Source organism: Bombyx mori, chromosome 13 (genome assembly GCF_030269925.1).
Source record: "Bombyx mori chromosome 13, ASM3026992v2".
NCBI lineage: Eukaryota > Metazoa > Arthropoda > Insecta > Lepidoptera > Bombycidae > Bombyx > Bombyx mori.
In genome coordinates, this window is record NC_085119.1 from 9247510 (window position 1) to 9308264 (window position 60755).

At 36.2% G+C, this 60755-nt stretch overlaps 4 protein-coding genes and 1 long non-coding RNA gene across 13 annotated transcripts; 2 read left to right on the top strand and 3 right to left on the bottom strand.

The window, feature by feature from the left end:
• Positions 1-449: 449 nt before the first annotated feature.
• LOC101739408 (uncharacterized) lies at positions 450-1376 on the bottom strand. Its single transcript, XR_209838.5, has 2 exons — positions 1225-1376; positions 450-575 (listed from the first exon to the last, which is right to left on the bottom strand). It is a non-coding gene; the product is annotated as an uncharacterized LOC101739408 (long non-coding RNA).
• Positions 1377-1516: 140 nt separating this feature from the next.
• On the top strand, positions 1517-31399 carry LOC101738744 (myb-like protein I). Of its 8 annotated transcripts, none has more exons than XM_062671811.1 (28): positions 1518-2209; positions 3620-3722; positions 4483-4662; positions 4985-5079; positions 5209-5409; positions 5834-5983; positions 6079-6678; positions 7083-7238; positions 7389-7481; positions 7862-8074; positions 9163-9285; positions 10141-10246; positions 10908-10997; positions 11072-11171; positions 11707-12005; positions 12555-12665; positions 18622-18767; positions 20490-20572; positions 21236-21311; positions 22285-22370; positions 23131-23206; positions 23797-23890; positions 24376-24440; positions 24922-25039; positions 25911-26020; positions 26787-26884; positions 27340-28933; positions 31029-31399. In XM_062671811.1, exons 1-28 carry the CDS (start codon positions 2075-2077, stop codon positions 31098-31100), a joined length of 5373 nt encoding a protein of 1790 aa, XP_062527795.1. In that variant the 5' UTR covers positions 1518-2074; the 3' UTR covers positions 31101-31399. The 8 variants fall into 8 exon arrangements, with proteins under 8 accessions (XP_062527799.1, XP_062527801.1, XP_062527795.1 ...); XM_062671813.1 differs by lacking the exon at positions 1518-2209 and adding an exon at positions 3258-3492; XM_062671815.1 differs by lacking the exon at positions 6079-6678 and having other exon boundaries at positions 1517-2209.
• A 28-nt stretch (positions 31400-31427) lies between these two features.
• LOC101739083 (uncharacterized) lies at positions 31428-36891 on the bottom strand. 2 transcript variants are annotated; one of them, XM_004927789.5, is made up of 2 exons: positions 35822-36891; positions 31428-31850 (listed from the first exon to the last, which is right to left on the bottom strand). In XM_004927789.5, the coding sequence occupies exons 1-2, from the start codon at positions 36117-36119 to the stop codon at positions 31750-31752; spliced, it is 399 nt and encodes a 132-aa protein (XP_004927846.1). In that variant the 5' UTR covers positions 36120-36891; the 3' UTR covers positions 31428-31749. The 2 variants fall into 2 exon arrangements, with proteins under 2 accessions (XP_004927846.1, XP_004927845.1); XM_004927788.5 differs by having other exon boundaries at positions 31428-31683; positions 35822-36279.
• A 3542-nt stretch (positions 36892-40433) lies between these two features.
• Positions 40434-50613, top strand: LOC101738346 (proton-coupled zinc antiporter SLC30A9, mitochondrial). The gene is made up of 12 exons (XM_004927782.4): positions 40434-41495; positions 42459-42658; positions 44877-44949; positions 45108-45237; positions 46896-47034; positions 48246-48401; positions 48470-48581; positions 48754-48964; positions 49486-49603; positions 49690-49764; positions 49861-49974; positions 50049-50613. The coding sequence occupies exons 1-12, from the start codon at positions 41138-41140 to the stop codon at positions 50091-50093; spliced, it is 1731 nt and encodes a 576-aa protein (XP_004927839.1). The 5' UTR covers positions 40434-41137; the 3' UTR covers positions 50094-50613.
• A 1771-nt stretch (positions 50614-52384) lies between these two features.
• LOC101738483 (probable Ufm1-specific protease 2) lies at positions 52385-58322 on the bottom strand. Its single transcript, XM_038014820.2, has 10 exons — positions 57305-58322; positions 56828-57055; positions 56450-56677; positions 56026-56199; positions 55812-55911; positions 55355-55501; positions 54823-54945; positions 53740-54004; positions 53227-53480; positions 52385-53156 (listed from the first exon to the last, which is right to left on the bottom strand). Exons 1-10 carry the CDS (start codon positions 57341-57343, stop codon positions 52945-52947), a joined length of 1770 nt encoding a protein of 589 aa, XP_037870748.1. The 5' UTR covers positions 57344-58322; the 3' UTR covers positions 52385-52944.
• Between the last annotated feature and the right edge of the window lie 2433 nt (positions 58323-60755).

Consider the following 60755-nt stretch of genomic DNA (forward strand, 5'->3'; position numbering starts at 1 on the left):
TTAAATTAAATAAAGATGATTAATTTGAGACATTAATCAACTGGGATGAAATTAAAAGAAATGAGATGAGATGAGATGAGATGAGATGATATAGGATGAAATAATATTATAATCTCAGTAAAATGGTGGTCATTTACTGAGACTTTTTCAGTTGACTTTTTGGAAGATCCCGAGAAGTTACGTTCAGCGGCTTTGTTTCATTTTCCCACATTTGTGCACTTTCACAGATACTAAACAGTTAATAAACCACCGTTATTACACATTTAAACCTGAAGAAACACTAAATAGACAAAATAAAACAAATCACACAGCTTCACTCATCGCGTTCCCGCCAAAAAGTCCATGAAAAAATATCAGACAGTGCTGCCAGGTTGGATTGAAAAAAATACAGTGTTCCGCATGTAAAAAGAGAATAGATCGATTGGAAAATGCAGTAATAAATCATAAACCTCATTACAGTGTTTTTAATGTGAAAAAAAAACAATTTTATTGGAAATTTCTGCTTACAAGTTCTCTTTTTTTCGGCGTGGAGGGTCCTTGGTCGTCGCTTTCACGAGCCGACATTTTTAATGACACTGTTAAAAGTAATACTAATTATAATACAATTAAGCGGAACAATGTAGCTACTATTTCAAAATACCGAATAAGGACCTTTTTTTTTGCTTAGATGGTTAGACACAGCCCACCTGGTATTAAGTTGTTACTGGAGCCCATAGATATCTACAACGTAAATGCACCACCCACCTTGAGATATAAGTTCTAAGGTCTCGAGTATAGTTACAACGGCTGCTCCACCCTTCAAACCGAAACGCATTACTACTTCACGGAGAAATAGGCAGGGTGGTAGTACCTACCCATGCGGACTCACAAGAGGTCCTACCCCCAATAATTACACAAATTATAATTTGATTTTTATTACACGATGTTATTCTTTTAACGTGGAAGTCAATCGTGAACATTTGTTGAGTACGTATTTAATTAGAAAAATTGGTAGCCGCCTGGGATTCGATCACCGGTGCATCGCTCAATACGAATGCACCGGACGTCTTGTCCTTTATGACACGACGACTTCATTATCCGACGACCTACTATTATCCGTAACATTACAAGGGTAGCTTAAAGTAAGCAAAGAACAATAATATGCTAAATATAAACATCTCAATTTTGTCAAATAATTGTTATCTGTAATCTATTCCCCGAGCAACAAAAAGTGTACAACAATACCTTGTTTTATATGATCCTTATTTGTGTTGTACAAAGGTGCTGTCTTTTACATACCCTACTAATGGCATAGGACGGATATATTTTTTTAACATTGGAGCTCCTTGTCATTTAACTTATCGACGACATTGAATAAGCAAAGGAAATATAGCGCATGAAGAAAATAATGTGTAACAAAAGACCGAAGCCATGTCCGTTCTTCGAAAACCTGAATGGTACTAAATTTTAAAAAAAGGTATGAAATGGACGGAAATTCAAATACGGAAGGTGAAATGGAATAACATCAAAACTATTGGATAAAATGTAAAAACCTCTCAATAAAATTGTGAGAATTAATTGTGAGCTCAATGGACTTTTTAGAAAAACTTGAAAAGCTAGCTTCCGATATTTTGCTTCAGTTACCTACATGTTACCTACACTTCCGCACTTTCACACATTTATATAATAAAAGAACACCAAGTTGACAAAATAATTTTTATTTACGTAGCATCACACCTCTTGTTTCCCCAAAACGTCGGCACCATAAATTCTTTTGAAGTTGCGTGCTGTCACTAGTACAACTAATGTCAAAAGCAAGATACCAAATCTGCTTACATATTTTCACATTGAATACAAGAGAATACAAACTGGTTAAATATTGAAAATAATAAAGTTAGCAAACATCTCTTTATTGAAAATAGTTATGTTGGGTAACAAACGACGATAGAAAAGATTAAAGAAGTGTCATTGAACGAACGTACCAAAAAAATACTTTTGTAAGAAAAATTAAAAAAGGGGAAAGCCAAGAATTTTTTTACATTTTATGTTTTACAATGTAAAATTATATGTATCGTACGATTAATAAGTGAGTGTTATGGCTCCTGGTAACAACGACCGACATCCAGGTCACACGGGAACTATACCCAAGACGAAAGCGAGGAACAACTGTAATGTGCCACAAGAAGCCGTCACTCCAACTAGAAGAGATATGACAACCAATCTAGTTACGGTGAGATAATTAAATAACACAATCTTATACTAGGACACGCTGGCTATCGCAGCTGTCCAAAAATCTAATATTAGAAATTATAGAGAAATTTAGTAAAATAAGAGTATATAGCTAACTTTAAAATAGTCTTCGTTTTATTCACCAAACATATGATTTCGAGGGAACCCACAGCAATCATTAGCAACCATTGCTATGTCTCCATTATATATATTGAAATTTATTAGAAAAAAAAAACAGATTCTTATTCATATTGAATTTTGATATTCATTATTGAATAAAACAGCTTTCTATTGAAAAAAAATATACTAATATAATGCTATTTCAGTCATCTTCATTTTAAGTTTGAAAATTTTCTACTACTGCATTCCAGTAGAAGGTGATACTTGCCCTCATTCATAAAAAAAAGAAGGTGATAACACAAAACAAACAAATTTAAAAAACTTGTTGAGATGTTTAAATGTTCAAAGTTTGATATGGCTAACTAACTACATGTGATAGGGTGTATTATAATATAAAACCACATAGGGACATACCATAATATGCTGACTATTTATGCCAGAAAGCAATGGTTAGTTGTCATTTGTATGTTAGGATAACATTTTTCAATACAATTGAAACTGACCTAATTTTACAAGGTCAGTGACTGCATTTATGTTGTGATGTCTGTGGGCTACAGTAACCACCAGGAGACCCATAAGATCATTCACTTGCCTACCTAAAAAATTGGAAAGTAATAAATTAGTGTATAAAGTTAAGCATTACTTTTTTACACACAAAAAAACTGTATTCCCCTTTTTTCTACATTAAAATTAAAAGACATAGCCCTTCAAAAATATAATTTGAAGTCTATGAAATTAAATATAAATATCAAATAATACATTTATAGACAAAATTACCCAGTCACTGTTTACCTTAAATTTTTGATCCAAATAACACAATTTAAAAGAAATACTCGTCAAAACTATTTGTTATGTTCGTTATACAGCTTCTCATTTTATAATCTTGACAATGCTCTCTGGTGTGAAGTTAGCCTCGCACATGTGTGAGCTACATATTTATTTTTGGAAACCAAACAGATCTTAGAAATTTGAACTCCTGCCAACAATACAAAATCTATAAAATATTCAGCATCATTTAAGGTTTAAGCAAGGTTCTAAAATTTATTCATTAAAAATGTTTATTCACTAAATTTTGTTTGATGGTTAGTAAGTAATTTAAAAGTGAAATGTGGAAAATTATCATGCTCTATGGGAGGTTGTTTTTCTAAATTTAGTCTGAAGAAGGTATGCAGTTTAAATATACAATTTATAAATGTATCAAGTATCAATGTAGTTATTTATTCTCAACAATTGAGCTGATGTTATTGTAAGACATTAAAATCTATAAATAAATAAAGTCCATATTTTACAGACTTCTCTAGATTGGGTGCCAGTTTCTGAATACAACACTAGGTCTAACTATAATCAATCAAGAAAATCAACAAATAATTCGGATCAAGAATTAACTGAATTAGGTATTTATTTTTTTAATATTGTAATTATTTTATATTCATAGTGTTTCACAGTAAGAACTCAGTTTTAAGAAAATTACGTCCCAAATTATTCATAATTTGTACATAGGTGACCACTAACCGCTTATCATATTCGAATTCATGGCTTAAAGACAACACACATACTGTATTTGTATCAAGTGATGTGATTATGCCAATGTTCAAATCATGCAGGTGGCATAATTTTGTCCAAAGGAAATTTGTACTTAACACTTGTTCATAAATCAATTCCTATGACAAAAAAAATTACATTGTAGTAAGGAAGCCCACTCAGGCAGGTGTTGTCATCGCACCTATTTCTGCAGAGAAGTCATGCATTCCAATTTATAGGATGTACAACCTAGAGTAGCCTCGAAAGATTCCGAACTTCAACCTCGTGTCCAAAAGTGAGTTCTGTAGGTGGCATTCACATTGTGATTTCAATAAGTTCCAACAACCACATAACATCAGTAGGCTGTGAACTAATTTACTCTATAGACAATAACACTATCTAAAATGCCTTTGATCAGAAAAAAATATTTTTGGAATGTGGAATCCCTTGTAGTAGTTCTATACTACCCCATCCAAATTGGTATCCAAATCTTGCTATATCTAAACATAATTTTTATGTGATTGATAGGATATCAAGATAAAAAGAAGAATGAATTTTAGTGATGATACTTCTCATCAGACTGTTTTAATTGTTTATGTCATGTATTGAATAGTATTTTAATTAAATTTTCAGATCACTCAGTATCTTTTGAAAGTGGATTCGGACGTTTTGTTCCTGTAAGACCTCAACCCCGTGCTCTACCATTAAATGTGCATAGTCGTGAAAACATAACTAACGATCAAAATGATGAGGCATCTGCAAATTCTATCTCTGGACATTCTTTACACCCCTATGGACATCAGATGCAAAATGGTCAGTATAAAAAAATACTTTCTTTGTAGTAAATCTCGATTTCCAGCCTAGCCTTACTGTGCGAATCAATCCAATTCTTGTAACTTCCAACTCTTATACTCTTATTAAATTACATAAATTTACTAAATGTTCAATAGTACCTTTTCAGTTCTGCTGGAAGCTCAATATGTTTATAAAGTTAGATGTGGATATGAGAGCTTACATTTGGGAGCAAATGTTGATCATACTTCTGTCAATATACATATACCACTTAAAGAAAGAAGAAAATCTACAATATACTGTACTTATCTCAAAATCTCAAAGAAAAAAAACATTGTTCCAGGCATAATTCCACACTCCAATCACCCAGCTGCTGCGGTAATGATAGTAAACCCTACAACTCCGATTACTACTGGAACAATTTCGCAGCCATTCAATGTAAGTAATACCATGTTTGAATTGAGTCACCTCCTGAGTAAGAACCCAAAAAAATATATCTATTTCTAAAATTACATTTATATTAAAATGCAAAATGCTGCCATGTTCGAATAATTTTTGACCTTTTAGGCACCAAATCAGAACAGGAACAATTTAACAAGAAATTTAAATTCATCACGTAATAACTTCGAGGCAAACCACCCGGGTAACGTCAACAACACAGGAGTTGCCACTTCAACTTCTAGGACAGGAGCGAAAACGGTTAATTTAATAAACAACATGTATGAACAAGGGCAAAGCAATTTCAATAACCTCAATGAAAATAATCAGGTAAGAAAATCAGAATAATAATAAAAAAATATTAAAACTATTTTTACGGCTCAATCTCATGTTGGGAGTCATCTGTGACCACAAAACCTGTAAAATATTCGAAACCTCGGTAATAATAGTGACAATAAAAAAAGTATTTTTACTGGTGGTAGGACCTCTTGTGAGTCCACATGAGTATGTACCAACACCCTACCTATTTCGGTTTGAAGACTGGGGCAGCTGTTGTAACTATACTGAGACCTTGGAACTCATATCTCAAGGCGGGTGGCGCATTTACGTTGTGGATGTCTATGGGCTCCAGTAACCACTTAACACCAGGTGGGCTGTGAGCTCGTCCACGCATCTAAGCAATAAAAATAAAAATAAATTAAATCTTTTCAGTAGATATACGGAAAAATGATTATCTCAAAATTCCCCTAAACAGGTACACAGGGAATCAGCACGTGCTCTGGGCGAGGCTATAGTGGCCGCGTGTCCTGATGCGGCTGCTGTTGAACGTCGCTTGGGTCAGATACGAGAATACATCAGAGTGACGTCGTCGCTTGTCGACACAATGCGCACTTCTGAAGACGAGGTATGTTTAGATTTTAAATGCTAAGAAGTTAAAAATATATTGTGATAGTTAAATTTATCTAATCACTAGAAGTCACATTTCGATTTTTAATCTAGGCCTTTATTGAACACACTAAAGAAGAATATGATGAGTTAGTAGAAATGGTAATGAAATTGAAGGAAAGCGAAGAAAAGTTAGAAACGATTTTAATTGAAAAGAGACCTGATAATGTTGAAGTTCCTAGTGAAGAATTAGTGGAACCAGTTTCAGTCATTCAGGCAAGTAATACAGCTCTCGAAGCTGTCAGTGAGCCAGCTATGGGTAATCTGAGCACTGAAAAAAATAGCAACGTTAAACTTAGCACAGACAATGGTGCTATGAACTTGAAGAAAGTCACTAATATTGAGAATGAACAACTCAATAAGTCAATGCAAAGTGTTAAAAACGGCGACGACGCTGTTTCTCAGGAGATCAAGATGACCGATTCAATAACCATGGATAAAGTACAAGACTCTTCTCCGAACATAGTTGAAATCGTAGATGTGTCAGAAGATAATACAAATTTAGAAGACCCCAATACTAAAACATCTGAAATTAAAGAAGACGATGTACAGTTGAATGATGTATTGCGCAAGAATATTCTGTCGTGTGTTCAAAAAGTGGCCCTTATTGAAGAAATGAAAATTAAAAAAGAAAGTTGCAAACACGATGATCAGGTTTCTGTATGTCTCTGTGTGCGTGTGACGTGTGACCTTGTGTTGTGGACAAGTAAACAAGCATGACACCTACTTCGGAATAAGATTCAAAATTAACCATCAATATCAGTCCAGCGTTGTAATCACGATCATTTGAACTGAGATTCACATTAATACTTATTGCTTGCCCGCTTGAACTATTAATTCATCGTTTCATTCAAAGCAGCATCGGTGTATTGCTATGTCATTGTATATTCCACATTTGGAATTCGGCAAACGAAACGATATATCGACGCCTCGTGCAAAGTGCTAAAAAAGTTTGATGAATAGATTAGATTTTAAACGATATTAATAAGTCTGCTTTATATCCTAATGGAACTTTTTACTTTTACTTTATTTTTAACTAGTCAACCTTATAATTCCAGCAGGATGCTATGACTCGCCCAGTATCCGCACAAAGCAATGGCTCAACATACAGTGACAACGAATTATGGCAAAACGAGATTAAAAATAAAATGGAAATGTCGCAAATGCGTTTAACGGCATTGAAACAACAACAAAAGAGACTTATGAAGTATCAGGTTAGTTATTAAATCGATACAAAATTATAATTTAAACGATTCGAACACACTAATTTCAAAAAGCAATAAATTTATTTGTAATATTATTATATCAATTCGAATTAGAATCAATCGAAAGACGCTTTAAGTGAATTTTAACATATGTTACAGGAAGAAGCAAAACAACAAATGGATGAAATTAACAGAGAAAGACAATCACAGGAAATACAACCTTCAACATCACATGATAATTTCGTGGCCCAGGTAACACTGTTAAATTTTGTTGTAATCTTCTTCTTCTATATATATAAAATTGAATTGATGTTCGTTAGTCTCGACTAACATCTAATACTCGAGAACGGCTTGACCGATTTGACTAATTTTGGTCTTGAATTACTTGTGGGAGTCCAGAGAAGGTTTAAAAGGTAAATAATTATGAAAATGCTCGGAATTAAATAAAATAAAAATTTTGTTTTTCCTTTCCCCCGTCAGACGGATTCCTTTTATTTGTTTTAAGTTTATTTTATACAAAAGTTTAGGTCTTTTATTTATCGATTGAGGTACTACGAAGTCTGCCGGGTGAGCTAGTAATTGAATAAAAATAAATATTATGTATGAATTACAATTAAAAATTTACTTTGTAGAATCAACCGTTCAGCGGAAATTACCATCACTCCAATCGCATGTACGCCGCTAATCAAATCGGTGTCGCGACCACTTTGCCCCACTCCACGGAGGCTTTGCACGGACAACAGAACATGGTGAACGGGGACAATGAACTCGGTCATTCTGCACACTCTACTCACAGTCAAGACGAAAGATTTTCCCATCGAGGAACTAATGTGGCTAGTTCTGAGGTAATTGTTCACATTTAGTTCAGGGTATGGGATAAACTAAAAGTTTTTAACCAGTGCGTCCTACCGGTAAGGGGCCATACAAGTATTACGTTAATCACCATAGGGGGGCGGGCGGGGGAGTCTTTGCTTTGCTGATTTTTTATGACATGGGGGTGAGGGGTTCTAGATAGTGATTACGTCAACAGTACTTATTTACTTTTTTAGACATATTGGCAATCTATGCGTTACCTATGCTTGAAAACGAAACGCATTTTCGGGGATTCCCATAAATAATGAATACGTTTAGGTACTCGCTTGAAACCGAGTAGGGGAATTATCACGCGCATATAAATTAATATGATATACGTTAAAATCCTCATCCTAAGCCTATTTTCTTATTTCTAGAACTATAACTGCTGCTCATGAATCATTAAAAAAATTAGAAAACATTAGTAGAAAAATTCATATACCATTGTTTACGTTAGGATTGGGGTCAGAGCTTTGCTTACTTTTGCTGACAAGGGGAAAGGGAGGGGGGTGAATAATTGTAACAAATCTGCTTACGTAATACTTGAACGGCCCCTAATGACTTACGGAGCCGAGACGTGGACACTCACACAACGGCTGGTCCGTCAGCTCAAGGTCGCTCATCGAGCCATGGAAAGAGCTTTGGTCTGAGTTTCTTTGAAGGATAAAATCAAGAATGAGGTTATGCGACAGACAACTAAAGTCATCACATAGCTCAAAGAGTCAGCAAGCTGAAGTGGCAGTGAGCTGGCCGTATATGCCGTAGAATTGAGAATAGCTGGAGCAGACAATGTAACGTGGGACGTCCTCTGGCTAGATGGTGCGATGACCTCCAAACGGTGGCCGGCAAAAAGTGAATGAGGAGAGCCGAAGACCGGGCTCGGTGGTGGATTGGGAGAGGCCTTTGTCCAGCAGTGGACAACTGTGAGCTGATATGATGGTATCTCTTACAAGGGATTTTCTTTCTAACACAAAATATAACGGTGCTCCCTCATTGAAATAAGCCTAATGAGTGAACAAAGAATAAAAGTAACGCTATACCTATGCATTGAGTAAATTATTTTTTGTTTACTATTTATCAGGAAGCTGCGGGTGGAATACAAAGCGAAGGCGATGACGACGAAATTGTATTGAGCGAACGAGGTCGCATGTTGCAGATGAAATTAAGAGAGTTACAGTTGAAGAAACAGCACATGGAAAGCTTGGTAATTCTTGTTTATTATTTTGAATTCGTACAGAAACGAAATTGTAAAGTAACCTACAATATTTTAAGTTCATTTATATAGTATCTACTTTAAATAGTTAATTTATATATACTAGTAGTCGCCCAGTGACCAAAATTCGACCATCATTAATTTAAATTATAAGTTTTAACATTAGTATGGTTCTATTGTCATAAACTTTACTTATATAATCACAGATTTCGCCAAAGCGACAACTATTGGCAAATAATATTAAAGACAAACAATATTAATCTATTCTCAATTTGAACACAGTCTTTAACAATAAACAAAAGAGTATAAATGCGTGTATGTCTGCCAAATACATGGTTGTGTGTAATGTTTATTTTATTGATTTAATGTATTTTTTATGCATAACTTTAAATAAAATATTAGCATTCTGCAATCCTTCTCTATATTCTTTATAAGTCTGGGAAATTTCATACTCCTCCGTGCGCGCAATTTTCGTAAAAAGGGATACAAAGATTTTTCTTCACATATTAAAAATGTAGATTTTCGGTTACGTCATACATTTTTTTTTATTGCTTAGATTGGTGGACGAGCTCACAGCCCACCTGCTTTGAAGTGGTTACTGGAACCCATACACATCCACAACGTAAACGCGCCACCCACCTTGAGATATAAGTTCTAAGACCTCAGTATAGTTACAACGGCTGCCCTACCCTTCAGACCGAAACGCATTACTGCTTCACGGCAGAAATAGGCAGGGCGGTGGTACCTACCCGCGCGGACTCACAAGAGGTCCTACCATCAGTAACAACATATGATTTGACGTTAATTTGACTATGCGGATGAACTGCAGCAATATCATTATTTCAGGTAACAGAGTTTCAAAAGTTACAAATGTCTGCTCATTTGCCTCCTACTCACAATACGTACTCTAGCTCTGGGGAAGACAGCGGCGAAGACGAACCAGTACACAAATGTAAGTATGCGATGATATTTTACTAAAGTCTGGGACATCATTCTTCATGGAGTTTTTGTTGCAATAAGTACGCGTAACTTCGTTGTCGGTCGCTTCGTCTATCCCATCTCCATTCATCACAATATTTATCTCGTTTCCTCGAGTTTGTACTTACGACATACGGCTGACTGCAGCCAAAAAAAACTTGATGCTAATCTTATCTTATACCTTTAAAGTTTAAACGAACATTTCTTGTATATATATATTATCCGAATTTCGGAAACGGCTCCAACGATTTTCATAAAATTTAGTATATAGGGGATTTCGGGGGCGATAAATCGATCTAGTTACGATTTATTTTCAGAAAATGTTGTTTTAGTCGTGTTTTCAATAATCAACTGTATGACTCTTCCCGACATCTATTGGCGAATAATAATACTATTTTTCTTAATTGAGAGCAACTAACTGCTTTAAAGACACAATAAGATTAATGCTACTTCAGCAGATCGCGTTGTTATGCAACCCGAAGCCAATGAGTGTTTGGTTTAAGGTTAGACCAAGAAAATGAATTGTTTTCATTATTTGTGTCTTTGTAACTCACGTGTTCACTTAAAAATGCCTAAGCGATCTTGGAATATTTCATCATTTAACATAATATAGATAATTTTGTCTACCATTGTAGGTGTCAAATCTGGTAATAACATTAAAAACGAAGATCCTTTCAAACTCATGGAAATTAAAGCCATCAAAACCGCGCTTCAGAAAACTAAAGGTATAATAAATAGTAAAATAAAAAAATTGCAATTATATCATCCGTTTTATTGTTATTAACGTGTCTAATTTTAGATCTGATGAGATCGGTCGAGAACTACGAAACGGATCACGTTTCCGGCTCCCAGGAGACTAACTATAGGGAAGTGGGAAGCCATTCAAATGTAAATGACAAGTAAGTAATTAATGTTTTTGTTTCAATACTAATCACTTTATTTATCACGTATGCAAGAAAAGACTTTTAACTGACTTTCTTTTATTCTAGAAAATTCTATTTATTCTAGTAAAACAATGAATGATTGTCTATTCAAGATTTGTGCCCTTACATGTGCTTTATGGGTGACTTGATAAGACTATTGACACTTTTCGTTTTTCGGGTAAAGGGGTCGTCAACGTACTAACCTTGTCCTAATTGTTTACCTGAGACCTAGACAGCACAACGTGAATCACAACGTGAATACCGGCTGCCCCCCCTTGAACGACCCAAGGCAAGGCACATCGTAGAAGTAGGCAAAATGTTAGTTGCGAGCTACCCGTGGGGGCTTACACTATACTACTACCTACCCTACCTTACTACTTACCCTACCTTACAACTTTTCCTATCATCTGAAAAAAAAAGCGATAGTGTTATGAACGGTATATGCGAGATGCAGCAAATGTAGTGTAGTGGAGCATGGCATTATTGACAAAATATAAAATTTCTTTTTCAGCAAATCTGAGGGTAGCATAGGAGGTTGGTCTAACGAGGGCAGCATGTGTCGGCTGCGGAACACGTTACCGCAACGACACAAGTTCACCAACGAGCAACAACATCACGGGCCACAACAACAACATCATGTGGCGCAGCAACAACACCATGCGCCACAACAACAACATCATGCGCCACAACAACATCATGCGCCACAACAACAACATCATGCGCCACAACAACATCATGCGCCACAACAACAACATCATGCGCCACAACAACAACATCACGCGCCACAACAACACTTGCTTCAACAACAAAGTAAGTGAATTCACATGTGATATAAAAACCGATATCTTAATTAATTATATTACATATTATTAAAGTATAACTGAATATCTTCAATACCACTTAAGTTTTTACTCAAAAATAAATAATAGTTTAAAAAAACTAACAAAATACGCTTTTATAAAAAATTCAACAAAAAAATTGAAAACAAATTTTAATAAACTTGAATTAAAAATAGTGTAAGAAAAAAATGATTTTATTGTAAAAAAGCGTGGGGTGCTTTTCAGGATATTATCAAAATAACCTTTCTATTCATATCTGTTCATAAAATATTTATAACTACTGATACCATGCATTATACTATTTTTTAGTTGGATTTTCTATAAAAGCGTATTTTGTTAGTTTTTTTAAACTATTATTAATTTTTCATTTTTAAGATGAATTTCAATTTTTTCAATTTTTTTTAATATTGATTTGTCAGTGATCCTTAATAAGTATACCAAATTTCGAGTTAATCCGACGTTTTGAAGGTGGTCAAAATCATGCTCAAAGATTCAAGCTGCAATAATTACTTATACTTAGGTCACGAAGCGAATTTGGCTTCATTACAAGAGTTGGCTCAAGAATTGCGGATGGAAACAGAAAAAATCATGGGGGAACGAGCACGGATAAAGGACATGATCTCAAATAAAAGTGAGTCAAATTTCTGAAATACTTATATTAATGGATATTCGTCTGTTAGTTCGTATTCTTTCGCTCTTAGTTTATGTGAAGGACGGTTGTTGCCACTTGTAAGGTGTTTGCGACAGTACGACAAATGGTCGACAGGTGGCGTGCCGGTAGCTTCATCAATTATGTGTATTGAATTTAAGTTCTAGCTCTAACCATTTAGTCATTTAGACGAAAAGGTCTAGAAGTTGTGTTTTTGAATATTGCTATAGATATTTATAGATTGCTCGTGAGGCGCATAACATCTGCCCACAGCAATGAGACTGAATGGCGACCACGACCGCTCTGACAAGAGTGATACGACAAAGAAATAAACATTATCGATGGCGATCAAAGATCGATTATTAAAACAAAAGAGTTTGATTATTGAGTCGAAATTAACCAATTCATAGGTATTCTATACATATTTCAATTAAGTAGGTAGTGGATACGCAAAAATATTGGTTGAGATGTGGTATAATTAATTATTTAAAAAAAAGCGCTTTTTCTTTTCTTTTTTTTATTGCTTAGATGGGTGGACGAGCTCACATCCCACCTGGTATTAAGTGGTTACTGAAGTCCATAGACATTTCCAACGTAAATGCGCCACCCACCTTGAGATATAAGTTCTAAGGTCTCAGTATAGTTACAACGGCTGCTCCGCCCTTCAAGCCGAAACGCATTACTGCTTCACGGCAGGAATAGGTAAGGTGGTAGTATCTACCCGTGCGGACTCACAAGAGGTCCTACCACCAATAATTACACAAATTATAATTTTGCGGGTTTTATTTTTATTATGTGTTCCGTTTGACGTCCGAAGTCCATTATGAGAGTACATCGTATGATTTCCACTGCAGGTCGCTAAATTTGACTACTTCCGTTTCCTAAGTCCCGCCTACAGCGCCCTCTATAACGTCTGGAACCGAACCAACAAGCAAAGACAAGCCGCCATATTTGTCATTGTTGCGTCGTTTTTTCCCACGTGCAGTCGTTAATATTTTAAGAAGTTAATAATTTAAAATGTTATAAGCAACTTTCGAGATTTGAAGTAGAAAGTTTGTTTCAAACAAGTGTTATGATTATCTTCCGTTTCGTGAAACTTCCAAGGCTCTACAATGAGTGACGAGGTTATCGTGCCTTTTCAAAGTAAAATTTAAGTGAGGATAGTTCTTCGATTTCTTCGGATATTTTTTCGGGTTCGTCGGAAAATAAAATGAGGGACCAGCAAGAAAACTTCGAAAGCGTGACTGGTTGCGAGATCTGAATAAAAGGTTTGACTTACTGTCGCAATAATGGGTGAGTCATGTGAATAATATTTTAACTTCGAATCATGCTATTGCTGGTCGTGCACCAGTGGTCCCGCCTTTACACTTACAAATACCAACATCTTATAATAATAATGTCTGATCTGGTTTCAACTTCTAATCGAAATTAGACAACGACGATTTACGTCCACCACCAGACCGTCCGTTACCAGAAGCGGGTAGGTTTTGAAATTTGAGCGTTTCTATAAAAGAACTAGATATGCAAAGATTTGACTAGCCGACTTGGAACGCGGTGCGCTAATCAGAGGTTCAAAAAAAAAAAAAAAAATATTTTTTTCCTGCGTTATCTAATGCTCTTTTAGCACAGAACGAATGCGTTATACTGCCATACAAAACCTTGCCGACTGGTCAAATTCAGCGAATGTTCAGCTTAATCATTTACGAAAAGCTTAAACCGCTATTCGGTAACGATTTCGCCTATAAAAGTTTCTAACGATATCCTTCAAATAATTTTCGGTAAGCGAGCCGAGGTTATACGATAGCGTCGTAGATACCTCTTAAAGAAATTGAAGGATAGATATATCAGGGAAGATGTAGAGAAAATATCTTCTTGTGATTATATGTTTAACCCCAACTTATTATTGGCATATATACAGAAAATTGGTGGTATTGATAAATTACAAAAGCGGCACCATCTGCTACTCGCATCCGGCCCGCATCGCCGGAACCCTCGGCTTGTACTGCCAATGCAAAGCCATGTCGAGCTAGGCCACATTCCAATACATCTAAAGAGGCCGAAAACAGATATTCTGAGCGATGTTATCCAAATAATTCCTCAGCAAGAAAAACGGGGGGAGGGGGGAACAAGTACAAAGTGGAACGAAAATCAGGAAATAAAAATAAATTACTTAACAGCATTTTCAGGCGGATGTCTAAACTATATCGAAACACCTGGACTCGATCCACCAAACGTAATATTGAAATTAATAATAACTTGATGTCAATCAAAATCCTAAATTTAATTCAATAGAGTTTTAGAACCGGCACCCCCGACACCGTCTTTCATATTTCCTCTTTTCATACTTCCCAAGACCAATAAAAAATCGAACAATTTTCAACCTCAAGGCATTGAACAAGTACATAAAACAGTCGTTTTCACCTTTTCCACCATAAAAGAGTTCCCAATGTTTATAACAGATTGGAATGTCAAACTGGATTTGAGCCAGGCCTATTATCATCTATCAATGAGGTTTCTCGGGATCAGTTATCAGGGTCGTCTACTTTAGATGATATGTCTGTCGGGATCAGTTATCAGGGTCGTCTACTTTAGATGATATGGCTTAGCTGCACCACCGCGGATTTTTGCTTCAATCACAAACTGAATAGCCGAAATACTTCGCCAGAAGGGTCTGCGATTAGTGGTTATCTGCTTATACACCAGGGCAGAACACCTCCCGCCATCGGAGCAGAGCTCATCCATATTATCTGGAACCGCTGCGTTCATTGACAGTGCGTTTCCAGAGGTCTTTTTTGCCACGTACCATCTGGCTATGGAACGAGCTCCCTCCACGGTGTTTCCCGAGCACTGTGACATGTCCTTCTCCAAACGAGGCTTGTGGAGAGAATTAAGCAGTAGACAGCGGCTTGGCCCTGCCCCTGGCGTTGCTGAAGTCCATGGGCGACTGTATCTACTCACCTTCAGGTGAGCCGTATGCTCGTCTGCCTACAAGGGCAAAAGACTTGTTGAAATCTCAAGTAACTATACTGAGACCTTAGAACTCATATCTCAAGGTTGGTGGCGGCATTTACGCTGTAGATGTATATGGCCTCCAGTAACCACTTAGCACCAGGTAAGCTGTGAACTCGTCGACCCATCTCAGCAACCGGTTATGACACAGCTTGATAGACTTTCTGGGAATCGTATGGGACACCAAATCCAAGACATAGTCCCTGCCCAAGAATTTGCTCGTGCGATTTGCTGCCGGCGGTTGGAACCTAAAGCAGGCGCAAAGCCTCTTAGGATATCTCAACTTTGCGACTTTCATCACCCACCGGGGAAAGTTGCTTTGCCGAGTCCTTGCAGTACCACAGCAACAAGCTCAGGAGGTATCCTCATTTACCAAAGCAGTATTCGGACGAGGTACGTACAGAGCTGGATTGGTGGTTAGAGAAAGTCAGTCAGAGGACACCAATTCATCCACAGAGAATGGCCACGAACCACGTCATCACCGACGCGTCGGACATTCAGTGGGGAGCCCTTGTAAATAAAGAACAGAATTTTCCTACATAAAGAACGAGGGAGGAACCCGGTCACGATAATTGCTAGATCTGACTGGAAAATTGCTAAACTTAATAGACCACCTCAAAGTTGTACTTCTCCCTCACCACCTACCGGGACTGTACAACACTGAAGCCGACCACCTCTTACGCAATCGCGGCGGCTTGGAGTGGTATCTCACAGAAAAATCAACCACTAGGCTATTCTTAGCCTGTGGGGAACTTGTTCGCATCTCGGACCACTCACGGGCAACAAACTGTTACTCAAGACTTATTGAAACTCGTGGTAGGACCTCTGTGAGTCCGCGCGAGTAGGTATTTTGCCCTGAAGCAGTGGTGCGTCTCGGTTTGAAGGGTGGGGCAGCTGTTGTAACTATACTTGAGACCTTAGATCTTATATCTCAAGGTGGATGGCGCATTTACGTTCTAGACGTCTATAGGCTCCAGTGACCACTTAATACCAGGTGAGCTGTGAGCTCGTCTACCCATCAAAGCAAAACTCGAACGCCCGCCTCTACAACGCGTTCAGCAGATCTTGGCATTACTGACTAGGATGGCCGTTTCCGCCGCTGTCTGATATCCAGAGTGCTGGATTACCTCAACTCAACCTCAGGTCGGTACATACTAGTGGTACCCAAGTGCAAGAAGCCCCTGTGGAGGCCACACCTGAAATCACCTGCCCTCAAGCGACTCAAGAAGCTCAGAGATCTGAACATCAGTCTGGTGGACACTGACAATGCTACCGCCAGGCCAAGTCAGCAATCTACACCTGGAAGCTTGGCTCATTTTGGGTGGAACACGCTGACAGGGACATGGACATCGGCAGGAGAGAAACTTACTATTATCGTGCTGGAGAGAGTCTACGATAAGAACATACGCCCCTATTTGGAATAAGGGGTAAGGTTTTGTCAAGAAAATGTATTAATTCTCGTGTACCCGAATTAGCAAATGTAGCTAAATTTTTCTGTTATCTGTATTTATCTCATGGTCTCTCCTACCGGACCATACTAGTTTATAAGTCTGTTATACAGCGTCCGTTTGTGAAACTATATCGGATATAAAAATAGCTTCGAGCCCGACAGTGAAACATACTGAAATCTATTTCCTTGACAAAGCCTGCACCGTCTAAATTACCGATATTTGGGTCGAAAACTAATTGATCTTCACACCAACAGTCCAGTTGGACATTCGTGGCTGCTCCTGACCAATCGATCATCGATGCAGTATACTGGCTACGCAATCTAGTGAATATGACACAGCAAACCAGTGGGAATATTAGTAATCTATTCTTAGCAACTAAAGGCTCCACTAAGCCAGCTACTGCAGCGAGGATTAGTAGTTGGCTAAAAGTCTTTTAGGAGACTCAGGTATTCAGGCCTCAGTTGGAAGCTGTAGAGCGGTGGTGAAAACTTTAAACTGGGTAGGAAATTACCAAATTAATGATATTTTGCTAACTGACAACATGAGCATACTTTTAGAAAGTTTTATCAAAAACTTATTATTAATGCATCAAACACTGATATAAATTCTGAGAAATCTTTCTCAGTATTTTCGTCCTAAATCTTATTAGGTCGATTTGAATTAAGTGGGTAATATTATACGGTTACTTTCAATTAATTTAAATTATGTGTTTAATTTAAGCTTTGCTTAATTAAACACAATAAGTCACATTGTTGCTTTTTAAATAAATATTATTTTATTTCAAATACAAGCCACCAGGAGATAACAAACAGTCTCTCATAATGGACTTCGGACGTCAAACGGAACACATAATATAGAAATTTTACCTTCCAATAAAATTTGTATTATGTTTCCTAAGACGTCCGAAGTCCAGATAATGTCTTCCTGGGGCTACATCCATCATTATGAGCCGAACAATGACAAATATGGCGGCTTGTCTTTGCTTGTTGGTTCGGTTCCAGACGTTATAGAGGGCGCTGTAGGCGGGACTTAGGAAACGGAAGTAGTCAAATTTAGCGACCTGCAGTGGAAATCATACGATGTACTCTCATAATGGACTTCGGACGTCTTAGGAAACATAATACAAATTTTATTGGAAGGTAAAATTTCTATATTAAACGAATAGCTGTACCCGCCCGATTCACTGGGCATTTAAAATTAACATTATTATTTGTCACCCCCACAAAGATTCTCATCATTAACGCCCCCGCAAATGGTGTAGGGAGTCTAACACTCATATAAATATTAGCCTATCCATGAAGTACATGTATTTTTTACATGGACACCAAGTTTCAAGTCAATCGGATGCATGGTTCAGTAGTTACAATGGAACATCCGTAAAAACCACTGTAGATATATATTTTAGTATAGATGTTATCCCTTTACCGTATTGACAGTAATAGACCAATAGGCAATCCTAATATTTGCTTGTTCGACAGCTGAAGTGCGTAAACAGAAGAAAGTGAACGAGGAAGTGCGAGCCGGTCCGAGCGGCACGCCCGGACCTGTCGAACGTCGCCAGATGCAACTCCGCGCCTTGCTGGCCGAGAAGCAAAGGGAACTAGAAGCTCTTCTCAACAAGGAGGTGAGTTTAACATACCTACATCTTAGCATCTATATATTGGTAGTTTTCCAATTACAGCACTAGAGCGCATTATGCGGCATAATGCTCAACGTTGAATGTTCCAACTACAGCAACGCTTCGCACAATCGAGCACTCTCAAAAGTACTTACTGCCTGTCATCAGATATTTTATTAATGGCTCAAATAACTCATCTGTTTCATTATCAATAAATATATCACTTGATAATGAAATAATTGATTGATGTAAACTCGGTGCACTCGATAAATCATCGTCATCACTATCATCTGGATAAAATGATTCAATTAAAAAGTATATAATTTTCTTAGAACTCATTTAAAAAAAATACTCAAAACGTGAAAAAATGTAAATAAAATAATCAAAATCCAAATTACTTAAATAATAACCGTAAATAGTTTTCAACCAATTATTATTGTTTACTACATTATTTTCACACTGAACTTAGCGCACTCTGCTGATGCATTTGAAAACTAATTCACGTTCCAATTAAGCTTCAGCATAAGTCGGCGTTGTGCGCCACTGAGTCGCATTATGCTCTGTAATTGGAAAACTAGGATTAATACGTGGAGCAAAAACTTTGTACCCCTTTTTACGATAATTGCGCGGACGGAGCAGTATGGAATTTCCCACACTTATAGAGAATATAGAGAAGAAGTGCAGAATGCTCATATTTAATAAAAATATGCATAAAAAATACAATAAATCAATTAAAAAAAACATTACGCACACTACCATATATTTGACACACACACCCATGCTTACATACTATTTGTTTATTGTCAAACTTTTCTCATTGCTTGTAGTCTGTAGTCAAATTAAAAATAGATTAAATACTGTTTGTCTTTATTAATATTTGCCTAAAGTGTAGTCTTGACGAAATCTGTGATTATATAATTTGACAATAGAATCATAATAATGTTCAAACTTATAATTCCAACTAATTATAGTCGAATTTCGACTACTGCTGGACCACTAGTTCAGTAAAGTTTTACACCATTCAAGACGATTTAAATTAAGAATTAACTATCCTATCGTGCAATTAGAAATGACTTTGAAGTCGTCGTGGCCTAAAGAATAAGACGCTCGGTGCGTTCGTATCGAGCGACGCGACTGTGCTAAGGTACGATCCCGCAGGCAAGTACCAATTTTTCTAATGAAATACGTACTTAACCAATGTTCACGATTGACTTCCACCGTGAAGGAATAACATCGTGTAGTAAAAATCAACCCGCAAAATTATAGTTTGCGTAATTACTGGTGGTAGGACGTCTTGTGAGGCCGCACGGGTAGGTACCACCATCCTGCCTATTTCTGCCGTGAAGCAGTAATGCGTTACGGTTTGAAGCGCGGGGCAGCCGTTGAACTGTAAAAACTGAGACCTTAGAACTCACATCTCAAGGTAGGTGGCGGCATTTATTTTGTAAATGTCTATGGGCTCTGGTAACCACCTAAGATCAGGCCCGTGAGATCGTTCATTCATCTAAGCAATAAAAAAAGTTTTTGAGGACGATTTCCACAAACCTTACCTAAGTTTCAATTACTTGGGCCCCATGTCTCAGCGCGCAAGGCGACAATCAATTCAATTTAAAGAAAGGAGAAACATATAATGAGATACCCCACGTCACATCCCAGATATCACACAAACAAATTATACAACTGTCTGCTGCATTCACTGATGAAATTAATGTTAAAATTCCTTCACAGAAAGTTTTGTGCACCGGGGCTGAAACCGAACAAACAAAACAAGAATCGCGCACCGCATCCGTTGTCAATCAATCTTACAACAGGTAATTTACAGACTGTGACTTTAAAGTCATTCAAGAGATGAAAGCAATGCACAATATTTAATATTTTTCTAATATTTTTTTCTTAATAATCATGATAATGTAAATAATCATGGTAGGCCTCCCACGAATTGACCGTTGATCTGTTAAAAGTCGCGGGAATCCGCTGCATGCAGACTGCGTAGGATCGGTTATTGTGGCGAACCTTGGAGGAGACATAATAATATATCTATTAGCAGTGGACGTCTGTGGGTTAAAAAAAAAAAAGAAAAAAATACATTCTAAATGCTAATTACGGACCCAAATCTTGTCGTATTGCCTTCATTTTTCTTATAAAACTGACTTACATTACATATTATGAACATTAATAAAAAATTAAATTGACATACAAATGGAAGATCAAACGATCAAGTTGTTATATTGTTGTTAACCAGTAGACTGGTAAAGAAATAGTTTTGTTTGACTCGTAGAAAATGACTTTTGCATTAATTTCGCCAATACCTTAATATACATAAAATACATAAATGTAATTATTTTTTTATCTAAAATATAGAATAATGACTTGATGATAACATAAGCTTCTTTATAACTTAGACAGCGCCAATAACAGACAAATTATTCGCAAAACCTATTGCTATTTACTTAATGTTTGATTATGTATTTCAGTGAGCAAGACGAGCCTGATTCTCGCTCAGAACAAATAATGGATCTGCAGAATTCACGCGAAACAGAAAACTTTAGAGTGAGTTTTTTTTTTTAATTTGCTCTTTTTTTTTAAATTAGTTCTTATTGCTATAGACATGGGGTCGAAATTATATTGTATAACGGCTGTCCCACTCTTTAAACAAAAATGCATAGTCACTTTGCAGGCCAATATATAAACTGTTGATACAAAATTTCACTGACACATAACACTTTCTAAAACGAGTTAGAAGCTTAATGTCGTAATTCCTGGTTCTTGGGTTGCATTATAGATGCCTATGCCATTTATATAAAAAAAGATTTTTTTCGAAAATTCATCAAAAAAAGATCAAAATTATAGATGAGAATTATAGTGATTCTTAGAATATGGAGGTAAATTCGACAATTTGGATAAACCGCATCTTTACAAATGAAGTGGCTTAACTATAAAAAAAAAAAACGTATACTTCGAACTACCTATAAAGATGTTCATATTCTATCAATTTATAATATTAAACAGTCTCTTCTAGTCTAGAAAAGGACAGAGTACTCTTTCTTTCTCTTTCAAATAAAGCGCATTCCTTAAAGTAATAAAATTTAATAATAAAAATATTACATTTCATCAATTATATTTTTACAAAAAAATAAGGGATTTTGATTTAGCCACTTCAATTCTAAAGGTGCGAAATGTGGGATGTGTAAACAATCGACATCGCGCTACACGTCATCCGGATCCTCCCGATCCACTAACGGTGCTTTTAGGTACCTCAAGCATGGGTCGTCGTTATGAAACTAACCCACAGACAAAGCCCACTGAGTTTCTCGCCAGATCTTCTCAGTGGGTCGCGTTTCCGATCCGATGATAGATTCTGCGAAGCACTGCTCTTGCTAGACCCAGTGCTAGCAACGCCTCCTGGTTTAAGCCCCGTGAGCTCACCTACACGTTAGGGTAACGCTGATATAGCCTCTCAAGGCTATCAGCATAAGTAGGAAAAAAAATGGGATGTAAAATGTTGCTTCGATACTGGTTCCAGGGAGGCGGTGACAGCGTCTTGGATGGGAGATCACTTCCCACGCTGCCCTCGCATCTCGGTAGCACCTATGGCAGTGACAGTGACAGGCAAGTACACCGCGATACGTTTTTGATACCAAATGTTAGTCGAACCTTGACCAAAACATGTCACTAAATTTATTATTACAAAAAGGCGCTCATGCAATTTAGTATACTTTTTTTTATTAGTCCCATACACCTATTAGGTTAAGTTGACTTTTAGAATACTTAAATAAAGTGATATTTTTTGTAAGTAAAGAGTAAATGGGAAAACTATTTTTAGACCGTCGATTTTTGAAGTCGTCGTGGCCTAAAGGATAAGACGTCCGGTGTATTCGTATCTAGCGATGTACCGATGTTCGAATCCCGCAGGCGGGTACCAATTTTTCTAATGAAATACGTACTTAATAATTGTTCACGATTGACTTCCACGGTGAAGGAATAACATCGTGTAATAAAAATCAAACCCGCAAAAATTATAATTTGCGTAATTCCTGGTGGTAGGACCTCTTGTGAGTCCGCACGGGTAAGTACCACCACCAAGCCTATTTCTGCCGTGAAGCAGTAATGCGTTTCGGTTTGAAGGGTGGGGTAGCAGTTGTAACTGTACTGAGACCTTAGAACTTATATCTCAAGGTGGGTGGCGCATTTACGTTGTAGATGTCTATGGGCTCCAGTAACCACTTAATATCAGGTGGGCTGTGAGCTCGTCTACCCATCTAAGCAATCCCGAGGAATGTTATATTAAAATTTAATAAACTCTATGCAGATTAGCTATTTATTTTTCGTGTTGAAATAATGTTGACTGTCATCATTGGTTTATTTATAGCGCATCAAGGAATAAATCCAACCAAAGGAATCGCTCGCGACGGAGAGCAACACAGGAGAGACAAACAGACGAGAGTGTAAGTTTATTGATCAGTTACATTTGTACTGTAAGTAGCACCTAAGCGCACGGGAAACTACTTGAAGGTAATTTTCTGGTAGTTTAGTGTTGTAGGTCCGCATGGTACCACTGCCTTGCCTATTTTTGCCACGAAGCAGTGATATGTTTCATTTTAGAGTGTTGAACAGCTGATTTTTAATACAATTGAGACTAGGCCACGCGTCTCATGGTGGATAGCATTATCCACTTTGTGATGTCTATGGGTTTCAATAACGACTTAATACTAGGTGGTCCATGAGTTATTTTGTCTATATACATAACCAAAAAAAACAGTTTTCCACAATATTTCTTAGATTAAAAAAGCAAATAACAAGAAGAAACAACTTAAAGGCCTCTGTTAATATCGGATTAGTCCCGTATGACGTCATTCTGTGATTCAGTGTTTTTGTCATCTAATGATGAAAATAATTAATTAATATAAACAACGTTACTGAATAAATTTATTAAAAAATTACAAAAATTTATTAATATAAATAACATGTTAGATCACATAACATACAATTATAATAATAACCTAACTAAAATGTAAACTTTTTTATTTATTTAAAGGTGTCCCAGTCAAATAATACAAGCCAAAGTATTAGACATGAACCGAGGCCAGAAACATCTAACGTCAATTCGGTTCCACCTGTCAGCCAGAACAGTAAGAATTTATTACAAAACATAACATACATAAATATGAATATAAATCTATACTAATATTATAAAGCTGAAGAGTTTGTTTGTTTGAACGCGCTAACCTCGGGAACTACTGGTCGGATTTGAAAAATTCTTTCTATATATAACATCAAGCTAAGACCAATACAAGCGGAGCACCAATAAATAATGTTTCAAAATCGGGGTTTTTTCCCTTTTGAGAACATCCAGTGCGTGCGCTGCAAAAAACGATTAAAGTTTCGCTAAAATAATGTATGACAGAATTGTTCCCCTTTAAAAGATCTAAAAAAAAGTCCGCGACAGCATAATAATATGTCTTTAAGTTAAGGTTGGCTTACTATAACGTTTTTTATGCTCACAAAATTTGTTCGAAAATAAAGCATTATTTGTGAACTATTCCACGCGGACGAAGCCGCGGGCAAAAGCTAGTATATATATTATATATATATTTAATAAATTCTATTTTTATAGCCGAGCATACGGGTATGCCTTATCCACATCTACCGCCGCCCTGTTGGAACACAAAATCCAATCAAGTGAGTTTTTTATGTTTTGAATTAATCAGAGAATGATCTATATGATGTTTAATAGTTTAAAAATAGAAATAACATTTATAATAATGAAATTTAAGGTGCTAAAAGATCGTCACTGAAGTCGAATATGAGATAAGTGGCCTACACTTAAAAGAAATAGATGTTGTATTGATTTTTCCAAGATAAGCGTAAATAAATGTAATTATAGTTATTTCATATTTTCTGAACCCGCAATATCTTATCTTTGACCTGTTTTAAACAGAATAAATATTTGTCAAACATGAGCGTCAGGGTTATTTAAATTTGATTGATTTACAATTATCTCAATCAGTAAGCAATATGTTATATATGTTGCACAAAAATAAAATTATTGTTACGTTGAAATATCAGGAAGCTAATGCCGAAACAAACATTATTCGCCTTCTGGTCGTGTTCGAAGAAATTTCCGTGTACATGAGAACTTATTGAATTTAAAACATTACAGGATGTTAGATCGAATCAGTTCACTCAGAATAGTCACTCGCAGACGATGGACCGGCTCCTGGGGACGCCGCAAATGACTTTCCCTCCCACAATGCCCTTCAACATGATGATGCCTTACGGTAAATATACATATATAGGTACATAAATAAAAACATTACTTCTATTTCTCACGGACCGACTAATACTGGTAATCACTACATAGTATAAAACAAAGTCGCTTTCTCTGTCCCTATATATGTCTGTCCCTGTGTATGCTTAAATCTTTAAAACTACGCAACGGATTTTGATGCGGTTTTTTTTAATAGGTAGAGTGATTGAAGAGGAAAGTTTATATGTATATAATAACATCCATTAAATAGTGGAGAAATCAATAATAAAGTACAGTTTCCGAAGCGAAGCGAGGGCGGGTCGCTAGTGCCCGAATAAAATATAAAATCGATTTTAAATCGTAAATTGATTCTATAACATAATTACATTAGATCTATTAAAAGCAAAAGCAACAAATTAAAGGGTTAGCGTGGTATGGACATGTGATGCATAGAGAGAAGATGCATGTGACTAGGAGATGTATGGAAATGGTAGTGCAAGGTAGAGGGAGAAGAGTTCGACCGATAAAGACATGGATGGAGTGTGTGAATGATGATATGAGAGAGAGAAGTGAGTGTTGAGATGACGGCTGATAGAAGAGAATGGAATAGAAAAATTTGCTGTGCCGAACCCACCTAGCGGGATAAGGTGGAGAAAAAGAAGAGATCTATTAAAAGCAAACTAGATAGAATATTAGGGTGTGATAACGAAAATTAGAACAATGAAAGTTATTAACTTTTAATGATAATTGCCAAAAACGTTAAACAAAGTTTTGATTTTTTTTTAAATCAACAAATTTTACATTTTACAATATTTTAATGTTTTTTATGTTCTTGCACGTTGCACACTGCTCCTCTAAGTCAAGTTATCAGTATGTTGTCTATATGGTTTGTTTTAATGAAGGCATGGTGGGAGGTTGCGGCTGCGGCTGCGGGTTGTGGGGAGCGTGGTGCTGGCAGCAACTGGTGATGCAACAACGCGATATACATCAACTACGCGAACAACTCAACCATGTAAGCTAAATATACACCATAGAGTCAAATAGTTGGAAACTCCAACATTTTAGCATGGAAAATAAAACTACATGACTGGCAACATTGTTGATGTCAGTCTCTTCCTTTTTTACTTTTCACCGCAAGCGAACGTGTTTACCATATTATTAATAAAATATCAAGTGTATAAACATAGATATAAACTGTATTGCACCACAAAGCACAAGTTTTCTTTATAGCAGCAACCAGCCCATCCAGCCCACACCAAAACACAAATGCTTAAGGTCTAATGTGTAAGACGTCATATGCATGAGTAATGAAAAATTTTAGTTTTAAAATAATTAAGTTTCGAAATTAGTCGGATGATTTTTAATCTATATATCTATCTATACTGCTTAGCTGAGTGAACGAACTCACAGCCCACCTGGTGTTAAATTGTTACAGGAGCCCATAGACATCTACTTCGTAAATGCCGCCACCTACCTTGAGATATAAGTTCTAATGTCTCAGTATGGTTACAGCGGCTGCCACACCCTTCAAACCGAAATGCATTATTGCTTCACAGCAAAAATAGGCAGGATGGTGGTACCTACCCACGCGGACTCACAAGAGGTCCTACCACCAGTATTTGAGAAATTGTAGGCAGTAAAATACTTGATAAAAGTCCATTCTTCACTAGCTATACACCTATTATTGATTATGAACCTTAAAACCCTTCCGGTGCTGTTAGAATTCTTCTGATGTCTTCCAATGTGCAGGCAGGTTAAATGTGTTTAATTTGTAACAGCTGGAAGAGCGATGGCGGGCCGAAACCGCCTCGCACACGCTCAACAATCAAGTACCTCCCGGTAACAGAGCCAACAACTACTGGGATAACTTTAGAAGGTATTTATTACATTAGAACTATACAAACGGGCAGTGAACAGCATGTATTCCGAAAAGAGACAGCAATGGATAGCGAAAAATTGCATTATTCTGTAATGAACTTTTCTGTTTTCAGATATTAGACATGTTTAAAAAAAAATTGTATATTTATATCATTATTAAGATAGTTTTATTGCAAGTTTAAATATACCTACCTAAAATATAAAGTTACCGGTACAGAAATAATAATGGATGAGGGTGAGAATTGTGTGTTGCCCTGGTTGGTTTGTTTAACGTAAAATTTCACTTTCATATAATTAAAATGCTTTCGCATTTATAAAATGTAACCATCGCAGTGATCCCCATTTTTATTGACGTATTTTTACTAACCTTTGTTTTAAATATAAATATTTTTAAATTCATTTGATTATTTATCTATTTTTTTCGCATTTAACGTAGCCTTTTTGGATTTTCAGCTATTCCCGTCAAAACCTTCTGTCGGCAAATAATAAAGTTAATGCAGATGGCCACTTGGGTTCTGGTCCCCCCCACAACCCTCACCCACTGGTTGAGAGATCCCATAATACGTTACGTCGCACGCCGTCTGCCAGTTCTCCATGCGTGACCCCCAAGAGAAACACCAACGCGGCCAGTTCCTCTCAAAACGTTCCTCAATTGCCACAAACTAATAACGAAGACTTGCCGAATCGTCACGCGCGCATGAATGTCTCCTACGAACGATCTCTATCGTTTTCATCCGCGCCCGATGTTCTGAACGTCAATCAGAACGCAGATTCTGAAATGGCGGTCGCATCTCATTCCAGAAACGTCGATGACAGTAACACCACAAACATACCTAACGTGAACATAAACAGGCAAGAAAGCGCACCGCCTCCGTTTAGGAATTTGAATATAACAAATCCGATACCGGAAATTATTCAATCCCATTCCAATAATTTGAACAGCTCGACGAATGGCAAGAGGAAATCTTCGTCGAAATTGCCCGCGAAAAATTCATCAAACCGTAGGAATTGCGCTTTAGATTATTCTCAAACGAGCAATATAAATATTGCCAGTCTGTCGGAGGTACCGAACCCTAATTTGGCTTCGACAAGTCGCGAAAACGAAGACAAGGCCACATCTAAACTGTTTGATCTTTTGAGGGAAAATATATATTCGGAAGTGACGACTCTGATCGGGGTCAATGAATCTCATCCAGACTTTCTGATACAACTGTTTAGGGAGTTGCAATTGATCAGTTCTGAAAATTTGCGACAGAAAGTACTGCAATCGATTCGGAACGTTCTGTCTCAATACAACACGATGCTCGAGAATCATGATAACGATGAAACAGAAGAGCTAACCAGACCCGATACCGTGTCCACCACTGCTCCAACTGAACACACAAACTATAACGACTGCAGCTCGGCTTCTATGCAAAATGTCTGTGCAAATACAATGCAGATTGATAGCAAAATTGTCCGATTTTTGATTATGAAAAGCGAAGAAATATGCACAACAGAATTTCTTGATACTTTAGCTTCACATATTTTGAGCAACTACCCAGACAGAAGATATTCGCAACAGACCAAAAGAAGACTTCAGGAGTTCCTATCTAAGTACGAGAGAATGCGCGTTTCTGACGTGTCAAACGACATATTTGAAAACTTACCTTTGTATATAGCAGCGAGTACGGAAGGTGAATCGATTCCGATGAGCAACGATTTAGACTCATCAAGGTTACAAGATGTCGCAGGATCTTTGAATCTATTTAGTTCGAGCGACAGTCAGCTACATCAAGTGAATGCGTGCCCTTATGATATGTGGCCCGGCCATCTCCACATAGACATCGAACCTACAGACGTGAATGATGGTGCTCATCACTCTAACCAGGATAGCAAAGTTGATCTTATAAATTGTTCGGAAATGCATAATGGCGATTTGGCAGAGGCAGACCAAACTTGCCATGTCGATATGGACGAGAGTGGCACTGTCGATGGTGATGAAGCTGGAGTCAATGCGGAAGCTCTGCCCGACGTCGTGGATACCGACGAAGTCACGCCTACAGAGGTAATGCAACATGTTCTTTATTGTACATGTCTGCCGCTAATTACTTACTCTCATCAAAACCAATAACAATTGAACACTCATTTATAAAGTGTCGTTCGACGCTCAAGCCATATACTAACAAAATTGATTGTAACCCACGCTTGTTAAAATCAATGAAATCACCAGTCATAATAATAATACGGTCCGACTTCATATATGAAAATATGAATCCGGATAATTATCATTCAAAATTGCTAACATTACTAAACACGACTGAAAGTAGGTAATGAATTGCCTGTGACGTCATTTGAGGTCATTTTATTATAAACGATGAGCTAACCGTACTATGTCATACGCATAACGATTAGTCACATAGGACATCAAGCGTTGTGATTGATGTTTAGCATGAGATGAAAAATGTAAGATTTTTTTTATCTAGTAATTTAAGATATAGTTCATGAACTTTTCAAGAAAACAGCCGTTGCATGGCCTTTTTAATATTTAACATCCCATATGTATTGATTGTATTGAAAGTGATGTCCGTTCACCTGTCGAACGCTTATTTCGGGTTGAATCCATGTTTTTATATTTTTTGTTTCTTTTTTGCGAGGAATTGATTTTCGTTCATTATTTCCCATTGTACTGCTGAACGCAATATTGCTTTTGTGATACTAAAATTTATGGATTCAGTGCAAATAAGACATAACTAAAATAATCACAACAGGTTTGGGTATAACGTAATGTATTGTATCTTTTTTGAACTTTTTGGACTCGACGCCCGGATTAGATATATTTTTTTCCAAGTAATGAGAGTTATAAAGAAAGTCTAATAGTGGGCAGTGGCTTTATGACATAGCTGATGTGCATTTTTTTTTTTTTTTTTTTTTTATTGCTTAGGTGGGTGGACGAGCTCACAGCCCACCTGATGTTAAGTGGTTACTGGAGCCCATAGACATCTACAACGTAGACGCGCCACCCACCTTGAGATACAAGTTCTAAAGTCTCAGTATAGTTACAACGGCTACCCCACCCTTCAAACCGAAACGCATTACTGCTTCACGGCAGAAACAAGCAGGGCGGTGGTGCCTATCCGCGCGGACTCACAAGAGGTCCTACCACCAGTAATTACGCAAATTATAATTTTGCGGGTTTCATTTTTATTACACGATGTTATTCCTTCACCGTGGAAGTCAATCGTGAACATTTGTTGAGTACATATTTCATTAGAAAAATTGGTACCCGCCTGCGGGATTCGAACACCGGTGCATCGCTCAACACGAATGCACCGGACGTCTTATCCTTTAGGCCACGACGACTTCTGATGTGGCATGATCAACATAACAACGCGGTGACCGTAGGTCCTGTGCTTCCGACGATATTTTTTTTTATTAACTACCGTACTACCCACTTAATTACCCTTGTACAATTGACAGTTTTTTACGTTGATGTTCGAAATCTATAATTTAATAACTGTATTCTGTGGTTATCTTCGTAAATGAATATGTTTTTCCCAAAAACTATTATTCAGATCATCTCAGGTTATACAAAATTTTAAATAATAACCATGGTGGTGAATTTTTGCTCAAAGGTTTTAGATTTGCTACTAATAAGCTACACAAACTAAGATTGATTTTAGATTACTTTTATATTAGCATGTTTGTCTCTTAAATTAGCTTTATAAAGATTGTAACGCTTTTATAAAATAATAAACCCATTAAAATGTTACAATGCGTTTTTTTTTAATTATTATTTAGGATCTTCTTCTTTTATTGATATGAAGAATATCTGCTCTAATAAATAGCTATTTTGATAGAATTATATTATTTTCCTGTCAGGAGACCCTCTTTATATGGCACTAAATTCTAAAATATAGAAAGCCAAAACTTAATTTTACTATAATACTTATAATGTGCAGGGCACTTAATAAAAGTCAATAAATTTTACAAAAGTTTTAATTTCAGGTACATATATCACAGTTTGTTCACTAACTTAAATCATACTCGCAAATAGTTCACATACATAATCACAACTTATTTATTATTATAAACTTATGTTCATGATGATAGATCTGAAGTTAAAATATGTAAAATAAAATATTATATTTTTTATGTTAAAGGCAGAAGCAGAGTGGCTTGGACTTGACTGTGTACCAACAAGACTCCACATGGAACAAGCACCTGAAAAATAGAAGAGGAATTTATATTATTGTGTAACAATGAAACAAACACTCAACACTACATCATTTTTAATGATGTTATCGGTGTTTGAGTGGGCCTGTAAAAAAAACGTTTCATTAGATCTTCTATCTGCATCTGAAACAAAAAGCAATACACAAAAGTAATTAGATTTTTTCCATTTAATGTGTTTTTTGTGTTCTGCTGCTAGGTCACCTAAAAGTTAACTAATATCCTGTGAGGTGTTGTTTGTTTGCGTGGTATTCTTTGTGTATTCTATATTTTATTTTACTAATAAACAAATGGATGTTAATGATTGCATAATTTAAATAAAAACCCCCTTTACCTAGTTACAATTTTATTTAATCTTAAAATATGAGAAACATTTCAAAGTTAGAGTCTGAAATTGTACTTAGTGTCCCAATTCACTTCACAAAATATCACACTAACATCACAAAGAAGAAGCACAGTTTAAATAACTATAAAAATGTCCGCCATGTATGTTCCAGAAAAGACTTTCCAATATATCTTCTGAACTTGGTTTTAATTTTGCAGTCTCGTGTGTCTCAGGTCCAATGTTTTTCTTTCTTTGAACTTCTGCAGATAAAATGGAGATATCTAATTATTGTTTTCGTTTGCACTTGCTTCATTAAACCAAAGATATTATATCATATGGACCATGAGACAACGAGATATATCTGGATTGTTGTGTGTTGGACGAAGCAAACAGGGGTTGGAGTTGGTGGTTGTTGGCACCATAACCTCTGAAATAAAGTCAAATTTCATCACACAAAGGATTAAGACTTCCAGCAGGAAGTCTTAATATAGTTTTGTTGCCGTTTCATTAATTACAATTTTATTATATAACAATGGTATAATTTATGTCTATAAACCCATTTAAGATGAGTTTTTAAATTTAATATATGTGAATTTTTTTGGGCACTAAGTATGTACTAAAAAAGTACTTAATTTAACTCTGTAGGTAAAAGATAATTACAAATATCATCAACTTCGCAAAATATTCTATATAATTAAATTAACTGGGCAATTGCTGGTTATTAGTTGAAAATTGAAAATGTTTATGTGATTAAGATTACTTTAAGTTATTTTTTTAACAAATTTGCTTAGTACATTGTTACCAGATTGCGTTTGCTGACAATGTAAGTTATCAATACTTTTTTGGCAGCCTAAGAGCTAATTACCTAATTGTTGGCAGCCTAAGGGCTATTCCAACTATGCATCGTTTGGAATACATATATGAGTACTTTTTTTATAAGCTTAGACAGGTGAACCAGCTCACGGCCCTTCTCGTGGCTACTGGAACCCATAAACATCAAGAAGCTAAATGCCGCCAACCAATTTGAGGCATGAGTTCTAAGTGATGGTTTAACAGTACAAGGCCTGCCTCACCCTTCAAACCGAATAGGTAAGGTTCAGCTAGACTTAAAACAATTTAAGATTTTTAAAGCGTGGTTCTTTAACGCAGCTTTCTTTTGGTCATGAGGAATAAGACCGGATTTCGCCTTTATCTGGAGAGTGGACGCGGCGGGAATATCGCTGATGAACCAACTGAAATCTCCTGTCGCTCAAGCGCCGTACGAGTCTCCGATAGGATCTGTCCCGTCTCACTCAACCGAGGCAGGCTGGCGACCTTACCGCGGTTGCAGTAGGGTTTGGCAGATGAAAATGGGAAGCGTCAGAACGCTACTTTGAAAAAGATGGCGCGGCACTCCTTTATCGTGGCTGCCGCTAATTACGTAACCGCACTGGGCGACGGAGCAACAGAAAGCCGACCGAAACATGTCTTGTATAATCCCCCAGAACCTCTCTCGGTGCTTTTAGGCTCTTCAAGCACCAGTCACCGTCCTCGTCGAACTCAACTACGACGAAGGATTCGATTAACTAACCATAGACACAACCCACTGATTTTTTCGCCGAATTTTCTGCGCGTCGCAATTCCGATCCAGTGGTAGATTATACAAAGCACTGCTTTTGTTAGGGCTAGTGTGAGCAAACTCTCTTAGATTGAATCCCTAAGCTCACCTACCCGTTCGTGCCTAGCTGAAATAGGCCCATAGGCTACCAGCGAATAGGTAGAAAGAAAATAATATATAAAAATTGTAACATAATAAAATAATGAATATAGTTTGTACTTCTGACTTATAACTAAACAAATGTGATCTTTAAATGTAACTTCGTAAAGACTAAATTTTAACGCACTATTTATTGTTAATTTATTTATACATATTATGCTTAAAATAATTACACCAGTGTAATTATTCTAAGTACATATCATCTTCTCGCATTAAAATTGTATAATTTAAAAACTTACTAATTTTACAGGAGAGTGTTTTAAATGTTTAACATGTAATATTTTTAATATTAATCATTATTTCAAAATTTATTTTTAATTTTTTAACAGTTACATTATCTGTCTTTTAAAGTAAGACAAAATGGTGTATTAATTTTGTTAACAGTACATACAACTACAACTACAACTACAAAACATAAGTAAACTAAAAAAAACTAAACTATGCTCTTTTAACAGTATTTATGAAAAAAAATACTGGTGATAACAAATGTTTCCGTATATTAACTCAATTTCTAATATTTTTGGCAATTGTACACTTTTAATGCGAAAAGGCTATATGTGGGTCTTAAAATAGATGCTAAAAACGAAACCATTAATTGTATTGCAATTCAGTAACTTTAAACCACTTAATCGATTTTTTTTTAATGAAATGAAATAGCTGAATGCATACAATAAACAATTTAACAAGTGAACATTTTCCCATAAACCAAACGGACATTAGCTGTAAGATACAGAAAGTAAGGAACTGTGTTCCTGATGGGAATCCCAGACTGCACACATACTTTACTTGGTTAAACTTCACACATGCTAAGCTTTTCAATATCTTTAGGAGCATTTTGAAATATTTCATACAGAAATATTGAAAACTGCATTACTTTAAGGCCACAACAGTTACAACTTTTTGGTTTTAACCTCATGTTTATGAAGACAGATGTCTTGGATCATGAAAACTATTAAATATTCTAAATATCATTAATAATAAACTCATGACTAAATCATAAGAGTGGATAATTAATAAAAAAAATCATAAATTTTCATGTATTTTCAAGTGTTCAAAATCATCTTATTGGTGCTTGAACATAAAAAACTAAGGTATTTGAAATGTGAAACCTGAGATTAAACTGTAAAAATAGTTTTAATTCTGCTTCATTACAATGAGCAATTCAATTAATAATATAATGTACATATTTAAAATATTACATACGTCATTCATTTTGCAAGCAACTTAATCATCATAATTTATATTAAACTATACAATAGACTAATGTAGAAATTACCTCTATAAAACAGAACACTCATGTACAGTATATATGAAATATAGTGATATAATCATAAATATTTTAGTACATTAGTAGACAATTTGAGGGCAGCAATTATTATGAAATTGCCAATTAAACACAGATAATGAAAAAATGAATTTCACTTTTTTATTGAAAAATCATTATGGGAAATTTTATTAAACTGCCTTTCCATGATTGGCTGACGTAATTTGATCTTTTATAATTTTCTTATCATTGATGTATATGTGAAGAATATAAAGGATTTAAAAAAATTTAAAAACCCAGCTTTAATACATGAGTCGACTATTATCAAAGCCGGCAATGTGACTTTTGGACAATTATTGGTAAATCAGAAAAACGAATTGACTTTGTATTCCATTGACAGTCACAAAACTCTTCTGAACGACATCTTAGATAAATAACAGGTTAAGTATTAACCTTTATTTAATGCAGGTTTTGAACCGTATTCTTTGAAGGAGACGATTATATTCAAATCAATCTGTATTGACATATCAATCACATTTTTTTGTCCAAATGCACAGATTGCCACCTTTGATAATAGACGACTCACATTTTTGTTCAAATTTTCTTATACTGCTCTGTGTAACGAGCAATGAATCAGAATAAAATAAATACAAAATTACATATGTGTTCTGCCTTAAAAGCGCTAGTTGTGAAACTGCAACAAAACTAAAAACTTCTACTAGATTATTAGGTAGTGAATCTGAAGACTTCCTGCAATGTGTAAAAGAAAGAGTTTTGTTTTGCAACTATGTAATATTTAATACTACTGTTTCATAAGATTTGTTTTTAATATGTTTTATGACTTTACTTAAGATTGCTCATGATGTCAAATGACAAGCATGTTTGGCAAAAGTTATAATCAAAAACAGGGCTGTCCAAACTACATATCTTTGCAGGCTAATTAAATTTACTACTAAAGTTGGAGGGCGGCAGAAAAATATATTTTCAAAAACAAATAGTTTCCAGGAATTCCTTCAATTATGGTAAAAGATAGCTTCACTTTTAAATGATGTCATGAGAATGGAATCTTACAAGAATAAAGATAAATTATACCAAATATTGATTATATGTTTTGACAAAAAATTCTATTATCCAAACGATTTATATCCATAACCATTTTCTGATTAAACATGCATTGTAGGCCGAATGCGGCCTGCAAGCCGTTGTCTGGCCAGCCCTGATCTAACATTATTCATTACATAGTTACAATCTGATTACTGCAAATGCTTGAAAAACGTATGGTTTTTAGATATGTATGAAGATCATTGAATAACAGTCATTTGTTCATTTTTCTGTTTGGATTAAATGATCTTCATATTCAAATTAGTGTATTGCCTACCTTCTCGAAAACGCTTGCTCTGTGGATAGCCGCTGTTATCAGCACTTCTTTTTCTAGCTGTGGTTACAAGGGTGTTCACGTTCTTTTCAATTGGGACTTCCTGCATCTCACAATCTGTTGCCATGTGGTTGATACCCGACGTTTTTACTTCATGAAATCCATAGTAAAAATTTGTGGATATGTGTACATTGTGGCATTGACCTGGTTGGTTGGCGTCACCGCAAATCGGAGCAGGTCGAACAGCATCAAAATTATATCTAGCACCCTGAAGGCAAGATTCAATGGTATTGGCTGGCATTTTATGAGCTATCTAGTGTTTTTGAACTATTGAAAACTTTGTTTTATAAACACAAAACGTGGTATACACTTCGTTCGAGAAAAGCCGAATCAAAACGAATAATGCTTGCTTCCAGTGTGACCAGATTTTATTTGACGAATCTACTGCTTGTGGAGGTTAAAATCTACGGAATTCTACCAAAAGAGAACGAGAAATACTACAAATCTATAATACTTGTTTTTGCCGTCGTGTTACAACGTAAAAACATGATTTTTTCTTTGATTAAATAATAAAAATAACAAAGAAACCACCATTAATTCAAGAGACCAATGTTATTTTTTTAAATTAAATATTTACAAAAAAAAAAAAAACTTAAACATAAAAACATACAAACAAAACACATGCCATCATAATTGGTAGTAGATATGCTATTCGTACATTAAATCACTCTACAATTGGATCTCTCATATTGAATGGCCAACCAATTGTCTTCACTGAAACTGTTAAAAGCCTTAGCGTTACCTTTAACTCTTACTTAAGCTGAAATGAGCAGGTTAACAATGTAAGTAGTAAAGTTAACTTTGCATTCCATTCACTCAATATTTTTTGCCTTTGGAAACTAAAATTTCTCTTGCCCAAAGTCTCATTTTACCTATTTTGGACTACGCTGATGCTTGCTACCTGGATGCCACTGAGGAGCTTCTCAATAAGCTTGAGAGTTTGCAAAATTTGTGCATCCGTTTTATTTTTGGTCTCAAAAAAAATCAAAAAAATAAAATTTTTTTTATTCAACATAAATGAAAGTACATACTTGTTGAACGTCAAAAGAACTGCTGCCAATTCACAAGAACTAGCCTCCATCCTGAGAAGAATTGGCAAGAAACTCAACGGGCATGTCTTTTTTTTTAAATATTAGTTCTTTTTTTTAATATTAGATATTTTTTAAATATTCATTTTTACAATGACTATTATAACATAACAATTATTACAATATTGAAATGCCCGGAGCGAGCAACTCATTCCCACTTCATACAATCTTCTAGATAATCATTGACTTTATAGTAAGCTTTATTGCACAGATGTTCTTTAATAGTTTTCTTAAACCTATGTATATATGGGCGCAAACGCCACTACCTATTGGCAATAATTAACATAATAATATATAGTTTAGTTTATTCTATGTTAATATTTATTTATTATTAGCAAGATAAAACTGTTATTCTACCATATTTAATAATTAGCAGACACTGTTTTGATGTGAAAATGTTCAGAATATGTTTATTGTTTATATTATTGCTTAAAAACACAAATGACTGTATAAATAATTAAATATTAATAAAGAATAAATATTGATAATAATTTTTATTATAATGAACAGTAATAATTAAGTATTGTAATTGTTATGCAATGATGTTGGCGCCATCTATTATTAGGCTGGATAATAACAATGTTAGTTAATATTACTTAAAAGTAATTCATGTAAAATAAATAAATGTCAGTCATGTAAAAATCACTAAAATATGTATTGTGAATATTAAGCTATATTTTGTGAATTGTTTCGCCGTAATTACATTTGTTTGTATAAAAGAAGTTGTAGTTGCTATAACCATCAATCACAAAATGGCTAATTGTGTAAAAACCACTGAATAACTCAGGCGTGGCTTTTTGTTGTAAACAAGTAATGTTGAAGTTTTATAGAATTGTATTGTATTTTCATTGTAAAAGAACTTATGTGTGTAAATCCTGGCTTAACGCCGACATATATGTAGGTTCTGAACATCTTGTGGGATTTTGTTGTACAGGCGCACAGACAAACACCCGAATGAGTTTCGTATCTTATGTAACCTCATCGGCACAACAAGCTTGTGTTTGTTCCTAGTATTTCTATTATGTGTGTCCGACATTTTAGGAAACTCCTCAATATGTTTACGAACATACATCAAATTTTCAAAGATGTACTGGGATGGCATAGTGAGAACTTTAATTTCTTAAAATTTTTCCCTCAGGGATTCCCTTGAGTGCAAGTTATAAATAGCACGTACAGCTCTTTTCTGCAGAATAAATACCATTTCTGCATCGGCCGCATTGCCCCATAGCAAAATGTGACACTGTGGAAGTAGCTAAAGTAAACTAAACGAGCCGTGTCCGCATTTGTTAACATTCTAATTTTTTTTACTGCGTATGCTGCAGAGCTCGGCTTACTCGCCAATTATGAATATGAGGTCTCCAATGCAGTTTGAAGTCCACTGTTATACCAAGAAATACGGTTGACTCTACAAGCTCCAATGATTCCTCAGAAACAATTACATAACTATCTACTTGTCTCACATTTAAAGATGATTTAATACATTTTAAAGTAAATTTAATACATTTAGTTTTCTTACTATTCAATAATAGGTTATTGATACGGAACCAATGAACCACACACGAAATCGCATCATTCACTTCGTCATAGATTTGTAATTGTCGTTTAATTTTAAATAGAAGAAGAATTTTAAATAGGTTCAGAAGTCGTCGTAGCCTAACGGATAAGACGTCCGGTGCATTCGTGTTAAAGCGATGCACCGGTGTTCGAATCCCGCAGGCGGGTACCAATTTTTCTAGTGAAATACGTACTCAACAAATGTTCACGATTGACTTCCACGGTGAAGGAATAACATCGTGTAATAAAAATGAAACCCGCAAAATTATGATTCGCATAATTACTAGTGGTAGGACCTCTTGTGAGTCCGCGCGGGTGGGTACCACCACCCTTCCTATTTTTGCCGTGAAGCAGTAATGCGTTTCGGTTTGAAGGGCGGGGCAGCCGTTGTAACTATACTTGAGACCTTAGAACTTGTATCTCAAGGTGGGTGGCGCATTTACGTTGTGGATGTCTATGGGTTCCAGTAACCACTTAGCACCAGGTGGGCTGTGAGCTCGTCCACCCATCTAAGCAATAAATAAAAATAAAAATAAAAATAAAAATAAAGAATAATACGATTCGCAGATGAGACATCTTACACATTAAAACTCTCCTCAAATGCCTTAATCATAAAACACATGCTTACGCAAAATCGCTTTCTGTACAAGCAGTGATACTTTGGAATTCCCTCCCTCCAAGCATACGAGCGTGCACAACCATAGCAGCGTTCAAGAAATCTATTAAAGAACACTATTTATCCTTACCATATTAAATAAAAGTATATATATATATTTGTATAATGCATATATATATAAAGTAAGTATAAGTATGTATGTATGTATATATATATATATGGGTGTGTGTTTGTGTGTAAGTGTATTTGTATGTATATATATTGTTTTGTATCTTGTAATATGTATATATTATTATATGTAATGTTTATGTACTAGGTTTGTGTTCCTAATTCTTCTTTCCTTTTGCCCTTAGTGCTCTTGTACTCTGTATCCTTATTGTCATGTTTTTTTTCTAACAGCTGTGTGTACAAAATATATTCAATAAATAAAATAAATAGAATTCTTCGTCTTTAAGTTGGGTAGCATTTTCATAAAGTTGTTTTAAATCCATAACTTGATAATACTTCTGTCAGGATCAAATGTGCGACATCCTCCTTCCAACTGTCATAGCCCCTTTTTTCCATGCATTATTGCTGCTACATTCTTAATATTAAATCAATTTCGATATTGATTTTTAAACCTATTAATATTAGAAATTATTCTTTCTACTTTGGCGTTTGACAAAGGTAGTATCGTCATTTGCTTCACAAATCGGGACAAATTGTCATTCAATGCCAAATGGTTTGCTATTCGCATCACAGATTTGACTGACTTCACTCCAAAATTTATCCACCATAAAAGTTTCAGACGTCGAACTAGAAGTTGACAGTAAATTAGACACGGAAACATCTAATTTTAATTCCGTATATTCTTTTTCAACAATTTGTATGTTTTCTGTTGCAACTACAAGGGTATCTTGATGAATTGTATTACATCGCGATATCCTTGTGTATATTTATTTATGTTTCATTTTAAGCTCGATTATAAAAATTCGCAATGAAGGAATTCCCACTAGTCTATCACACTATGCTCACGGCACGAATGGTAACGAAAAGAATGAAAATTAAGTAGTTACAATCCATTCGATGAAAGGGGGAATACCCTGAATTTATCCATATTGCCAAAAAAGTACTAGAATAACTGAAAAGCGTGAAATCTACTAAAATATACCAAATAATTTTTACATACTAAATTCTGTTGCCAGTACTTCAAAATCTACCAAAAAAGTAGAAATCTACTAAATTCTGTGTAAATTAAGTATTCTGTGTAAATTAAGTGTTATAATCTATGGCTTGCTTAATATCTGTGAAAGTGCACATGACTTTTTGGCGGGAACGCGAGAAGTGAAGTTGTGTGATTTGTTTTATTTTGTCTATTTAGTGTTTCTTCAGGTTTAAATGTGTAATAATGGTGGTTTATTAACTGTTTAATATCTGTGAAAGTGCACAAATGTGGGAAAATGAAACAAAGCTGCTGGACGTAACTTCTCGGGTTCCTCCAAAAAGTCCACTGAAAAAATCTCAGTAAATGACCACCATTTTACTGCGATTATATTTCATCCCATATCATTTCATTTCATTAAATTTCATGCCAGTTGATTAATGTCTCAAATTAATCATCTTCATTTCATTTCACTCCATATTATCATTTTTCATAAAATTAAGAATATAAAGTAAAATAATACATGACTTGAAGGTCTTAGTTACCAGGTCATAAAATCCCTTAAAAAAAACTGATTCCTAAATATTCTTTTTTCCTAAAATTTTAATGAAAATATATTCAAATGACCTGAACAAAATGAACTGCTGTATAAAACCCTAAAATTATAAGAATTTGTCGTGAATTGTGGACGTTGTTGACAACAATTTGTTACTCGAAGCATATTGGATCTTTGTTATTTAATCATTGAATACCTGCATCACAGAAATTATGAAAATAATTTTATGAACGTTCAACTTTCTGCACTAAATATTCGTGATATTATATAAAAATAATAGGAAGGAGATAGGTAAGTCATAAATATGTTGCCTTCCATTGCGATCAAGTGTTTATATAGAAGACTGGGAAGACACAGTACAAAACATTTACAAAAAATTAGTTTCCTATCACCTCGATTTGTTAAAGTTGAAAATTTTGTGAGGTTTAGAAATGTACGACAAACGAGGTTTATTAGTACATCAGCACATTTATATGATAATAAAAGTAACAGTTCAAAAGATATATCAGTCAAAGATGTAAAAACTCAGAAGATCATAAAACAGAGTCCAACTGGAGATATCATTGTTAAAACCGAAACAGGACTAGATAAAGTAATTACAAAAGTGACTATTGAAAAAAGTCAACCACAGCAAACCAAACAGGAGATGGTATCTAAGCCCGGTATGTACTACTTCTGCATTGTAGAAATAAGCAAAACATTCTAAATTTCTTTTATTTTTCATATGTACCCATGGTATATGGTGTTTTTAAGCATCACATTTTTATTTATTGCTTTTTTTTTTTTTTTTTTGTCAGGAGGAAATCGCCGTTATTTATTGCTTAGATGCATGGGTGAGTTTACAGCCCATCTGCTCTTAAATGGTTACCTAAGCCCATAGATATCAACAACAATGCAAATGTTGTTGATGTTGCTGCTACATGCCTCCTGGGTGGAGGAGGCATGAGTTACACTGAGACATAAGTTTTAAGTCAGTTTTATAGTACAATGGTTGCCCCACCCGTTACACCAAGGTGCATTAATGCTTCTCAGCAGAAATAATCACGTCATTACAGATCCTCCCGATCCATTAACGGTGTTTTAGGCACCACAAGCACTGGTCACCGCCCTCGTCGAACCCGTCGCTTGTGACGAAGGGCTCGACGAGCGAATTGACCCATAGACGATAACCACTCACCATCAGGTGGGCCGTATGCACGTCTGCCTACAAGGGCAATAAAAAAAAAATTTTAGGCTCTTCAAGCACCGGTCACCGTCCTAGCCCATAAACGACGTGCGAACTAGCCCATAAACACAACTGAGTTTCTCGCCGGATCTTCTCAGTGGGTCGCGTTTCCGATCCGGTGGTAGATTCTGCGAAGCACTACTCTTGCTAGGGTCAGTGTTAGCAACACATGTTAGGGTGAAGCTGAAATAGCTTCTCAAGGCTATCAGCATAGGTAGGGGGAAAAAAAGCAGAAATAGATGGAGTGGTTCCTATCCATGCAGTTCAGATGTCGTATCACCGGTAGTCTATTTCAATAAATTTTCCTATCAAATTTTTTTTTTGATGGGTCTGATAAATTGCATGTTCCATCCATTCAGGTAAAATCATTACATGAATAAAATAAAACCTTTCCTTACAGTAAAAAAAAGACTCCTAATAGATTTTTCTGCATCATACACTGAGAGAAACTTTATTACTCCCATGAGAGCTATGACTGAATACCTACTGAAACAATCAGACCTCGAGTCCTTACCAAAAGTATTAAGAAGGTCGCCATATGAATCAGAACCTCCAATAACTGTATATTATCGCAGGGATGTTGAAGCAAAAGCAATTGAGGTACATTTCATTATATTTTAATTAGTTATTATGCCCTATAATCTATATACCTAGTCAGGTCATAAATTCTGTCACATGTTTAATGTAAAATAATTGAAACAAGTTTATTCATTATGTAACCATTCATATATCAAAATTAACTTAACAAAACATAGATTCTTATGACACTAAAGTTTATTCAAAATGACCTCCATGATTTTGAATACAGGCCTTCAATCTGCGCAGCCAGTCGTCTATCGCAGCACGAACAAGGTCCATGTCAATATCGGCGGCTGCCTTAATCAAGGATGTCTTGAGTGACTCCAAATTGGGATGAGGCTTTGAGCACGCCTTTTCCTCCAAGTGTTGCCATATCTTGTAATCTAACGGATTCAAATCTGGACTGGAGGAGGGCCAGTCTTCGTGCCGGATGAAGTCGATTTCACGCGCCGCCAGCCAGTCTTGTGTGCTCTTCGCGCTATTCCCGCCGAATCTTGTTGGAATACCCAGTGTCTGTTATTGAACATGGTATGAGAAACAGGTTCCACAAGGTTCGTCAGGACTGTATTTTGATACACAACTGCATTCGTTTTTACACCTTTCTCACAAAAATGTACCTCTGTTAAGCCCCAATAAGAAACTCCCTACCATACCATGAGCGAGGATGGAAAATGACCTCGTTGGACACGCGGAATACGGTTGCTCGCTTCTTCACTACTGTGTGCGTACACCTTATCATTTTGTTTGTTGTAGCTCTCTTCTACGGTAAAAATTTTTTCATCCGAAAAAAGAATTTCCCGATATTTTTTTCCCGCGTACCGCTTTAACAAAGCGCGGCATTTCTTCAGTCTCAGGTCCATTAGACGAGCATTCAAACGATGTCCTGTTTTTCTTCGATATGCCCGAAGCCCTAAGTCTTCATTTAACACCCTTTTCACCGTGGTTCAGCTTAACCCCATCTGAAGGGCCAACAGTTTCTGCTTACGTTTGGGATTTCTTTGAATTCGCGCCTTCACAGCTTTTATCACTGCTGGAGTCCTAACAGACCGAGGGCGACCACTTCTTGACCTGTCATCTACACTAGAGTCTTCATTGTATCGTTTGATGGTACGATAAACGAATCTTTTGGTTATATTCAAATTGTTCAGTATGTTAAAATTTTGAATTGGCGCGTAACCGCAACGATGCAACGCAATAACTGCAACACGGTCTTCTTTAAGCGTCCACTCCATATTTAAAAATGAGTAAAATTCTAAAAGTATACATTTTTATTTTCATGAACAATTCGAAATTCGAATTCAGTAAACTTTTTTGTGGCCAGCATTCTAAAAGAAAAGTTTTTACTGTGTGACAATACTTATGACCTGACTAGTTATATATAAATGAATTGCTGTTCATTAGTCTCGCTTAAACTCGAGAATTGCTGGACCGATTTGGCTAATTTTGGTCTTGAATTATTTGTGGAAGTCCAGAGATGGTTTAAAAGGTAGATAAATATGAAAATGCTCGAAAGTCAATAAAAATAGCAATTTTGTTTTTCCTTTGATGTGTCCCCCGTCGAATGGATTGTTTGTTTTAAGTTTTTTTTATATAAAAGCATAGGTATTTTATTTATCGATGGAGGCACTACGAAGTCTGCCGGGTCAGTTAGTAAATCTACAAATAGTTGAGTAAGACTAGGCCATTCATAGTTGGAAATCTCAAAAAGCGAGCTAGTATAAAGATGAACAAATCAAATGTGTTAAGAAAACTTGTTCGATATTATAAAATATCAAGTAGCCACATTCTAGGTTTTGCTGCTGTGCGATGGACACCAGAAACACATACAATAAACAGATGAGATGGCAGCCATTAGTTCAATGTCATCGTGGCCTAAAGTGTAATAGACCTGATGCGCTCGCTTTTTGTGATGAGACTATGCCGGTGTTTAAATTATGCTAGTGGGTATTAATGAAATGTACTCAGCACTTTAATGTGAATTATTTTAATTCCATGATAAAATAATGTATAATAAATGTTGAACCCAAAGTATAATTTACATATTTAGTGCTAGGAAAGCATATTGTTGACCAAATAGGCAGTCTGTCTATTCTATGCTGTAGCTGTCATAAATTCTGGTTTAAAGGAAACAGACCTGTCGCATCAAAGTAGTGAAGTTAATTACTACGAGTTTATGAGAGGCAATTAAATTTGATACAACTTAATATAAATTAACAATAGTATTTTTTTTGTTGAGTAGATTTGGGGTTCGAAAGAAGCATTGGAAAAAGAGTTGCTTAGAAGAGAATTAGACAGAAGAAGATATGAACAAGGTAATAGAATTATTAATTAATAGAAATGTAGGGGTACTTAACGACGGAGGGAAGATCTTCCACTGAGCAGGTGATATTGCCTGGTAGACCAAATGTTGTTGTTGTTTAATATTTTTATGTTAAGCTATGCATTAGTATATGATGAATTGAAATTGTAGATGTTTTTACTGTGAAAAGAAGATTAAGAGATTACAGAAGAGAAATGAGCCATACTCGCTCAAAAGATAATGTGGAAGAAGTAGGATTAAAAACTAGATCAGGACGAGTGGTACTTACAGCTATTGGAATGTGAGTATCATGAAATATATAACAACATTCGTAAGGATTTTAAGGCTTTGTCGAAAGTTAAGCAGCTGCCTTGGGTAGTTTTAGTGTCCTTTAATCTTGGTGATATGCGGTGTTACCGTTCTGTGCCATTCTGTGCACTCGAGTTCCACATAAGCCATCTCCCATGCGCTTTCTCTGAAATTTTTAATGGTCCGCGATCTGTGATGGCACTATGTGAGGCAGTACGCGAGCGTGTGCTCCGCTGTGTCCTCGTTGCAGCCATTGCAGTGGTGGCGCTGCGGCATCGGCTTCCTCCGGGCGACGAGGTGCAGGTAGCGGCCGAAACAGCCGTGGCCCGTGAGCACCTTCGTCGCCCGGAAGGTGAGACGTCTTCGGTGGCGATTCACCCATTTCGAGAGGAACGGGCGGATCGCCCCGACGATCCGTTGCCCATAGGCGGGTCCGCCAGGCAGCGAGTGCACGCCTTGAGTACGGCACGCCAAGATTGCAGCTTCCGCGTCTGAACTTGCGCGCGGCTCGGAGATCGCATCGCCACGCGTAATCTACAGCATGCGCTTCCAGGTCCCAGGGTGGCGTCCTGGCGTGCGTGCTCGCACGAGACGGTGGGGTATTCGCGAACCGCCCTAACCGCAATCGCTGCGGACGTCGCAACGCCGTAACGTTGTCGCGGGTCAGGGCGTTGTATCACACGGGAGTCCCGTACAGTGCCATCGACCGCACCACCATATCGCGCACCCCCGACGTTCGGCAACAGCCGACTCAGCGAGCCGACGGCCGCCGTCAGTCGGGGACCTAATCTTTCAAAGTGAGCACGGAAGCTCCAACGACCGTCCAGTACGAGACCGAGGTACCGCAACCCGGTCGCCTCGATCTCGACGCGAACGCCTCCGATTACGAGGGGCCAAGGCAGCGCTTTCCGGACCCAGTGAAACAACAAGGCCTGGGATTTATCGACCGCCACCTCCAGACCTAGTCTTCGGAATAATGTATTCGTATGTAATTATAAGTCGTCGTGGCCTTAAGGATAAGACAACCGGTGCATTTGTATCTAGCGATGCAACGGTGCTCGAATCCCGCAGGCAGGAACCAATTTTTCTAATGAAATACGTACTCAACAAATGTTTACGATTGACTTCCACGGTGAAGGAATAACATCGTGTAATAAAAATCAAACCCGCAAAATTATAATTTGCGTAATTACTGGTGGTAGGACCTCTTGTGAATCCGCACGGGTAGGTACCACCACACTGCCTATTTCTGCCGTGAAGCAGTAATGCATTAACTTTGAAGGATGGGCAGCCATTGTAACTATACTTGAGACCTTAGAACTTATATATCTCAAGGTGGGTGGCGCATTTACGTTGTTGATACCACTTAACACCAGGTGGGTTGTAAGCTCGTCCACCCATCTAGGCAATAAAAAAACCCTAACTTGTATTGAAAACAATGTTCTTTTATCACCTATAAGAGGTATTTACTTTGAAAAACATGTGCCCCAGAAGGATAATCACTGAAAAGTCGTTCGTGTATACTGGGCGTTTTACCTTTTTTTTTATAAGTTCCTACGTAATCTTTAATCGTTAGTAGCATACGGGTTATTCATAAACAGTAAAAAAAAACATAACAATTCAAAATGTTATTATTTTCTCTTTTTACAGAAATGGATGTAATTTCTTATTTAAGCTTTGTGCCTGGTTTTACACAGGCTCACACAGTCTTTTTTCTGAATGCATCCATTCTCTTGCCGATACTGTGAACCAATTGATATTAGCGTATGGTATTCATAAGTCGGTACAGGTAAGTCTCATACTCACAATATAAATTATATACATTATATTACAATCATATTAATTCTCCTGTTACGGTGTGCGTGATTGAACTCCTCCGAAACGGCTCGACCGATTTTCGTAAATCTTAGCGTGCATATCGGCCAGGGTGGAGAATCAAACAACATCTATTTTTTATCCCCCTAAACCTTAAGGGTGGTCCAACACAAAAAAAAAATATTTTTTAGACAATTTTTATTGTTTTTATGATACAGCATACAAAAATACATACAACCCAAAATTTTCACCCCTCTACGATCAACCCTTTATTTTTTATTGGTTAATTAAAAACTTTAATTTTTTTTGTAAGAATAGTTTTTATTTTGTCACGACTTAGAATAAAAAAATTCATTTTACTCTGAAATTTTCACCCTTCTGCGATCAACCCCTAATTTTTTTTTAAATTATATACTTTAATTTTTTTGGCATAATTTTTGTTTTTTATTTTGTCAGGACTTTCATATTACTCTCGATTTTCACTCTTATACAATCAACCCCTATTTTTCCATCCCGATTTTTATTTTTTCTATTCCGCACAGATCCGCTATAAGGTTGCAAGATGGCAATCAAATATTATAATTGTAGTACGATAAATTCTTATTCAGAGTTTATAATTTCAAGTTCCTTTAATTATGATTTTTTTTATTATAAATTCAATTTGATCTCCCGCTCTCGCCGGTCGACTACTGATCGAACTATCAATCGATCAGTTATTCCCGCCAGGTGTCACCACTCATCGAGCAAACATCACGTAGCAGGGATGAGGACGAAGCCGGTCTCCTGTCTTACTCACTATACATTTTTCAGCCATGTTTTTTTGGTTTTATTTGTGTATCAATAGTATGTTCAGTAGGTCTGAGAATCGGCTACTATCTATTTTTCATACCACCATATGATAAGGGTTGTCCACCCCAAACATTTATTTTTTATTTTTATTTGTTGGATAAATTTTTTTTTGTTATAGTGAGGTATTATGTGGTTGAATGAGGTTTTTTTTTCTTCACTAGAATTTCCCTAGAAATCTTATTTAAGGCAACACAACGTTTGCCGGGTCAGCTAGTTATATATAAATTGTAATCGCAATATATATTCACAATAAAAATGTTCCTTTATATTATTATGATTTGACTTTTTGTCAATGAGTTCAGGAAAAAACTAAAATTTGTTTCATTACCGTTTCAGATGGCAGATCCTGACCATCCATATGGTTATACAAATATGCGATATGTCTCATCACTGATATCTGGTGTTGGTATATTCTGTGTAGGAAGTGGTTTGTCTTTCTATCACGGAGTTACAGGTATTTTGGACCCACAACCATTACATGATTTTTATTGGGTAAGGAAGCACTGTAATACAAACTTTATTGATTTTCATGAACATATTTTAATTTGTTAAATTTTTAGGCATATTTTGTACTGGGAGGCGCTGTGGTATCAGAAGGTGCCACATTAATGGTAGCATTAAGCGCCATTAGAAAAGGTGCACGAGAAGCAAATATGTCACTTTATGAATATGGTACATACAAATAATTTAATACATTGTCAGGGTCGCGAATCATTATTTAAAAACTACCTTTACTGTTTAAAAATATGAGTAACTCTAAAGGTAGTTTTAATAGTGACAATAATTTCATTGAATTTTAGTTAGCTGTTCTTAGACTAATGTGTGGTATTCATCATTTTTAAAGTAATGCGAAGCTCGGACCCTTCAGTGAATGTAGTTTTATTGGAAGATACGGCAGCTGTAGCTGGCGTGATCGTAGCAGCATCTTGTATGGCTATTTCACAATACACTGGGAATCCATTACCTGATGCCCTAGGCAGCATATTAGTCGGTACCATACTGGGTGGAGTTGCATCTTTTATTATCCTGAGTAATGTCGGTGCTTTAGTTGGCAGGTAAATGACTCTAATATTTAATTTGTACTTATTTTATACTTCTATACTAATATTATAAAGAGAAAAGATTTGTTTATTTGTTTGTATTGAATAGGCTCCGAAACTACTGAACCGATTTGAAAAATTCTTTCACTGTTTGAAAGCTACACTATTCCCGAGTGACATAGGGTATAATCGTTTTTGAAAAAAATTAGGGATCCTTACTAAAACTCCAATAATGTAACCCAAGGTGTAAAACAAATTCCTTAAATATTCTTTACATCGCGGCATCGCGTGCCCTGCGAAAACCATTGATGATAGAATAAAATAATGTACTACGACTTTGTAGAACACATTATTGTTTACAAAAGTTTCGGGACAGCATATGTCTTACTATTATAGTTATGCCGCAATAGGTGCTCTTTTATTTAAAAAAAAATTAAACAACATCAAGTATCGTTGAAATTTTTGTTGAAGACCCGAGCGGAGCCGGGCGGGCCGCTACTTAGTATTAAATATATTTGATATTGTTTCACTTATAGGTCTATACCCCACGAGCAATTGGATGAAATTAACAGCGTGTTAGAAAGAGACTTTATGATAAGAGCTATTCATGATGTGAAGGGTATAGATATAGGCAGTAACTTGATAAGATATAAGGTAAGCACAATAATAATATGGGGGGATTCATGTTTCGCCAGTTTCTACGGTAGAAGTTGTGTCTAATATTTTTGAATTCTTTGCAGGCTGAAGTTGATTTTGATGGCAGAGCTCTCACAAGATCGTATTTAGAGAAACACGACTTGAATGCTTTACTAGAGGTATAATATTTTTTCAAATAAAAAAAATGAAAAGTATTCGGTGTGTGCCTATAAAAAATTGTACCCTACTAAAATTACTTCTCAAATTTTTTTAAGGACATGAAGAAAATCGACACGATCGATGATGTAGAAACTTTTTTACTTAAGCATGGAGAAAATATTGTCGATATGCTTGGAGGCGAAATTGATAGAATAGAGTTAAAGCTGAGGGTAAATTTAATTTGAACCAATAAATCGTTATTGGGTTTTACGTACCAATATACTAATAATTGTTTTCTTTGCAGAAAAAGTTTCCACAAATTCGGCACTGTGATTTGGAAATACTCTAAGGGAAAGTGAAAATCAAAAATTTATTGAAATATAGGCTAGTCAAAATTATTTATTATTTAATCAGTCTAAATACAAGCGCTATTTACTCAATTGATATATTATAAATTTTACCAAAATTTAGCATCGAATCTTTGTCTTTTTATAATTATCCTTTCATTTTGAAATCAGTAAATTAGGTTTCATATCTTAAATTTTATCCACTGCGTAGGTGTTCTTGTGTTATTACACCATCTGTAATAACATTGAGCTGAATAGATATTGAGGTTTCATATTCTGCCTAGATTCAAACCTAGGAGACCGTTAGAAACAGCAACATGTCTCCAATGACATTCCAGAGCAGTTTATTATTTTTGTTATAAATTATATCTTGTGACGTCATTTGTCAGTGCCTTGATTTTCCAAGTCACATTATATTTCTGTGATTTAGTTTTGTAAACCCAGACTAACAATACATAAATAAGTATATCAAAGTCATTAAGTCTCTTCTATTATGAAAATAAATGTTTGAATTACACGAAATTTGTTTTTTAAGTAGCCAATATCACCAAAAACTGACTTGACAGACTGTAAGGCGAATATTGTATATTTTGCGGTTATAATTCTGAAAAGTTCTTGTACACAAACGGTGGCTATTTTAATGAAAAAAAAAGGCTTTCTACAATATTTTTGTGTGATGTTTGAAGTGTAAGTTTTGGAAACTTGGATTTTTTTGAGCTATTAAATTAAATTAATAGTCGATATCAAAAGACACAAAGAAGGCTGCCCCTCCACCATAACCGACCGATTATCTATTCCTAAAACACCGGAAAGGTTATATTAATTAATAACGTGTTACACCTCAGCTTTGTACATAAAATTGTTAAGTACACAGTTCTTATGTTAGGCCCTCAATGCAATAAATTACAGTTTAGTTCCTACTCGTCGCCTTCATCGTAAATGTGTAAAAAATTTCCAATCTAATATTTTTTAATATTTTGAATCACGAATTCAATCAATTTGTATTCTTACGAACAATTAAATCACATTTTTTTAAAGGCTCTTCAAGAATCCAGTATTACAGTTGGTAGGTAATTGAAAGATAGAACAAAAGATAATGTAGAACTGAGGCTGAGAATTATATCCTAATCTTTGCAACTTCACGGACTTTGCGAATGCTTTAATCTTTAATTTGATCGTCCTTAATGTTAGAATTAGCTTTTTAGTAGATTTAGCGTAGTAGTAGCGACTGTTCGTGAGGAGCATAAAATTCGCTCACAGTACACAAGAGTCACACGACAAAGAAAATAATGTGTTGCGCTTTATTTAAGTAACCAGACATTTTAGATAGGTACAAGGGTATTTAAATAAGACATTCACAAACTATTTTGGGCAAGATATCCTTTTCCAATATGTCGACTTTCATTGCCAAATTACTTTGAAAATCTCTCTCAATTTGTTTTCCTATTGATAGAAAATATTTACCAATTTTTACAGAAGGCGGCACGACATGAAAACCCTCTTGTCGTGGCCGCCGGTAATTACATACCCGATCCTGTGGATTGAATGGTAAACCGTCGACGTCGCCATAAACACGTCATTACGGATCCTCCCGATCCATTAACGGTGCTCATAGGTACCTCAAGAACCGGTCACCATTTTCGCCGAACCGTTCGCTTGCGACGAAGGGCTCGATGAGTAAATTAGTTAAGGGATAGACAGCCCACTGAGTTTGTCGCCGAATCTTTTCAGTGGGCCGCGTTTCCGTTCCGGTGGTAGATTCTGCGAAGCACTGTTCTTGCTAGGGCCAATGTTAGCAACACTCCCGGTTTGATCCCCGTGAGTTCACCTATACGTCACGAAGCTAGAAGAAATAGCATCTCAAGCCTATCAGCATAGGTAGGAAAACAAACATCAATTTAAAGATTGCGGTTGGTTAAGTGAGTAAGCTTAACATTTAATCATTAAATTTAAACAAATTAAATAGACTTAAAATTCAGTACCTATATCAAACTAAAAGTTTAATAATTATCTTTTCTAATGTTACAGTCCTTCTTATAAAAAGTTTCTACACGTAACACAACAGTATTTTGAAATTTTCAAATAAGAAAATGTGTTAGTTATTAGGGGTCGATTTTTAGAGATCTAAAACCGATTTGGGGGGTCAGCGAGGTGGTCAGCAGAACTGTATAAAAGGTTACGAAGTAAGCATGAATAGGTACGTCTTAGGAAAATAATGTCTTTAATTTTTATATAATGGTTTTTTGTCTATGCCGAAAAATCAGGTATGTGGTTTTTATTAAATTCAAAAGCATTTAGGTTTATAATTTAATAATTGGTACAAAATATAACATTTCCATTTATCTTAAACCTTTTTAATATTGATGTGACAACAATCAAATATTCTTTAAATGACTAAATAAGCAAACAATTATTATCATGAAGAGTTTTACAACGACAACGTAATATTTGATTATGTAGACAATGGTTCTCATCCCAAAAATATAAATCCCCTTACAGTTCTTGCAAAGGAAAATGTGTTTCTTGTGTAACACTGCAGTGTATATTTTTTTGCATATAGATTTATATTAAAATTATTTTGGGATTCTCAAATACAATAACTGATAGGTTATTATCTTCAAATGAACTTTTTATGTAGGTAGTCAAACAGGCAATCACAAGTAGAATGTACAATAAACAAAATGCAAGCGAACGGAATTATAAGGCTGCAGAGCCAATTTTTAATTATCACAGTACATTTTAATGAGCGATAAATAACCTAATGAAATATTGAAAGCTTAACATTTCAGAGTGAACTGGCAGTAAATTGAAAAGAAAAACAGATTACACACTGAACACAAAGAATAAGACCATTCAAATAGCTGGCCTTGTTTGTGGCAAACAAAGATTATAATGAGCAGTTTTATTCCAAAAATCTGAACTCTTCCAACCGCACCATCCTTTATTAATAACAGTTGTGATATCTTCAGCTCCAGTATAGTGAGGGTCTAAGATGAGATATCTTGTTTCGTTAGTAATAGAGTTGTATTCAATCCCTAGTATAGTATGTGCCAGTACACCACCACCTAAAAATATAAGTTACTTAAAAGCACTATACTATAAAATAATATTTAAGTAGGGGAAAAAACCACTCACCAATCATTATGGGGCTACCGTGAGTTTGAAAATGATGGACTAATTCTGGGGCATAACTTTGTAATTCAGTCCCAGTATTTGCAAAAATTATCCTTGATTGGACACCCAGTAGAGTTTCCAAACAAAACATGACTTCTGTAGATCCAATCCATTGTTTTGAACCAATGAATGTTGACTGTTTATCTCCAATCTTGACAAGGCACTGTTGAATTTCTTTATGGGTGGGTACTTCAACATCAGTGTAACCTTGATATCTGAAAACATTTGTACTGAAAGTCAATAGTTCATGGTCAAAGTAAGGGATAACCAGAGCCGAAATATAGATAAAAGGGCAAGAATATTAATCTTGGGCAATAAATCAGGATGATAAACTAGAACTCAAAGACTGAAATATTGGGGAAACACCTACACATTCCCTCAATTAGGGAGATAAGACCTAGATAACAAAATTTTAATAAATAAATAATTTAGGAAATAAACCAGAAGGATATAAGAGAACTTAAAGCAACTTACCTAAACCAAGAGAAAATTGTTTGCATTGAGCGATAAGCACAACCCCAACCATCGTCATTGAAGTTGTCTTGCATGTAATGATGGTATGCGTATCGTCCTCTGACTAATGCTACAGTAACGTCAGATTTTGAAGCTTGTATCGGCATGGCTTCATGTGGATTCACTAAGTATCCTCCACTTTTGTCTATGAACGCGTTACCTCGACGGAACACAGGCCTGTGTAGTGGCAGTCCCAATTGTTCGTGGAGAGTGCGCCTCTCTTTCTCTGTGAATTAAGATTGCTAAACGTTCCAACTTATTCGAGAACTGAATTATTTTAAAAATAAAAGTGAACGCTAAAGGACGCGAAGAATGCGCTTTCGCACAAAGCAACTGTGAACGAATTTTTAAGTATACGTAATTACTGCTCACCTAATGTTAGGTGGTCATCTGAGCTTATAGACATCACAACGTGCCTCCATCCGCCTTGAAAAATGAGGTCAAAGTCTCGTGGGTTACATAATGTTTTCACAGCAGAAATAGGCAGGTTGGTATTACTTATCTGAGCTGAATTATACGCACTATCACCAGTTTCCCAACAAAAAGTTGTTTTCAAACCGAAATCAACAGTTACAGGATTTTAATTAAGATGAATTATAAATTTAACATTATTCAGTTAAAATTATTAACTTAAGTTATTTATGGTATTAATTTTTTTAAAGAATCCGAATTTGTATTAAATTGTATTGTACTGCGAAACTGTAATTTAAAACTTGATGTAAAACAAAAAATGTTCACAGATTTGCTTATGGAAAAACTGATCAAATTTATTTGTATTTAGTTTTTTTTTCTCTATATTCATCTGTCATTATTGTGCATACTGTGATATTGACAAAATCAATGCCAAAGGCGCTGGAGCCAGATTTTTTTTTTTACAAAGTTAGTCTAGTAGGGTAACTAGGCCACTGATATTTGAACCAAATCTGGAGACACAAAAAAATGGATTAGACTCAAAAATAATTTATCCACTCTCTTTCAGTCATTACTTCTGTTGCACCAAAAACATTTGGCATCTCTTATCTGGTTGTCTAATCATGTACTTACGCATACAATCTTCAGATTTCCCCTTAGGTATTAGTCTGGTAATAAAATGGCCTATTTCTGGTGGTAGATAATGAAATGTTTCAGGTAGCCTTAGACCTCCTCCATCACCAATACCTTCTTGACCTTAAATCATTAGTCATAAATAGCATTAGAACTAAACAAGAATTTCAAGAATGCTGAAATGTTGATTATAACTCTGAATTATGTTTAATTAAACACAGAAACATCCTTGATGAACTTTTCAAAAATGATATATTAGTAAAAATATTCCTCAACAAAATAAAAAGTTATACATTATATTGCCATATGAGATACAAGTATAGTTTTATGAAACTATCTGAAATTAATTTACTGTAAATGAAATCGAAAATTTGATTTTCATGAACACTGCTTTAAATACTTATTATATTAGCATTGAATATTCTTTTAAGCAGTACACAATTAACATTTCTTTTCTGTACAGTTTTGGATTCTTTATAAAGAAATACAGCGGACGTTTACTTAATAGATATGATTTGAGGATGATACATACCAAGTTGTTCTATCAACACACTCTCCATCAACCTCAGTGACCTGCACGCTGCTTCAACTAACACAATATAAAGATCAAGCAATTTAGTATTTCGGTGTATCATAGCCAGGGTGTCTATTCGGAGAGGCATACTGATGTAAAAAGCAGCTGCAAAATAAAATTTAAAACTAGATTATAAAAATATTTATGACCAAATGTGAGTTGGTGGTAATAATCATATTTTCAAAGCTTTTGTAACAATATTTTTTAGAGCCACTCTCTTCTGTTTCCTCCTCCTTTTTTGGATTGAATATTATCTTGATGGATTATTAGTTTCATTCTAACCATGTTGACAGTTATTAAGCAGATTACGGCCATATCATTTATTTCTCCGCAAGTAGTTTTTGATGTTCTTAAAATATGTACTAAAATTGTTTATTTTGTATTTATGTTTATGTGTGCTTGATCTTTTACTTACGTTTTCTTTGTGTTGTCATCATTTTTACTGCTGTTTTAACTAATTTATCAGACAAGATATCTTTTGTCACTTTTAGTATTAAACTCACCGGTAATATTTCCTGTAAGAAATAACCATTGCCCAATAACTTACGCAATACTTACAATAATAATGTTTTAGATAAACAAGAATATGAATATCAAAGATACAAAAATTTCAGAGTTTAATGACTTACTGCATTATTGATATTGTATTTTTTTTTCTTCGATGGCTGTTCAGGACTCATTGAATCAACAAGTTCCCCAACAGTAGCTTCTGTGCTTGTTCCAGTCAAGCCCACATCTGACGCTACTCCAAACAAATATACTTGTGTACTGTCTATATGAAATGACACTTGACCTGAAGCAATCTGTAAAACATTTAAATTAGAAATTAACCATCTTTTTTTATGTTTGTGTTGTTTTTTTTGCTTTAGATGTTTGAAAGAGCTCCCTAGTCACTCTCTGAGTATCCACTATTCAATCTGTAATTTGTTCTCATATATTGTTTATAGAATTTTATTGAAATATTTGATCTCACATTAATATCTAAGAATGTTAAAATGTAAATGTAAATAAGTGAAGTAGAAATGAAGTTTTAGTTTGAGTTATAAGTTTTACCTTTTTCCTCTTATTTTGCAGTGAATTTTTAACTCCAGCAATGGTAGCTTCACATCGCAGGGGTAGCACAGTGTTCAAACGTACATGAAGGAACTGTTTCCACAACTCTTCAGGACTGAAAACCTCATATTTCGTTTCTTCAAATTTATCATGAACAATAAAGTGAGCTTTCATATCCTTCTCACGATTTATTATTATAATTAATGGGTTATCTGTAATATCTACATCCTAAAATATAAAACTTTTTTATTAGGCATTTTTTGAACTATTACTTGAATATATAGCACAATATGGAAATCTCTCGTGAAGCACTTGAATTAAAATACAGTACTGAATGTAATTTTAAAGTTTTTAGTAATCATTAATTTTCGAACTTACCTGTAAGATCTCTTTTGTTGTTGAATCAGTGGTTAAGGTTTCCCCAAACTTCACGACGCCGCAAAGTTCTATCTCGGCGGGGAAATTAAGTAACAGTTGGCTGTAGCTATTTTTTTCGGTTTCTGTTTCAAACGATTCTAAACTGAACCCGACAACTAGAAGTGTACCATCGTACATCAGCCCATACAAACATCCTGTACTCTCTGTTGTGTCGATTTTAGACAACCTCTAACAAATAAAACAAGTTTGTTGTATTTACACACTACATAATTTTTTTTTTATATCCTCACAACAGGACAACTTTAATCATAATTTTTAGGTAGTGTGATGACGTACGTACACCCAAACATCCACTATTTTTCCATAATAAATTACATTACAAAGTATAAAACATAGAGAATATTTAAACTAAAATAATGATAAAGTTAACATTTTAATTAAAAATAAGTAATTCAAGAGAAAATTACGATACTTTACCTCAATAACATAACTTGATATTTTAAGACGTGGTGACATTTTAAATAAGTGTTGCTAATTACACATATGTATAATCTATGCCAATTGTCATATAGTGTTGCTATTTACATTTGTTATTTAAAATAGTCACGAATGTACTCGGTGTGTCCTAAGCCGATACACAATGCACTACACAAATATTTTAATGTGTTGAATGACCGATTTAACGACATGAATTTGTTTCGAATCGTGTGCAATAAAACAAGGTATGAAATAAAATCTATTATAACTGATTAAACAAAGAAAAAATCACACCGTAGCTTAGATTTTTCTGATCTTCTTCATACTGTGCACGGAAGTATTGTCATGGAGCAAGTTGATGCACATAAATGATATATCATTTGATCTTTTCGTGAAAATGGGACTTCAAGAATAAAACACAAAATCATTTTGTGCTCAATCTTCTCACCTGTTTAATTTTTTTAGTTTGCTGTCGTTTTAAACACTTTATTTTGTTGTGTGTTAATTGTTTTTATGATCGAACATTCACCAATAGTTGTCAAACAAACGATAATTGATCAAAATTAATTAATCTGCGTGATAAAAATAAAGATATCTAGTAAGGGAGGCAAACTTAAGGGTGATCATTTGTTTAATTAATTATAAATAAATAAAAGACGAACAAACATTTTTTACATCCGGACATTAGCGAACAAATAATTAAAAACCCGAAAATCAAAAAAGGGGACCAAATTCAGTGAGCCGAGTAAACCATAACACAAATAATAAAATAAGTAGGTATTTCCATTTTTTTAAATACACATATGGGTTTTTAAATTAATTTTGTTAAAATATGTCATAGAACATTCATTCATTTTTATATCCACGTATCGCCGTAATTAATTAATCGATCTGAGTTAAATTAAAAATGTAGGTAATGTTCTGAAGTAGCACTGTATTACTAAATCGCTTTAGAGTATTTTAACAAAATCTCTGAAGAGTAAAAGTGTCCCGGGTACACACGTATAATGATTAGATAACGAGGTTTTCAACAAGAAATTAGGGTTGAATTCCGGAGGAGCTTGAGAAACGACCATCATATCCAGCATAGGCAGCAGGCGGGAACAACGGGATCTGTCCCTCTTGTGGCTGCGCGTAGATCACGGGGGTTGTACCCGAGTCTACGCGTGCCTGTACAGGTTCCACAGCAGTGATGCAGGTTCAGCCCGATTGAGCATGTGCAAGAGGGGACTAACCGCGTGCTTGAGCAGTGCCCATCTGCGGAGGTGGTGGTTCTTGGAGACTTTAACGCTCACCACCAAGAGTGGTTGGGGTCCAGAACCACTGACCTCCCGGGTCGGGCTGCCAACGATTTCGCCCTGGCCTACGGCTTCTCCCAGCTGGTGACACAGGCCACCCGTGTCCCAGATATTGAGGGGCACGAGCCTACTCTGTTGGACCTTCTGCTGACCACCAATCCAGCCGGATACAGTGTGGTGGTCGACGCTCCGCTTGGATCGTCTGATCACTGTCTTATCCGTGCTGCCATACCATGCTCTCGGTCTGGTCGTCGAACGACGACCGTGTATCGAAGAGTTTGGCGGTATATGTCGGCAGACTGGGATGGACTGCGTGAATTTTACGCATCCTACCAATGGGCGGTTCTGCTTTTCCTCTGCCGATCCTGACGTCTGTGCGGACCGTCTTACAGACGTGGTGCTCCAGGGGATGGAATTGTTGTTACCTCCTCTGAGGTGCCCATTGGGGGTCGCGGCAGACCTTGGTATGACAATACCAGTAGGGATGCTGCACACCTTAGGCGGTCCGCATACGCGGCATGGACTGACGTCAGGAGACGTCAGGACCCTAACGTCTCAGAGGAAAGGCGGAAATATAACGCCGCTTCCAGGTCCTACAAGAAGATTATTGCTAGGGCGAAGTCGGAGCACGTTGCTAGAATTGGCGAGCGACTAAAGAGCTATCCCTCCGGGAGCCGTGCTTTTTGGTCGCTCGCCAAAGCTGCAGAAGGAAACTTTTGCAGGCCTAGTCTCCCACCACTACGCAAGTCCGATTACAGTCTGGTCTATAGTGCGAAAGAGTGCTGACCTTTTGGTCAAACTCTTCGCCTCGAACTCGACTGTGGACGACGGGGGTGACACACCATCGAAAATCACACGATGTGATAGTTCCCTGTCGCTGATCTGCTTCACACATTGTGCAGTCAGGCGGGAACTTCGACTCCTGGACGTCCATAAGTCAAGTGGGCCAGACGGCATCCCTGCAGTGGTTCTAAAAACGTGTGCCCCTGAGCTGACACCTGCGCTAACGCGTTTGTATCACCTCTCTTATTGCGCTAACAGGGTTCCGTCTTCATTGAAGACCGCCCACGTCCACCCTATCCCCAAGAAGGGTGACGTTATAGGCCTATCGCGATAACTTCCTTGCTTTCCAAGGTGATGAAGTGAATAAATATACAACTTCTGAAGTATCTTGAAGATCGCCAGCTGATCAGTGACCGACAGTACGGTTTCCGTCACGGTCGCTCAGCTGGCGATCTTCTTGTATACCTTAGTTACAGGTGAGCTGAAGCCTTGGAGAGCAAGGGCGAGGCTCTTGCTGTGAGCCTTGATATCGCGAAGGCCTTCGACGGGGTCTGGCATGGGGCACTTCTGTCGAAGCTACCATCTTACGGAATCCCCGAGGGTCTCTGCAAGTGGATCGCTAGCTTTTTGGATGGACGGAGCATCACGGTCATTGTAGACGGTTACTGTTCTGATACCATGACCATTAATGCTGGCGTTCCACAAGGTTCGGTGCTCTCCCCCACGTTTTTCATTCTGTATATCAATGACATGCTGTCTATTGATGGCATGCATTGCTATGCGGATGACAGCACGGGGGATGCGCGATATATCAGCCATCAGTCTCTCTCGGAGCGTGGTGCAAGAGAGACGATCAAAACTTGTGTCTGAAGTGGAGAGCACTATGGGGCGAGTCTCCGAATGGGGTAAATTGAACTTGGTTCAATTCAACCTGTTAAAGGCCCAAGTTTGCGCGTTCACTGCGAAGAAGGACCCCTTTGTCATGGGGCCGCAATTGCAAGGAGTATCCCTGCAACCTTCGGAGAGTATCGGGATACTTGGGGTCGACATATTGAGCGATGTCCAGTTTCGGAGTCATTTGGAAGGCAAAGCCAAGTTGGCGTCCAAAATGCTGGGAGTCCTCAACAGAGCGAAGCGGACTTCACGCCTGGACAAAGACTTTTGCTTTATAAAGCACAAGTCCGGCCTCGCGTGGAGTACTGCTCCCGTTTCTGGGCCGGGGCTCCCAAATACCAGCTTCTTTCATTTGACTCCATACAGACGAGGGCCGTTCGAATTGTCGATAATCCCATTTTCACGGATCGTTTGGAACCTCCGAGTCTGCGGAGGGACTTCGGTTCCCTCGGTATTTTGTACCGTATGTTCCATAC

Bases quoted from the DNA above. Each gene is read 5' to 3' on its own strand.
- LOC101738744 (XM_062671811.1), top strand. From the start codon at position 2,075: ATGGCTCCTGGTAACAACGACCGACATCCAGGTCACACGGGAACTATA. The intron at 2,210-3,619 runs GTGAGATAATTA...CATATTTTACAG, and splicing joins TGACAACCAATCTAGTTACG to ACTTCTCTAGATTGGGTGCC. The intron at 26,885-27,339 runs GTATTTATTACA...TTGGATTTTCAG, and splicing joins TACTGGGATAACTTTAGAAG to CTATTCCCGTCAAAACCTTC.
- LOC101739083 (XM_004927788.5), bottom strand. From the start codon at position 36,119: ATGCCAGCCAATACCATTGAATCTTGCCTTCAGGGTGCTAGATATAAT. The intron at 31,684-35,821 runs GTAGGCAATACA...TTTTATCTGCAG, and splicing joins GAGCAAGCGTTTTCGAGAAG to AAGTTCAAAGAAAGAAAAAC.
- LOC101738346 (XM_004927782.4), top strand. From the start codon at position 41,138: ATGTTGCCTTCCATTGCGATCAAGTGTTTATATAGAAGACTGGGAAGA. The intron at 44,950-45,107 runs GTAATAGAATTA...TTGAAATTGTAG, and splicing joins CAGAAGAAGATATGAACAAG to ATGTTTTTACTGTGAAAAGA. The intron at 49,975-50,048 runs GTAAATTTAATT...TTTTCTTTGCAG, and splicing joins GAATAGAGTTAAAGCTGAGG to AAAAAGTTTCCACAAATTCG.
- LOC101738483 (XM_038014820.2), bottom strand. From the start codon at position 57,343: ATGTCACCACGTCTTAAAATATCAAGTTATGTTATTGAG. The intron at 56,200-56,449 runs GTAAAACTTATA...AATGTTTTACAG, and splicing joins TGCAAAATAAGAGGAAAAAG to ATTGCTTCAGGTCAAGTGTC. The intron at 54,946-55,354 runs GTATGTATCATC...TAATGATTTAAG, and splicing joins TGTGTTGATAGAACAACTTG to GTCAAGAAGGTATTGGTGAT.